The sequence below is a fragment of the Anas acuta genome, chromosome 5 (genome assembly GCF_963932015.1).
Source record: "Anas acuta chromosome 5, bAnaAcu1.1, whole genome shotgun sequence".
NCBI classification, from domain to species: Eukaryota; Metazoa; Chordata; class Aves; order Anseriformes; family Anatidae; genus Anas; species Anas acuta.
Window position 1 is genome coordinate 45,435,879 of NC_088983.1, and position 72,089 is coordinate 45,507,967.

The following is a 72,089-nucleotide window of genomic DNA, read 5'->3' on the forward strand; positions in this document are numbered from 1 at the left end:
TTATAAATGTTTCTGTGTTGTGTCAAAATGATTTCTGGTGATTTAAACTAACAGATAATCACAGCTGCTGTCTAAATCCATAGTGTTTAAAATTACAAAATGAAAAAAAAACTTCATTACCTGTGAAGACTGTGTCTGTGTTTTTAACTATTTCTTGTACAAATATATGAAATCTTTTATGAGGAGACTGGTGCCAAGTAGCTGAATAATGGGGAAAGGGATTCTGTTCGTATAAATCTTAGCAGTGTTACCAACTCTACGATATAAAAAAAAAAAAAAATTAAAATGTTAAAAAGTGACAGCTATGGTACATTTATTTTGTGTTAAGCTAACCGAATCTAACTTCTCGAGTGCCTGGCTTATTTGAAACATTTTTTTCATTGATCATTGATAATGCTGCAAATCAGAAATGTACATACTTCATTTACAACAGGGTTCTTTTTATACTTTTGTAGATTCTCATACATGTCATACATGGTTGTCTTTATGTAACTTAATTTTTTTTCATCCCGCAGGTGCCATTTTCATAATAAACTTCTCTTGGATTTGTTACTATCTGGCATCATTTCTTTCACATATAACCATCCTGACTAATGAATGCTGGTAGTATTTGTTTGAGCAGGTATTTTTTAATTGTTTTGTTTAAATAAAATTTAAAAAAGAAAAAAAAAATAAAAATCAAACAGGATACAGCTAGATTTTATTAACTTTTGCAAGCTGAAGAAAAGAAGCTGTCAAGATGTAGGCTAAGAATGCTAATCCAAATACTACAACAAACTTGCCACCATCCTAAATTCTCAGCTACCCCAACTCATTTTCATATTGAGCATTTTTATGCACATTATCAAAGCTAAATAATGGACCTGCAACATTAACCACTATAGACAGTGTGCATTTTTTCTTGATTAATGCACACTGGAAGAGGTCAGCTTTTGTACATTAATCATTTAAAATGCACTTTATATTTTCATTTTTGTACTCTACAATGTCACAGTGAAACTATTCAGTCACATTAAACCCTACCTATCTAGGCTGCTGATTCTTTTAAATATGTTCTTTCTTTCCCCAGACTGGCAACGTGTAAGTTGTTGGTGACACATGGCTAGGCTTCCTGCCTTACAAACTGAAACGTTACCAATGTAGGAAGGACAAGGCAAAAAGCCTTCACCTCACACCAGAAAAAAAAAAAAAAAAAGATTAAATACAGTTTTGATCACAACCATCCACACACTGGTTGAACCTCAGAAGTGACCAGTCATCAGCAATTACTCCTGTGTAAGCTCTGAAGGACAGAAATGCAGGGGGATGATGCTGGGGCAGGAGGTGCTGCATGGAGGGGCCCCTGGCTGTGTGCTGGTGGTGGCTGCTGTGTGCGCAGTGCAGGGGCTGTGCCATGGCTGGGGAGGGCAGCGCGATGCCCCATTACCATGTCAAGCATTCTCGCCCACCACCCGCACAGTCTCTGCGGTATGCTGTCATTCATCGATTTTCTTTGTGGTGCCTGCTCCACCCGTGACAAAGAAAAACTTGCCATATTCCGTATTTTCTTTTGTTATCACTAAGTATGCACTATCTCCTCCTAAGAACACAAACCTGGGGTATGGAAAATCAGGGCGGTGCTGAACATAGGCAAAACCTGTATGCATCTTTAGGTGCCCAAAGCTTTTCTCCTCCATGTCTCTGCTTTGAAAGTAAACCATTGGGCTAGCCATTCTGAACAGGATTTTGGTTGCCTTATCAGTACTGAAAAAAACTCTACAATCAGTTGCACTGTTTTCAGCACACCTTTTTTTCACAGCACAAGATAAATCCTCAGCTGAAGTAGGAGCATGTCCTTGCTGGAGTAATAATAATAATAATAGATGTATGCACAGCTATAGTTCAGTGAGTCAGACCAAGCGATTAATAGCCTGAAGTCTGGGTCTTTGCGTTCCTGAGCAGTTCAGGATTCCCACTTCCCAGGCTCCAAACACTGAGTTTGATACATCTCCAGCTCTCAGGGGGTGGAAAGGAGCAGAGGTTAGCAGTGCTGCTTTCAGTGCTGCTCTCACGTTCCAGCTGGCAACGCATCTTGTTTATGAGGTAGCTATGGGTACAGATGCCAGCAGAGAGAGGAAAACAGAATTTAAATGGAGATTGGAAGAATGAGCAGGATAAAGCTTAATGGAAGAATAACATGCCTGTTCCAAATAAGTGTTAACCAATATTAACTAAAGCCACTAATCCCAAAAGGGGGCTTGAGGGGCTTTTCTGAGCTGTTACAAAGCCTTTTTAAACCTCAGCAGTGTTGTCTGTACATTGTATCAGAGCACAGAGTTGATGGTCAACAGGAATACACTGCTCTGAGATTCCAAGTTAAATGAGAAATATTTATTTTTATGTGGTTCTATTTTTATAGTGACGCAGTTGCCTTGATATACTTCTGGAGAATGGATTTGGTAAATTACTGTTTGCAGCAACTTTAAGAAACATGTACTACTTGAACTCTTTGAAAAGGATTCTTTGAGGTTCTTTATTTTTATTATAATATTCAGAAACAAAACATGCAGTAAGTTGGACAAACTTCATCAAGTCATTCCATCAAATAACATTTCCTAAAGCAACGGATCCCACTAACAGTCATCTCTAGAAAGTTTGTTTCTGAACTGCTTGCTTTGCAAGGTGATATGTGCCTAAGAGCCTCTTAAGAACTGCAAGCAAAAAAGGGCTCTTTTGAAGCATCATGACTCTGAAAAGTTACAGTGATTGGAAAAAAAATAATTCAGGACTACTTAGATAACCAGCTCTGACAGCCTGCACTGGTACTGTTGCAAGGTGGTCATGTCACTAGAGTAACTGTGATGGCCCTGACAGCACGTTTATTGTTATGATGCTATGAACTGCATTAGTTTAAATGTGTCAGTGCTTTCAGAGCTATTTGCATAGTATTTTTCCTTCTTGCCATTGTAATTTCTTTATTTCCATTTTAGGGCTGGGGGAGGAGGGTGGAAAGGCTGGATGTGCATTGTCAACTAATTTAATGAACTGTCATCTATCCAGTGAGTTCACTGAGGAGCCTACGGAAGTGTGAACAAATAGGATGTCACCAGAGCCACAGATACTCAGGTAAGATCAAGCCATTTATAAAACATGCACATGCATGCACATAGACACATGATATGCTGCCTCTGAAAGCCAGTTGGATTTTCAGACTGGGCAGAGTAATACCTATACACATATGCATAAGAAAGGTCCTTTCTTCTTCTCTTCCACATATTTTCCTTCATCTTTTTTATCAGAAGGGGTGAACAGTAGGAGCTGTTATCCTCCCTCTTAGCCTGAATAGTGTTTACATAGCATATGAATAGCTATATATTAGTGGCTGAAGTAACACCCCAGTGATTACTCTAACAGCTTTGAAATTACCAAATAGCACTCAAGGCCCAATTTTCGTGAAACATATCTATTCACATACAACACTTTGCTTCACCAGATTCAATGGCATCTTCCTGAAAGCAACAGGAGTCAAGATAAATATAGGCTGCAGAGTTCTGCTTTTAATTGGCCAAGATTAGGATGGGTATTCTGCACCACCGTTTTGTTCAGAACACTAAATTCAGCAGGGAGAGAGTGGGTAAATAATAATACTAATAATAATTACTACTACTACTAATAATAAAGCTTTAACTTCTGTAATCACAGTGATGTGTGTCTTTCAGCAAAACAAAAACTCTGAGTAGTTCAGAATTATTTCATACAAATTATCAAATTTCTGGAAGTATCCCACTCTAGAAGTAAAACCAGAAGTTAGCAACCCAGGTAAAATGCCATGCAAATGAAGTCAATAATTATGAGTTTGACTACATCGGTAGGAAGTTGAAATCTTTTGTATCATGTAGGGATTGTGCAGTCTAGTTGCAATACAGAAAATAAGGGATTTTTTAATAGATACCAGTGTTACAATGAGCAATTACTGAATGCCAAGGCAAAAAAAAAAGATCATCAGCACTCAACAAATGCTTGTGGGAGAAGGTTTACATTGCTTTGCACATAGGAGACTTTATTGCCCAGTACTTTCTCTCCAATTACCTTTCACTGACTCTACAGACACAGAAAGTATTGATATTACCTTTTCCATTACAAGTGTTCCTGAGGAAAAGGACCCCTTTCTTGGTCATAATAAAAGGGAACATAATATTTTCTTGAAAAAGGAAGGGAATCGGGTTTTCCTCTTGTTTTAAAAGCATTCACAGATTTATAGCGGAAATGACAGGAACAGGATGTATTAACCATCTGACCTCAGCAGAATGAGTCTACACCCTTGATTGATTTAAAAGTTTATCGGTGTCCTCTGAATAGTCACAAAGGGTCAAGTCTTGGTCCTGTTCAAATCAATGAGAGTTTGACTAATGACTTTAATGGCTTCAGGAATAGGACCAAACTTTTGAGCCAATACTCATAAGCAAATAACAAAGCACAGCCTATAGAATGAACCACAGACTGGTTAATTGGTACAATGCGTCAGATTTCCTCTTTAATCCTGTATCACACCACTCGCACGCTAACAGGGCAGTTCTCTTTTGTTTAATTAAAAAGTATTTCCAAGTCTTCCTGAACTGCACGATCTGATCCTTTCAGAGGTTCCTGTCTTTAAAACAGGTGGGAAGTGAAGCAGAAGCATAGGTAGATCTGAAAGATGCTGCTTTCTCATGCCTGTTCTGTGGAAGTGGGGATTGGTTGCCTGGGTCTTTAACAAGAAACCAAAGGAGTCTGAAGTGGAAACTGCTGGACATTGAAGCTTGTATTTTCTTGAACTACCAGCAGTGCAAACTCTGATGGCAACACCCATATCACCAGTATGGCCATCCCTGACTCTCTTGGAGTATCATCCAAGCTGTGGGAAAGTTCAGCAGCTTGTAAGAAGGTGAGTATTTGCTGAAACTAATTTCCAATTTCCATTCAATACCGTGAATCTCTGAGGTGTCTTAGCACCCTTTGCTGCCTCTTCTGTACTTCAGATAAAATTTCATTTCTTTCTTCTAGCCAGTTCTCTGCTTTATTGCAGCATGTAAGGTAGCATCTGGCAAGGTAGTGGCGAAAGCTAATTTCAATTCAGGAAGTCGAGCCTCCTTAGATGATAGTAAATGGAAAGAAGCAGGATTCTCCAAAGATTTACTTTGAGATGAAAAACACACATTAAATGCTGTGATACATTCCCACACCAAGGGCCAATTGATCTTAGACTTTCCAAGGCAAGACCAGTTTCTGAGAATATGTTTCCCACTTACTGCATACTGGCACTGTGAGCAAACTCTGCTTTTTTTTCCTCTTTCCTATTTACAGGGAAAGATCCTTGCTCTCTCTATACTTTTGGATCCACTGCAAGACCTGCAGCTGATGGGCCTGGCTTGCCCCCCATCAGTTCCTAAATAGTTTTCTTCACTTAGTATTACCTGAAATTTCCAATTGCACATGTGTGCTGGTTTCAGTTAGAACAGAGTTAATTTTCCTTCTAGTAGCTGGTAGGGTGCTGTTTTGGATTAGGATGAGAAGAGTGCTGATAACACACCGATGTTTTAATTGTTGCAGAGCGGTGCTTATACCAAGCCAAGGACTTTTCAGCTTTTCACTCTGTCCTGCCAGCGGGCAGGCTGGGGGTGCAGCAAGAGCTGGGAGGGGACAGACCCAGGACAACTGACCCAAACTGGCCAAAGGGGTATTCCATACCATCTGACGTCATGCTGAACAATATATAGGGGTGGCTAGCTGGGGTCGGGGGGCCAGCTGCTCGCGGTTAGGCTGGACATTGGTCAGCGGGTAGTGAGCAGTTGTATTGTGCATCACTTGTTTTGTACACATTATTATTAGTAGTACTATTATCATCATCATTGTTATTATTATTGTTGTTATTATTATTTTCCTGTCTTAATAAACTGTCTTTATCACAACTCACAGGCTTCACTTTCCCATTTCTCTACCCCATCCCAGAGAGGGAGGGGGAAGGGTAAGCCAATGGCTGTGTGGTGTTTAGCTGCCAGCCGGGTTAAACCACAACATGCAATCATTTGTTTCCCATAAAGATGTAGCTCCATGCTTTCATGTTACCTGTATGGCATCATTTTTCTCTTCTTCCTACCACCTTTGATTTTGGCTTTGCCCATCCTTTTTAGCTTTGCAGTGCCTTCAAAACATCCTCCCTCCGGTGCATAACACTTCCAGTGTGATCTATTACCATTACTGCCACTTCCCGGCCCTTGTTACCAAGCCAATTTTATATCCAATTGAGTATTGTACCATCAGTCCCATACTTGCTAACCTATAAATTAATCTGTTATGTGGCACTGTATTGAGAGCCTTTTCAAGTCCAAGTAAATTATGTCTCCTTCTTCACCCCTGTCCACTCTCATTGTCACTTCCTCAGAGAAATGAATCAAGATTGTTAAGCATGACCTCCCTTTTGTAAATCCACGCTGACTATCTCTAACCAATCTATATTAGATTGGTATTAAATCAGGACACAGACTCAAAGGGGGCCTGCTATATAAATGCAACCTTAGGTTGCTTTTTGTGGAGATGAGACATGGGAATCACTGATACACCAAAGGAAGCAAGTCCAAGGGTTTGCCAATAATAGAGTGGCAACCAGAACTCATTTGAAAGAAAAAAAAAAAAAAAAAAAAAAAAGAAAAAAAAAAGCTTTTACCTGCAATTATCTAGCACATTTCTTTTGCAGAAGTGAATGCAATCACTGAGGATGTGGAGAGAACTGGGTTCTGCTTTTATTCATCTATGATGGAATCAAAATCACAAAGACATGGCAAAAAAATCATTTTCCCTTGAATACTTGGTCTCCCTTCCTGATTCTTGGCAGATAACCACGAATGGGCTCTTTTACCTGAGTAAAAAGAAGGATCTGAAGTAGACTAATTCCTTCATGAAACAATCAGTATCAGTGTCTTTTCAACTTTGTATTGATCACTTTCCATTCCACAGAATAACAGCAACAAGTCTAATACAATAATACAAAAAAAAAATGAGAGAGGTATGGGTCCTTTCAAGACACTTCTAATTTAAGGCCTTTGGCAAACAAGAGTGGCTACACATCACAATTTTCACAGGGGAACAGAATATCGTCCCCCAGTTTCCAAAATTAGATGTATCTGCAGTATCTAAGGCCTATGTCAAAAGGCTGCATGGACATTTGTTTCTCGTACAAAAGTAAAGGACACCAAGACATGCAAGCCTCAGCCAAGGTGCTGGAGAACCCTGGTGCTGCATCAAATGCAAGTTTTCTCACTATTCTTTACAGAAGAATGAAAGAATTGGGAAAGGGAAGGTACAGAGGGAGAAAGAAAGGGATGAATAGCTGTTTAGTCCTGGTTCCTTGGGGAATAATCAGACTGCCATTAAGACAATTGGGATCTTGCTTCTCCTAAAGAGTGTGCTCGCTCTTATTACGTGGCCCTACTGACTGATGCCAGGAAAGCAACATTTTCCATGGAGATTTACAATACAAGTGGTGGGCTCAGGGTCTGCAAGGTGTTGAGTAAATCACACACCCTTGCTTGCTGACTGGGGTATGAAGACAACAGCCTACAGAAGCAGCGTGAAGAAAGGCTCTCAGCAGTGAATCCTGGAAGCATTTTAGGTGTAAGCTAGGTATAATTTATTAGCCTTTCTACCTCTGTGACTAGAAACATCTCCCTCAATGCTGTAAGCATAATTGCTGTCTCTTTGGTTTGTGTGGGGAAAAAAATTGGTCCCAACAATCAGTCTTGAGCTTGTTTGACAATATATACATCAAGCATGATGAGATCCAGATGGGTCAAAGACAAACCCTTAGGAAACTAACCTTCAGCCTCCTGCCTCATAGCACACCCTGCACAGGGGGAGCCATCTAATCTACATCCTGTGGAGGATTATTGCTATTATATACATGTGTTTTGTTTCCTTGTACCTTCAAATCAGAAATGCAGTAGTCAATGTATGTTGGAGAGATGCTGTTCTGGGAGAGTTCAGCCCACTCAGTGCTGCTGCAGGACATAGAGTTTCTGGCAAACATCCACTGAAACAAAGGAAAGAGGCCCCGAAATCAGTTTGGCTTGCTTCCAGGGCCTTGACCCTGTAACAGCCAGTACAGACATGCTCAGAAAAATAATGTGCAAAAACTGTAGGTCAATGTAGAGAGGCATAACTAAAAGATAAGGGTTATAAGGGTATAAAGAAATAGTTGGATCATGTCTTCCCTGTTCAGAAGAAAAGATTGCTCACACACTTTATGATGATGGGAAGTTTTGAAGAGGAGGATAACCTATCATGTATTTATGTATTTCTTAGGGGGGAAAAAAAAAAAAGTAAGTTGATAGACTTATCATATGTAATTTATTCAATGGCATAAATATACATTACTTTTATATAGAATCCCACAGTCAAAGAAATATGGTTTAATATCAAGTGCATAATACTAAATTACACATACAATCCAAGACACCAAACGTCTTTAAGAGATCAGCTATTGTCTAGGCATATGCCCTAGGAAGTTCCATCAGCCAGCAAGTGATATGCCATACTCTTCAAGTAGAAATTGTACAGTTATTTTTCTGAACAAATCTGATCATGGGTGACAGATTAGATGATGTTAACAGCTCTTCTGGCCATAAGACCCCATGAAGCAGTGACCTTGCTGACACTAGTAAGGAATCTGCTCCATAAGTGTGCGATTTATTTGATTTATTTGTGGAGCTAAGGACTAGACAAATTAGGAATCACGAGAAGTGAACAAAACATGTGGAACAAAAGCAGAAACAATATTATCTATCATGTCTATAAGTTTCTGCCTATGCTTGCCATCATAATTTTGTGAGCAACAGTGAAGTTTTGTAAAGAATAGAAAGTATCTTTTCATTATTATATTAACTCATAACATGTTCTCCTGCAGCACATAAGTTGTACTTGCAGGAATCTGTAGTCCACTGCAGAAAAGGTGTCAGTGGAAAAAGAGCAGGGGAACTGACATCTAAGACAGGCAGCACAGTACACACGACTCCAGCACAGACCTGCCTCACCGTCAACTGTCATGCTCTGCACTCTGTCCCTCCTAGAAATCGTTTCTGGCTGGTTGTGTTATGGGTACACTGATTCTGGTGTGTGTGGGCACAACACAGAATTACTAAAGATGTTTGTGGCCACCTAAATTGAAATTGAGATGCTTAGGATACTTAAATTCATATAACCAGAAAGCATCCCATGAAAACAATTTGCCCAATCCCCACAAACTCTAACTTGACTAATGTCACAATAATAGACTCAAGAAAAAGAGTGCAGAGCTCAAAAATTCTTCCACTGCTTTAACAGTATGGTGCTGAGGTGTGCATTGTCTCACACATACACCATTCTGTCTTTGCAGTGGTACAATGAGGCATAGACTTAGTCACCAAGCTATACGTTTAGTATATTTAGTTAAATTATTTACTGTGTTCAGTTTTGGGCCCCTCGCTACAAGAAGGACATCGAGGTGCTTGAGCGGGTCCAAAGAAGGGCGACAAAGCTGGTGAGGGGCCTGGAGAGCAAGTCCTATGAGGAGCGGCTGAAGGAGCTGGGCTTGTTCAGCCTAGAGAAGAGGAGGCTCAGGGGTGACCTTATTGCTCTGTATAAGTACATTAAAGGAGGCTGTAGCGAGGTGGGGGTTGGCCTGTTCTCCCATGTGCCTGGTGACAGGACGAGGGGGAATGGGCTAAAGTTACGCCAGGGGAGTTTTAGGTTGGATGTTAGGAAGAATTTCTTTACTGAAAGGGTTGTTAGGCACCGGAACGGGCTGCCCAGGGAGGTGGTGGAGTCACCATCCCTGGAAGTCTTCAAAAGACGTTTAGATGTAGAGCTTAGGGATATGGTTTAGTGGGGACTGTTAGTGTTAGGTTAGAGGTTGGACTCGATGATCTTGAGGTCTCTTCCAACCTAGAAATTCTGTGATTCTGTGATTCTGTGAAATTCATTTTAAATTACAGGCAAGATATTTTTTTTTTCAAATTAAATGAAGAAGTAACTATAACACCCTAGACCCTCAGTTAGATTACGCACACAAGCCTTCCTTCCTCACTGAGGATATGTTACTGAGCCACTAATGCAAATGGAAAAGTAACTCCCTGGAGTCCATAGGTGCCACAGAAAAGTGGGAAATCCCATATTCCTTCTTTGAGAGATTCATGCTTCATCTTAAGATCTCCCGTGTTGTTTTGGCCAGGTTCAAAAGAAGGAAAATGGTGGAGAGAGTGATACGTAAATGTAAGAAAACAGTTGCTTCTAATTAGGTAAAAGTGTGTAGCGATGCTACTTAGTAATGAGACTGCTACTGTTAGCCGTAGAAGTTGTGTTAGCATCATTAGTATTGATGGCATACTGTAGGAGGAGGAGCAGTAGTATCACTCTGATTATCCCATAGCAGTAGTGGAGATAAGTATTTGAAATGTTATCAAGATTAGCCCAAAGTACTTCTGGATTTCCTTGTGCTCATGAGATTTTGCTTAACTAGGAACATTTACTTTCAACTTCTTTTTCCCTGTGCTTGCTTCTACCCTTTCTGGTCATTGATAGACTTTTTTTTTTTTCACTTTACACAAGATTATACACTGTCAGAGGTCAGAAAAGTGGGCAACTTGGAAGCTTCATTTTGAAATATTATTTGTCTGTTGACCTTGTAATACTATCATTTTATAACTGTATATGATAGCAGCATTTAATACTCTGTCTGAACTGACAGATAAAATTCAAGGCACAAATCAGTAAATATCCAAGGACTTGATCACCATGAAGACAGCCTGCCTCTTCAAGAAGTGCCCAAACTAATACTTCCTAAAGAAATCTGCATGGGCAATTAGGAGGGTTTCATCATGGTAGGTCACCAGCTCTCAGACCACTTGCATTTATAATTTGCCACTGTGGGAACTTGGGAACCTTGAAAGGAGCTTTTCTTTGTCTAAAATGCCTGGTAAATTGTATAATGTTATACATCAGAAATAAAATTTTATTTGATGATATGGGTTGCTTTGGGGGCCTGCAAGGCAATTTCTGCTCCATACTATAAGAATCTGTTACAGACCAGAACTCCACAAATATCAAAATGATGATTATTGTCTCAAAACAGGTTAATAATAATAATAATAATAAACAGGCTTATTCACAAATATTAGTTAGAAGTTAAATCTGATTACATCTTCATGCACATCCCATCTATATACTGTACAGCCCTTTGCTGAAAAATAAAGGTGAGTGGCATGTGCTCACTGAAGCTGACCCATACAGTGAAATGGTTTATGAGAAATGACGATATATGATGAGAATACAAAACTTGATAATAGGTTTATTTATTGATTGAAAATAAAATTCATGAACTGTGAAGCTGAAAACTGCACCAGAGGGAATTGTTCCAAGAGGACATTAGGAAGAGAGAGAGACGGAGTGTGTGTGTGCGCGCACGCGTGTATTACACATAAACTAAGTTAAAGGTTGCCTAAAGGCTTCTGATTCCACAAGCAGAGCCTCTGAGGATAGGATCTGAAAGCCTTTAATGCTACTAAGGCTTTGTCAGTAAGATATTTGCATATTTTGCCTACAAACCCAAAATGCTATATTAATACGTTTTTATTTACCTTTCTGCTGCTTCCAAAAGAAACCTCGCAGGAAGCCATTAATGACACAGCTTCATAAGAGATAATTTTCAGAGAGGCTTTGCAGGTAGTGACCGAGGGGGAAAAAAATGTGTGTCAAATTTAGGTTATTAACAACATAATCCTTAAACAGACAGTATCTCAAAGACTAATTCATCTTCAAATTTGACAGTAAAAACTGCATGATCCTTTGCTCTGTGTGCATGTGAATTTATATCGTATGTCTTTTTTTTTTTTTTTTCTTCATGTTTACTAGGGGAATGTGGTTAGAAAGTGAAGCAAGAGAGTTTTGAAGCACTGGGCTGGAGGTTAGAAAACACAATTTCATCTTCATGCTACCACATCTCCCATTCAAATTTGGGTCCTGTTCTTAGGTTTGCAGACCACCAGCAAAACTGCTGGGCACAGTGCTTTATCTCACAGTACATGTGCAAAGAAAGCCATGTGTCCTGCTCAAAGCAGCATCTGCCTGCAGAGAACTATCTGGGCAGGCAAGACTGCTGGGGAGCTCTCTGCAGGGATCCCCAGCAAGTCACAGCCCAAAGACTTTGCTCGCTCAGGGTACATGGAGGGGAGTATTTGCCTTCCCTGGTATCACATGTAGGAAAGCTGGATTTCCATAACAACTCTCTGTAAACAAAATCATGCTGGAGTCTATTTCATCTGGGTTTCTTCACACGGAATTGGACCCGGAGTCCCTACTTTGTCCATGTTTCACAGCAGTAGGTATTTGGAACAAGGCTTCTGTATTAACTTAAATAATAGTTTTCATTTAGTTTAGTGCCTGGGTCTCAGTGGACAAGCCTTTGGACAAGCTGAATGAGAAGCAATTGCTCTGAAAACTGTGGCAGCAAGAAGGCAGGAGTCCCATTTAATACAATTTTAACAGCATGATTTGTTAATCACAATACAGCAAAAGCAGTTATGGACTATTCTCAGTCTCAACCTTTTCCCCACATAAGCATGATGTACCAAAACCTTTGTGTCCTTCCACACTGACAGAAGGAAAAAAAAAAAAAAAGAAAGAAAAAAAAATGTATTTTTTCTCATGTGGATTTATAATATTCAGTATAAATTTCTTTTAAATTTTCCTGTAGTTTGAAATATTTTTTTCCTCCCTCTACTTGGATCTTTTTAAGATCTACAGTTTATTAGAGGTTTCCTCTTCCTTTCTGTACTTTTCTTCTTTGGATTCTCTATTTATAGTTTTTGTAATGTCAAAATTAGACATTCAATCTCTACTGAAAGGCTACAGTAAATTGCAGTTTTATTTTTCTTTTCAACTGTTGTGTTGTTCTGGTTCTTTTCTTCATAAATGGAGCAAAAGTTGCATCTGAAAAATCCCAAAGCAGGCTGGGGCCAGCAGCTACTGTTCCGGGGCACCCTTGCAACACATTTAACCAGGTCTCTTCTAAAGCTAATTAGCAGCAAACCCTGAAGATTATTATAGACCATGGCATACAATGATAGTGGGGAATGTAAGAACAGGAGATGTCTGGGTAGGGTTCTTCAAGCTGGGACATTTCCTGAAGGAACAGGGCAGAAGACAAAGCCAAGGAGATCAGAACTGTGGATACTGCTACAGGCCTGCAAATGCCGGAACTCATAGAGATCATTGTGGAAGACTAATTACCTTATTCAGTAGCCACCTAAGTCAGTGGTGTTGAATCCAACACCCCCAAAGGATTATGTGTCCTGCTTCCAGGGACTGTCAGGAGCAGGAAGTTTATTTGGATACAAAGATCTTGGCACGCAATACACCTAGGCACCTGCTGCTTGAGAAATAACCAAGTCTTTGATGCTAGTGAGTTGCCTATTGCTCATAGGCATTTTAATCATAGAATGAATCACAGAATGGTTTGTGTTGAAAGGGACCTTTAAAGACATTCTAGTACAACTCCCCTGCCCTGGGCAGGACTCCTTCTACCAGACCAGGTTGCTCAAAGCCCCATCCAATGTGAACACTTCCAGGGATAAGGTTTCTTAATTTGGATCAATTGCCTCCAGATTTGTTCTCATGCCAAAACAGCCCTATAAACTTTGGGCCACCATTTTTCCATTTTGCTAAACAGAACACACATACTCTGCTTAACCAAGATTACTTAGTTTTTTGTTTGTTTGTATTTTCTGTGTTTGGTATTGCTTGCTTTTTTCTTTTTGTTTTTGTTTTTCTTTTTCTTCTTCTTTTTTTTTTTTTAATCAGAGATATAGCGCAGTATTCACTTCACTGATTTAACACCTTCACTGAAGGCATTTGCCCATAAGCAAATATGGGTAACAACTAGAAAGCTTCCTGGCCCTTGTAAAGTCTGAATAAAAACAAGGTGGTTCTAATCAGTTGCCAAGATTTTATTCAGTTTCCTTTAAACTGTTCTTTGTCAATGGATACAGTTTTAGTTGAATTCACAAAAAGTTCTCCAGTGACTCCTTGTAGTTCTCTAAATTTGTATTTCATTTTAACATGGATTTATGGTATTTTCTATTTATGTTTATATCTCTTCAGCATGAGAAATAATTTAATAGAGAAGGAAAAAAAAAAAAGTGCATATTCTGCTTACAAATGCAGGTACCACAGATATACAGATACACAACAGATATAGTCGTATAGTTGTGTACAAACAGACAGCTGTCATAAAAATTTGGCCTCTTCCACATGCAAAACCCCACTGGTAAAATAAAGAGAACCTCAGTTTGCTATAATAATGTCCAAAATAATTACTTCTTCTGCTTGTGAATTCATTGTATTAAATTGTTCATTTGATTTATCTGTGTTAATTATTCTTTAAAGGGCCACTAGTAATAATAATAATCAAAAAGAATGGATGAGTCATATGCAAATGCAATGTCTAAAAAGTAGTCATCATATTAGGAAAGTATTAGCTATTCATAAATGGTCAAGTTAAATATACTCTGTATAATAGACTGAAACATAAGCCATTTCAGGCAAGTTCCTCTGCTCCTAATAAGACATATTTTAAGTAGATCTGATATCCTAATTGCAATATTTTCCTTCAGGATGACAATGTGTTGTTTAGGTTAACATCCCCCTTTATACTTATTTTCTTTCTCATTATAATGTGGAAAAAAATAAAATTGAAATGTATTCACAGTTGCACTTGTAAAAGCTTTGGAAGTTATGCAGAAAGATTTTGGAGACCTTCTCTCCCATCAGGTTTCACTAACACACACATTTACCATTTGTCTTCTAGTGGTTCCTTTCAGATGATCAGCTGCATTAATTTAACTCCTCTACTGTGATTTGTACTTAACTAAACCTGGGATAAAAGGAGCTTGGTGACTGCTTCTGCCTTTTGCTATCATTTTCTTGGTCTGAAGATAATGGTGGCAACACTGACAACATTAAAAAAAATAAAATAAAAAAAAAATAAAATGAGAGTACTTCAAGCTTTCACTCTAAGAAACAAAAGGCAATTATCCAAAGATAGAGAGAAAAGGAGAGGTTGTTGAAAGAAAGCTGAGAAGTGTAGTCTGCTGAGAAAATATGTCAATTATAGAAAGCATCTTTTTTACCTAATTTTTTCTTATTGGGTACATATTGCCATTCAGTTTACTGATGTGGCTGAGACAGCACCATGCCATGCCCAGTGTACGAGGGTCACCATGATTTTCAGTTCTCCAAGCATGCTGGACCACCAGAACCAGCACCTTTCTGGTGACCAAAGGGAAAACCTGGAGACCTCGTGCACTGCTCCAGGTGTGGATGATTTCAATGTGCAAGCCCAGAGGTGGGACGTCGTGTGCTTATGCATGCATGTGTGAGAGAGTGCACAAGAAAAGCTTTGCCTGCTTACAGTTGACTACTATAAAAATGAAATATGTCATTAAATTCATGACAGTTACACCCACACAAACCCTGGCCAGGTCAGAAGTACCTCAGACCCTGGCAATCCCTCTGCATTGCCCTCAGGTCCTTTTACCTGAGCAGCTCTTGGGAGCCCAGTCCTCATGGGAGAGGCTCCTCTCAAGGGTCTTGTCTCCACAAAATGCTTCCTTTGTTGTTTTTTGTTTTGTTTTGTTTTGTTTTGTTTTGTTCTGTTTGTTTGTTTTACATCCGAGTTTTCTAAACAGCAGGCAAAAGGCATTATTCAGTTCCTGCACACCAAAGAAAAACGTGGCTAAAGTACAGTGTACTTCATAAATTGGCTTAAAAACAAAACACCTTAGTGCGTACATAAGTGCCATTAAAAAAAACACATAAATACAGAAATTATTTCAGAGGTGTCGAAGTCACTCAGGAGGGACTGTGTTAGAAATGACAGGGGCAGGCTGGGGCATTGCCTGGCCAGTCTCCAGAGCCTGGGGGCACAGTCCCCTCAGGGACTGCTCACACTTGAGGTTAAGAGGGAGGGATACACCGCATCCCAATGAGACAGAGGACTGTATCGGGGCAGCCTGAACTGTCGTGGACACACTGGGGACCTTTCATATTTGCCTCCCCAGTGCCTGAAGCGCCACAAGAAGCAGGGAGAGGCACTCTCCACATGACTATGTGGAGATGGGTGCTGGTATGACTGTTTAACATTGTGGGAAATTAAAAGACATTACAAAAGGAAAAGATAACTTTTATAGTCTTTTTATAAATACATCAGAGCATCTTAGATTCATCACTGTGATCTATAAATTAAGAGGCATTGCCTAACACAGCTTGTACCACTTGGTGGCAACACTTCCATGTTTGATTTATTGAACCTTCCTATAATCATTCCTCTGATACTTGAAAGAACAAGGGTAGGCCCTGATTTGTGCAATTAGTTACTCTTGAGAACAAAAATAAAAGTTTTGAATGACTTTCCTACTATTGTCTGTCCAGGAGTCATACTAAATAGATTACAAGAGCATGTTGCTTTAGGCCCTACACATTTCTAATAGGAAACTTTTGCATGCCATGGAAACATCTCTGCACAGCCTTATACAGCAAGGTCATCTTAATACCAGCAGAAAATAATTTCTTCCAATGTGCAACCAGAGTCATGAAAAAAAGAAATGACTAGTAGCTTGCAGAGCATCAGGTGCTCTGGAATGACAGTGTAGCTGGCTATGACTGCACAAAGTTCTCCATTTCAACAGTGTTTTAAGATTGCAGGTACTATGCAAATGTCATTCAAGCTGTTGGTCCTGAAAGTTGCAATCTTGCATGTTGCCCACACAACAGCTATGCCACAGCCTTTTCTTGCAATCTAAATTTGGTCTGCAAGACTCATTTTTCAAGCAAAGGTCATTCAGTGTCCCTGCCCATGCATCTCTGGGCCCCTCTTGCTAAACCTGATGTAATGTCAATAACATCAATAATTGCCAGAATTGCTGGATGTGCAAGAGAAAACTTCTGATTGCTATAAGGGAAGAGTCAGCAAACTTGCATTGCTGACCAATACACAGCATTAGACCTGTACATGCAGTTTGAGGTGACCACTTCTGCTTCTTCTCAGAACTGGCATGTGCTGCCCCAAGGCTATCAAGGCTATCAAGGGGCAGGCAAGGTAGTTTGGGGAAAAGCAGCCCAAAACCACACAGCAGTCCCGTGTGATACCAGATGGAAAGACAATGGGTTTCCATCCCATCCAAAGAAATGACCCAGCCTGGAGAGGATATACCCTCTCCTGAGGCTGGAGAAGCCCCCCACTTCCTCCAAAATGGCCCCATCTACATCTTCTGGCCATGATTTGCTGACAAGGGGAATGAAAGGAAGCTGAGACGCCAGCAATTTTTGTGTGTTCCCTGGGTACATTCACAAAGACTAAGCAAAGGAAATACAGTAACAATAAAGGGGGAAATGTTTGCCTTATGATATTAAAATATTTATAGCAGCAAGAAAACTATAGGTCTGAACCGTATATAAAATTTTGATGGACTGCCAGTTCTAAACGTCAAAGAAAAGTTTGCAGGAATGATCCATGGTATTTAATATTAATTATGAACACATCCAGGCTCAAACACTGGTATTCCAACTGCTTGAATTTACGATCACATTAGTCAATGCATGGTCATTCAGATGTGTTGAAAGAATTAATGACTCAAGTGAGAATTTACTTGCAATATACTTGGAAATTAACATAGCTTTGCAATGGGGAGTAAAATGTTTAACAGAGGTAGCAAATGCTGACTTTCATATGGCTACAGGCATTTTCTCTTTAATCACAACACTAACTTGGGCAGAGAGTGAAGTTTCCCACCTTCAAAACCTCACATGTTCTCAAAGAATAAAGTTTGATAATCCACTGTATATATTTTCACACATGCGCGCGCACACACACACACCAGGATTATTTCCATTCATAAAGAAAGATTGAAGATGACCTAAAATTCAACAGTTCCTGGAAAACAGAGAGCCCACCCAGTTGCACAGCTGCTCTGGGGAGGAAGGAAAACGGGATGTTTTCAAAAATCTGCTCTCAGCTCGACCTCGAGGCTGGATCAGAAAGGGGTGATTGGGAAGCTCTAAATGTAGGTCTCTAGCATGTGGTGTGACCCTTGTACACCCAGAGCCATGTGTATGCTGGTTAGCTTAACAAGGAGTGTGCATTAGCTGGGCTGTGTGACCAATGGTGGCTCTGTTGCCATCCCCCATCCCAGGGGGATTCACACCCCAGGCTTGGCCAGGATGTGCTCCCAGAGGAGCCCCGTTCATAGGACTGCACCCTAGCTCACAGTTCTGTCTTGGATTCAGCCCTACCACATCCATGCATTGGGATTGCAGAGCAGGGGACTAAAAATAAAGCAGTCAGCTTTTCCCAAATCAAGGAAAGAGACTGCAGGTGAGGGCCAACAGTGGGAGCCAAGTACAAGGGGAAATAAAACATTTAAAGAAAGAGAAATCAAAATAACTTTCTGTATTGATATTTGTTTTTAAACTAACAACATAATTATCCTGTTGCAAGCCTTGGCTGCAGAGAAAAACATCTTGTTGGGAGCTAATTAAAGAATTAGCCAGTGTTTAGCTTCTCATAGATAAAGGAGCATAAGCTTTGAAACAGAAGTGTTTGCAGTTAGCTTTTGAAAACTCTCTGAAGACAGCTGAGCTTAAGTCTGTTAAGCCTGTTCCCTCTCCTATTGAATGTCTGTTCAGACATCTTATTTTTTTTTCTTCCTTTCTTTTTTTCTTTCATATGAGAGAAGCCACTGGTATGTCTTAAGAACAGACATTTCCTCCCTCGTTTAGAGCACTGCTATGCATGGAGTGATGCTATACCTCACAGGGATGAACACAGAGCACCCAGTGAACCATTAGAAAGGTGGGGCAAGTGTCAGCTTGCGTGATGTACAGTGTTTAGTAAATAAAAAGCAATCCACAGTCACTGCTTGCCACAACACTAAGCTGAGGTTACAGTCTGACCAGACCTGGTGGCCTTCTGCAGACGCAGTCACCCCATCTGTCCTGCCTGGTTCGGCGCTATGTCCCTGGCTGAGACAAACTCTGGCTGCTATCAAAGATGCCCATGCCCTTTTAAGATGATGACCAACCTCTTGGTCATGTATAGGTTGATCGTTAATCCAGGTTTCACTGCCTGTGAACTCCTTTTCCTTGCTGGGATATCTTATATCTGTGAAAATGAAAACTGTACTTATTATGTGAGTGGACAATCTGAATGGTTTCCAGCTGCTGGTGCTTTTCTGACGAGGCTGCTGGACAGCTGGTGAGCTTGGCTGCATCCCCAGCATGTGTACATCAGGTGCAATGCTGCATGCAGTGCACCCATGTTCAATAATAATAAGGGAAATAAAAATAAAAATAAAAAGTGGTCCTCCCACAGATGCCCTCAGTGCAGCCCCAGCTCTACACACAAGGGTCCTACAAAATGCCATGACAGCCCACCACACTGAATTCTAAACACAGAAGGGCAAACAGCAAGGATGTTGCCACTTCATCCCCTCGGTATACTGCATATAATTATCTTGTATAAAAACGGTCTGCTCTGCATGTGGACTACCCACCTAGGCAGTGTGCTTAACTGCAGCGTGGGAGCGCCAATTCTTGCCATGCTTCAAGGAGCCAGTTTTTCTCCCTGCCAGAAAAACATCTCTAAATCCTTTTTTCTTTTTACTTTTCTGGAAATGCCTTTGATTCAAGTTCAAGGAGGAAACCAAACCTTGATTGCTTTCTCTTTAGCTCCCATGAATGCAATGTGTATTGAGATAACATAAAATGTGAATAATATTCTCTCCTTTGGGGTAAAAAACAGCACCTTTGGTGATTTGCACATCATTAGAAATAGCACAATTATCAGTCCAATATGATGCCTTTTTTTTTTTCCTTTCAGCCTAAATATGGAACTATTATGCAGTTTTCCTGGATCTCAAAAGTTTTTAAGCTTCTTTGCAGCTTTGCACTCTGATGGTCCTTTCTCATAAGTGCCACGAGGTCAGGTCAGACACCCTGCTGACAGTTTTCCTGAGCAGGACAGGGGAAGCATGCCATCCCACTGCCATGTTCTTCTGAAGCAAACAGCCCTGAGATGCCAGGTATGAGCACTAAAATCTTTGGAAAGAGGACTTCAGAGGTGTATTTTCCAGAGCTGTAAGGTCCAGCACAGGCAGCCTCCTGTAAAAGAGACAAGGGCTGTGCTTTGCACCAGAGGCATTTGGTGAGCAACGAGCGGCAGCTGAGTTAAATCCACAGACTGCAACCAAGTGGACATAGCACCCGTTTTTTTTCCCAGTTTGCTCCTAGGTGACAGGCAGTAATGCCATGCTGCAAAACAGCTGGCAGAGGACTGGGCAGGAGGGTGAAACATGTGGAGCTGGGGAGGCCTAGAAGCACTACTGTGTCTTACTGCAGCACTGCACACCAGCTCACCCCTGGTCCCTCGTGAGAACAGCTCTAGTAAGTTTTAGTTATATCCTGAGCAGATGCTATGCTTCTGTATTTTTCTAACTGCCTCTCCTTTGGTTTACCTAAGAAAAAAAAAAAAAAAAAAAAAAAAAAAAAAAAAAGACTACAAAGATGTGCCTTTCTGGAGCAGTAAATGCTTTTAGCTATAGATCAGTTCCTATGTCAGCCCTGGCAGAGGGAATTAGTCCCTTCTGTGCACTGAAAATGTAGCATATTTTTCTTCTAGTAGCAGTAGCAAAGCAAAGAACCAGGAAGGTTATCTGAGCCATAACAAAGGCTTGATGGAAAAATTACTACTGTCTAAATTATTCTTCTTTCAAAAAATGTGCTCTGTGGTTTTATTTTGCAGTCCTTTTAGGAAAAATAACTGCTTATTATTATCAACATTAGTTGCTAGCAGAGGAGCGACTTTCAGTTTTCTCAAATTAATTCCCCCTGGAAATCACGCTTCCCTCTGGCTGCACAGAGAAACAAACACTCACTCACACACGCACATGCACACACAGCCCTCTGAGACTGGCGGAGCCTTGGATGCTTTCATCTTCCCACTTCCCCCAAGCAGTGGCTGCTGAGTCTCTGTTACAGCACCGTGGAGATGTGGCTGGCTCCTTGTGCTGATATTAGAGCAAGCAAGAGGGAACGATGACAGCAATGTCATCTTTCATAAACTTTAAGAGCTCAGCATCCTCTGCCAGGGAAGGATCCACAAGCTCTCCGCCAGGAGGACAGCTCGACATACCTGGGGCTTGGCTTCAGTAGCAGCTTTTCTCCACTGTAAAAGCCAGTTCATGGCTACAGCAGGCAGCTGGCTGCAGGGACAGCATCACTCTGCTGCGAAGGGAGGAAGGAAGTGAAAATAAAATTGAAATAAAACCAGATTTTTGTCATAAGAAGATGGGACATGAATCCCAGAGGGATGTTGGCCTCTCTTCTGTGAGAGGTGTGAAGTGTCTGCCTACACAGACTGGTACCCAAGGAGAATTTTCCTCACCCAGTAAGGCACTCATGGGAACCAGCGATGCTGCTGCTGCCCCACACAGTGCATGCAGGGTGCAGGATGTGTCCGTGCTCACAGGCAGAAATCTGGGGGGGGCTGCTAGACATGTGAGTGACTGACCTGCACCCAGAAGTGAGATCCCACTCCTCTGGCTGCGAGGAATGCAGCAAAAGAGAAAACAAACTGGCCTCTGCCAGTTTCCATGGCCAGCAGCATGGGTGAACTTTCCCCAGCTGCCCCAGGCTCTCCCACAGCCCCAGGATGACTTTTCCAGCCAGTGCACACTGGCAGAGGGTGGCTCAGTGCCGGCAGCTGCTGTTCCCAGGGTGCTGGGCAATCTTCTCCATCTTGCTAGGGAGCCCATGTTGCTGTCCTGCAGTTAATTCTTGCATCTGCCCTCACCTATTGCTGTCATATGTCCCATTAACAGACAAGCACAACCAAACCAGCCTGTCACAGCACTACCACTAGCACTATAGGGCAAAGGCAGGGGGCTCAAGCGGTTCCTCCAAGTGCTTTTGAAGAGCGCTGTCCCCTCAACTGCTTATTTGCTAGCTGAGGAGCTGCAGGTTTCTCAGCTGAGATTCCTCAGGGCTGCAGGCAGCATTACAGACTTTGAAAGATCATGCAGCAGCAATGCTTCATAGCTCATGGGGCATAAGAGACCAGTCCACTATTCTGGAAGTTATTAAATAGTAAGAGTAACATCAGAGGGGCAAGGCTTGTAAGGTGGGATAGTGATTTTTATTTATCAAAGTGACACAGCTGGGAAAAAAAGGGACATGTTCAGGTCCAAAAGCCTGTTTAAATACATTGGCTCTATTGTTTGGAGATCTTTCTCCCCCAAGTGCTCTAGTTTAGAGCTCAGTTCTGGTTTTGCTGCTCTGATGTGTTACAGCACAAGACTCTCAACAGGTACAAGCTGAGAAACTGTTAAGATTAAAGGAACTAAGAATAGCTGTGTGCAATCACAAGTGATATTCAGAGCTCTGTTAGCTCAGACTAATCCGTTCTGCCTGGTCTTTCTTAACCATCTTCTCATGAGCCACCCATACAGCAAGCCAACCAGATCACCCCTTGCCCCAAGCCCAGGGACGGGGTAGCTACGCTCTCACCTGCCTTCCTTCCAGGTAAATCAGTCTCTGAGCTGTTGACCAGGACTGGAGAACCACAATATGCCTCCTCCTGCAGGAGAAGATTTACCCCATAGGACATCCAGGAAATGAGCAGACAAGCATGCTGGCACTGGATGGGTTTGTCACACAGCTTGCTGTTGGGACAGCCCTTCACCTATTTTCTAGCATCTCCAGCATTGCTTAAAATAAGCAGACACATAAGCAGACTCTTTTCTGATAGACAGGAAAAAAAGTTTCTATTTGCGCTTTGTGATGGGAGTTTTTCTAACTCCCTGAAGAGGAAATATTCCACAGAGATAAAAGTACATGGGAAAGCAGAAACCATTTTATTAATTCCTCTTCCACTATCATACTGCTTTGTAATTTTCACTGCAGCCTCCCATGCAAGATGCATTCTCAGGAGGCATGGGAATTCTCCATTCAAGTATATTTAGCCATATCCCTTTGGGTAGGTGGGGGAGGAAAGAGACCCCTAAATAGCTGTAAGATAACAATTTACTATAAACATATTCGTTTGGTCCAAGTTCAGAGAAAAGACAACGAAGTCCTTGGCAGCTGGATGGCCAAGGGCCAGCTTCATCAAGTAAAGAGCAAGCTCAGAAGAGAAACCCCTCTGCTTTACCCAGGTCATCTCCATATGCTTTAAGTACTCCTCAGTGGAAGTGAAACATTTAAAGGAAGTGACAAGTTTTCTTCAGTTCTCTCCCCTCTTTAGCAAAATAAATAAATAAGTCAAAACCAAGCTCTCCACCATAGAAAGCCTGCTTTTACTTGGGGTGTGTGAAATCCCACCTTCCACAATATTGCAAAGGCACCAGAAAAGTCCACCACACTTCAACAGTTGAGTGAAGATGTCTTGGCTTTCACTCAACTGCAACACCAGTGGAAGTGGTAAGAAGGCTCCCCCGTGGCTGCAGGAGAAAACTGTGGGATTCCGCCTGAAGAAGTAGTAGGGAGAATAAAACCTATCAGCTGACAGAAGGAGAATAAAACCTATCATATGACAAATGAACCATGAGAATGTTGTCTTGTTCAACAGGACTGTGAAAACAAATAGGCATTTCAAGAATAGGGTCACTAGAGCAAGGTAAATAACTTCAGAATAGCAGGGAGTGACCAAGGGAATGTACCAAACTGATTGTAGCAAATGGAGCTCTGCCTTATCAGCTGGGGACAGTGGCAGCTCTGTGCAGTGTCACCGTGCTTCACCCAGCTACATGCCACCACCTGCACCCACCACAACCCTAGCCACAGTAAGACAAGATCAAAAAGATTTACACAGGACCACATTTAACACAACCCAGTGTTTATTGACTCCTGCCACCTTTTTTTTTTTTTTTTTAAAAGAGTAACAGGAACACAAAATGTGATGCATGATAAAATACTACTACAGGTTTCCATATCAATCCAATGCAAAGTGCCAGCATTGTTGACCAGCATACAACCTGACAAGAGAAGATGTAGTTATAACTCACTCTCAGATATCTGCTGGGAGTACATCACAGTCAAAATAAAACTAGTTATTTGCCTGCAAATAGATACATTTTCTTCTAGATGCAAGTGGTGTTAGAGCCAGCTATTTTGCAACAACAAATATATATATTATATATAATATTCCAACAATTTTAAAAAAACTCAATAGTAAAGGACTAGAACTGTTTAAAGAGAGATAGGGCAGAAAACAGAGTGAATCCTTTTTAAAAACTACTTTGTTGAGGCCATTCATCACAGAACCATAAGTAATCTAGAGAAAACGAGATTAGAGGCTACCGTGCCCAAAAGGCCAGCAAGTTTGGTTATAGGTTTAATACAAATAGTCTCTTGATTTTAAGTACTGTCTCCTGGCCTTTTTCCTCACTGCACAACAAACCCCACCTGTTGGAAATTGTGACTTGGTGGCTTCATGTATTTTCCACAGCTCCTTAGTTTGAATGCATTTGGAAAGGCAACCATAGTTCTTAAAGAGCCACGAGAAATTCAAATGTCATGGACATGACATGTAACATCTTACAAGATAGGAATGTTGAAGGCACATTACTCAAAGGACTAGAAATTAAATGCCTTAGAGGAAAATACTTTCACAACTGGATGACAAGTGCTGTTTAACCACAGATGTTTCAGCCACCTCACCATGAAGACAAAACCCAAAGGAAAGAGCCTCCTTGAAATGCCCTCTGTACCACAGCACGCTGCTGCTGCCCCCACGATTCTCCAGGCAATTACATTCTTGCAGAGCAGTTTGCAACAATTTCAGAGACAGGTAAGAGAAATCTACCTAAAAAACATCACAACTGGATTCCTACATGACCAACTCCCTACCACCACCACCACCCAGTTAAGCGTTTTCAAGGACATCGTGCTACTGATCTGGAAATGGGGCAGAGGTCTGGAATGGAGGACAGGAACTGGTTTCAGAGCCCTGTGCCCTCAACTTTTTCTGTGTCATTATACATGTTAAATATAAAGGCAATGCTCTCTGCCATGGGATAATTACTTTCTCTCCTCTATCTAGGCCAGGAAGACATAGGCTAATAATGAAAACGTAATTTATTTACAATAAATGCACCTATACTGTTCCATCCTCCATCCACCACACACACTGCTGCCCACTGCTGAAGACAGATGGTAGCTACAGTGGTAACCAAAGTACCTTTCTTTCTCAGACTTTATACAAGTCCCCTCCCCTTCTGGCCCATCATTTTTCCATTGTTCTAGGCTCCAATGAAATTTTTGTTAACATCTCTTTCTAGTGCACTGTTTTAAAGTTTCTAAATACAAAGCAAGACTTGCTTTGCTCTGTTTTAGCTGTCTTTGCCCCCTTTAAAATCATACAGGAGCTTAAAACTTATGTGCCATTATTAATTTTGCATAGTAATACAACAGGCAGGGATTTTTTTTTCTCCTGCCTTTTGAATAGTAATTCCCTGACTGCCCCTGTCAGAGAATTTGACTCCTACCATCTTTCAGAGGGCTACCTCTCACTTTTGGGGAAGAGACCTAACTTTCTCTACAACACAAACATTGCAGAATGAGAGTTTCAAGTTATGGTCAAATTTCCTTCAAGTCTAAGTGTTATTTAGTTGCAAGCATAGCAGAATACCTTTTCAACATTAAAGAACATTTATTAAACTATTTGTCTTTTTCTAGTCTTGAGTTATAAGAGTGTTTGTCACAAGTTCCCTCATATTCCTCTCTTAAGGTGCACAGTGGTCAGGCTGAATGAAGTCTAGTCCATACAACCACAGCTGGATCTCCGGGAGAAGCCAGAGAGGATGAGGAGTTTCTTAGCACTACTGTATTTACATTCAAAATTCAAGAACAGGTTGAAGGATGTCCAGCTTCTTCTAAGACAGAACTGCTTAAGAAATACTCTATTTCTATTACTTTTTTGTTGTTGTTGTTGTTAATGTCCAGGAATTTATTTCTTTTCTGTCCTATGTAGCTGTTACCCTTCTGTCAGTACAGGTTAATAGCAGCCATTGCATGCTTACTGCTCATTCCCTAGCTGAGGTGCAACAGACTCAGGCCCGTTACCAGCACGGTGTGGTGGACTGGTTCAGGGACTGGCAGCTTGGGCAGACCACCTCTGCCACTGTGGGCAGTTGGCACAAAAATAGAGGACACCAAAGAAGGGATCTGGAATAGTAGGGCCTGATGTACACTGACAACCTGAGACAAATAAATGCAAGTGCATGTGTATCAGTGAGCATATTAGGCTGAGAACAATTAGTGTGAGTGATAAATACATCCACGGCTAGCTCTCAGCTTCATTAAGAGCTGTTCTGAACTGCATAGTAAGTGCTCATTGTAGAAGCTTAGGCAGATAGGAGATGGACTCGATGAGTAACTGCTGAGTTAATAAGTTCTGAAAAATAATGGAGGAAACAAAGTGCTCTGCCAATTGAATAACTCTAATCTGTTGTATCTCTCATGGCTTGAGCATAACAGAAATAGTTACCTGGCATAAAAGACCAATTGAAACTGAATCACTGTTTCATTGAAATTACATACACATGCAAAGATAAACAAATGTGTTAACTAAGGATAAGCAGCATAGAAATCAAGTCTAAGTCAACCATTATTCATGTTTGTCAGACTGCCAGACACATCTTTTCATTTCAGATTCACATCTGTGTCATACTAGATATAGTAGATGGAGAAATCATTAAAATGACAAACTCCGCATACTGTTGGCCTTTAGTGCCAACACATTGTGTGCCATCAGCCTTCCAAGTTCAGACTTTTGGGAGGTAATAGCTGCTTTACAAAACAGTGAAAATAGACAACATAAAACCAATCCAGCTCAGAACAGAAAGGAAATGGTTTTACAAAGCTGTGGACAGATGCATAGGCACTTCATCTTCCAGCCTGGGACAGAAAGGGCAGTGCAACTGCACAGCTCTGACACAACTTTTGAAAAGTGATCAAACTCCAGGAAGTGCGATGACTGAATACAAAAGTCTGTTTGGAAAGTCATGCTACAGGAGAGCTGAGCCAATGTTCTGCACAGCAAAGCAATGAGCATCGATAGGTTCAGCTAGGACATACCATAAATGACACTCCACAAAAATCCACTTTAGTATCACATTTCCAATACCTCTCCTTGCCATCAGCAGTCTGCCACAGATTTTAAACTTGTAAAGCTCCTTCCCATTGAGCTAGATTTTTTTTTCCTATAAAGTGCAAATAAGACTCAGGTTTTTCCCACTAGTTCCAATGATTGTTATCTTGCTTACAAAGTGATCAAAAGCCAGTTGGCTGAGCCACTACCTTTTTTTTTTTTTTTTTAAATTAATACCCTGGTTATTTTTTCCAGCAAAAGGTAAACAGAAAACAAGGGTTCCTTCTGCCAGACGCAGGGCATGACAGGAGGCTGCCTTAAGTACCGTCAATATAAGATGCACAGACTAGACAGAGACACAACCAGTGCATTCTTGTGCATAACAAGAACATGCCATGGTCCACTGGAAACGGAAGTCATCTTTGGGGTCTTATTTCTTCACAAAGTTCAGAAACAGTTGATTAATCTTCATTAAGAGCCGCTTCTCTTTTCCTCGCATCTACATCGAAAAGATACAAAAAAAAAAAAAAGGTTAAGTCAGAGTTCTGGTAGGGTTCATCCAAAAATGAAACATAATAAAGTTGGTTTATTGTCAATGGATATTACTTCCCATTTCAGACTCTTGAAATAAGTTCATTACATGGACTGAATTGTTGTATGAATCAACATATTAATAAGTTAGTCACACTGAGGTTTTGTACATTTACCCCGCTGAAGCTGAATACAAATCATGCAGTATGCAAGTAGCCAATAAACTTTCAGACTCTGGATTTGCAATAATTTCCCTCACCTGCCCTCAGCCCCTTGCTCATGACAGGTGAAGCCTCTATTTGCTCTGCCTGCCAGCTACAGAAATGACAGCAGTCTATTCTGAAAAGCATTTGACTAATTATGATTTTGCCAGCTGTGTAGTACACATTTGAAAGGAGAGCAACACTGCGTTTTGAGAAACTGCCTGCAGCAGTCCCTGAAGACTTAACCAGCATACCTTTGAGTGTGAACATAGGGTGTCAGAGCACATCTAGACACTCGTCCATTACTTGCATGCGAGTAGTGCAGTACCAGGCACTGCAGCTTGGAAAGCTGCGGTCACCTTGTCCTGGGCTTCTGCACAAATGTCTCTGGGCTGACTTTAGGCTATTTGTGAAACCCAGCTGAAAGTAGGCAGTTCGTATCTCGATCAGTTATGCTAGCAACTGCCTGCCAAAAGGTGCACCTATATGTATGTCTGAACTTAAGTTTCTTTCCAACTCATAATCTATACATTCCAGTGTTGTTATGAATGTGCCCACACAGAAATTACTTGTAAGTAAAAGACAAAACCCTTTTTGCATTACTGCAAAAAAAGTTTTGCATTACTGCAGTCCACAGATGCCCTTCATTAATATAGAAGACAGGCCCTATTCAGCTCGAACATTTAGAAAACATGATTATGAAATTGTTTATGCAAGTCTCATGACTGTGCTAAGCAATGTTTGGAGGAGATTAACTATGCTTCCAAATAACCAAAGAGCTTGGAGATTCCCAGTGATTGGAGCAGCTACCTAAGGTAAGACAATCTCAGCTGCACATTTGGGAGAAAAAAAAAAATCAAGAGCCACCTCTACCACATTTCTCACCACGGATGCTGAGGCCAGGCCTTAATTTTCTTCTTTCACAACTTTTCCACTTCACATAAAATCACTGACTGTTGATTAGATGAAAAAGCTTTCTGAAAAATGAATGCCATACCCATCTAGCTACAGAGTTATTCCCAGTCTGTCTCTGCCTTCGGGGGGAAATGAAAAAAAAAATTCAATGCAATTTGATATTTCAGGTGAACATTTTTAAGAGTCATACCAGTTAAGTTCCTGAACTTTTTTTTGGCTTCTGCTCTTTCTTCAGCATCAAAATACCACACAGTCATGGCATACCTGTAAAAGAAAAATCGTACATTTGTTTCAACTTTCACTAATAAAATAGAGCATCATTCTAAAGTTTAATTTTCAAAGAGAAATCTAACAATAAAACAACTGGATTAATAAATAAAAAATATGATACAAATGTCACATATTTGAAGACAAATATAGACAGATTTTTAAATGTCTATTTTATCAAGCACAGAAATATAGGTGAGAATTTCTGCTTGGAAGCACATAAGAGTGCACAGCCCCTGGTAACAGAGGGCAAAAGTAGCCTACAGACCTCTGCATGTTTTTCTGTTCTGGGATGCCTTTAGGCAGCTTGGGGGCTGCCCTACGTCACATCAGCTTTTCATAGGCTGCTGACAGACGGTAGCCCGAAGAATCCCTGTAGTGTTACAAGGGCAAAAGTGTAACCCAGCATCTCCCAGCTAAATAGCTTTGCCTGGCTTGCAAGACTTCTCCTGTCACTGGCAGAGGGCTTCCCCCCCGCCCATCACATAAGGAACCTTATCATTCATGCCTGCTATTCCTCAACTGATGAGATATTTCCAGTGACTGAAATACAAAATCTAACAATCTTTTTATACACATGTGTGTTTAAACATGATAGCACAATTTTAGATACGAACAACATAATATTGGTCAAAGAAATGCTTTGCTTTTTCCTGGCCAAGTCTCAAATATACTAGTTACCTGGTTGCATAAGAAGGCTGGACTTCATGTGGGTTCCTTCGATCTGACCAAAAAAAAAGCAACCTGTCAAAAATTGGCTCAACATCTGCTACATAGGACTTCCCCTCTGGGAATATCCGAAGAATTCCACCATGCAGCTGAAAGAGAAGGAAAAGGTTACTTTATACACATATAAACACCCACATATTCATGTGAACAATGACTTATTTTTCCCTCCTCAGCACCCAACAAACAGAATAAACATTTAATGATAACCAAGACAGTTACATGACAACACTGGAACTGTACACTACATCTCCTGGCCACCTCAACAGTTTGTAATGTTTCAGCATAAACATCTGGCTAAAGTAAATGATTCAAGATAAAGAAAACACTGGCCCTGTCACAAATGCCCATAAACTTCTGAGTTCCCAGTCACATCTCTAGAAGCAGTGGATACCACAGGGGAGGTAAGGATGTTCCATTTCACCAGTGCGAGATCAGACTCTCACCCCCAACAAGTGCAAGATGCTGCTCATGGTATTTCAGAGCCCATATCCAATCATATGAGTTAACTTTTACACCCTAGGAAGAATGAAGTCTTTATTGTTGTATTTGTAATTCACTGTAATAATATGTTCCCTGAATCTTCCAGCCATTCTTTCCCCTGCTTATGAAATAGCCTGGTTTCCCTACCACATTTCTCACCTTCCATTTGCCACCGGTTTCATGGAAAAAGTCTAGAGATCTGTACTCACTGTAGAAATTGTGAGAGATGTAGATGAGCCCTGCTGCTGTTAGAGGACTCTTTGGAGGCTTTTATGCTGCAGCACAAAGTGCAGAGAAGATGCTGTCAACCCAGCACTGACCTGACTTAATACCTCCACACGGCATGCAAACCTCAGTAAGAAACTATTAGGTTGGGTTTAAAGCCACACAGCTGCTTTCACATGCCAACATAGTTATAGAGCATCTTATAGCACATCTCCTCCAGCACACATTTGTACAGTATTCAGGTCACAACCATGCACTACTCTCCACCTGCATCATGGGTTTCAGAGAGGTTTCTTATTGTCCAGTTAGGTGCTTCCTCACTATTACAGTAAGCATGCAATGCAAAAAGCAAATCAGATATTTGCATTTTCTTCTACATCTCCTTTCTTCATTTCATTGTATTGGGATGTTTCCTAATCACACTCCCTGTAAAAGAATGTGTTTTCATCCAGCACAGAGTTTTTAGTGGCACTGTCTCTAAATCTGAGCTCACTTTTGGGAGTTCATAATATTTATGTTTCTTTAAAGAGAAGCCACCTAATACTGGGCAAAACAGGTCAGAGAGAAAACAGGGCAATTTGCAAAAAGAACAATGAAAATGATTCTTTTTGGTAGTGGTAAATGGCTGCACAGCATTGCAACAACAGAAATGTAAAAAGACATCTTGCAGTTCTACAAACCCTTATTTTGTTTCTAACTTCAAGGTACAGTAAATTCCAGTCTGACTTCATTGTTTTATAATACAAGCAGAAACAAGCACACTGCTCTGCCAGGAGACCCACTGGTGGAGTCAAAGATGCAGAGAACAAACCAAGCCACGTGCTTTTTCCCATCACATCATAAGGATGAAAACCCCAAGTGCAGCTGACTGAAGATCCTCTGTAGGTCAGCTTGAAGGAACAGCATGAAGAATACTACAGTCACAAATTTGGGCTGTCATTTTATTCTGCTCCCAGAATCCACTTACTCCTTAGTGGATTATGGTTCTTTCTAGTGCTTCGTTACTCTCTTCTCTAAACAAAGTATAAGTGCCAGCAGCCCAGTGCTTAGGTCGTTATTCTATTACAACAAAACAGTATGTGTGTGGGATTGGAGAGAGAACGATAAGGAAACAGTTCAGATTCTTACTTCCAAGGGGTTGCTATAAACACCACAAAAATAAATGTAAAGCGATGAAGAATGGACCAGCTGTTCAAGTTCACCACAGTTCACAGAAACAGCCAACAGTTCCAAAGCTCTGTTTCTGAAGTAATCATCCTTTCATGGTCTGCCTCAGCCCTGTGGCTCACTCACCTTGGAGTCCCAGTTCTTATTCAGGTAATAAATACAGGTGATGCAGCGCCCGTCACCATTTGGGTTGTCCACATGACGAACGTACCCGGTTCCATTTCCAGGATAACAAGCGACCATGGCCTGAAAGATAAAGGTTGTAAGAAATACGTTTTCAGAGATTTTTTTTTTTTTTTTTCCTTTTCTGATCATCCCACCACCAATTTAGCTCAGCATTTTTCAGATGGTCAATCCAAAAGCTGCAACAGACCCCACCAGAAGAGATTCTCACACAAGTTTCTCTTGCTGGGTGGATCAGCCAGCGTGAAATTCCAAGCAGGAAATAAATATCCTTCATATTTCACAGTATAAAAAAATGAATGAAACTAAAATACTGTTATGCATGGTGCAAGCTTTTTGATCTTTACAAGCTACGTGACTTTGAAGCAGTTTGAGCTGAAGCTTGCTTAGGTTTCTAAAACCAAGCAGTCATTGCAAAACTGATTTGCCAGTCAAAATGAAAACAGAAAGTGATCCCAGGACATCACGTCTTATACCTCCATCCTTTATTAATAATCTTCCAATTTCTGTCATACACGTCCCCATGGTCCAACACAAAGTGAGGTTCCCCAGGAGGTGTGGGTAAAAGTCCACTGAACAAAGTCTGTAAAAACCTGCAACTCTTGTGCTGTTTGCACAGGGCAGCACATGTTTGCTTTCACAGACTGAGCCACAGAACTAACCAAACAGCTCTCAGAAGAATACTCCTCTTTGATCATCTCCAGAGCTGCTGATATAATCACTTAATTCACTGTTTAAATTTCACCTTGAATGGTGAGATAAGCTTAATATGAATTATTCCAAACCACATGACCAAATTAAAAACAACAGGTCTTAAAAGGGTTTTTACAGCGAAAACATTAAACTTGAGTTGACACCATTAGTACCCTAAGCAGGCTGTGGGGAAGAGCAGGAGAAACTGCTGGTTAGATACCAGATCTTTGGCTCAGCATTGCTCCTTCATAACAGGCACTACTTGGTAGTGACACCAGTCACCTTCCTTGGCGTTTGCTCCACTAAAAATGTGGCAGTAGAAGTCTTGTTCCCACCCCTCCAACATCTCCATCCAGTGTTAACAGAAAGAATGATGGGAGACAAGAGGCTAACTCTGGTTAGAAAACTGGGCACAGCATTCAGATGTGATCTCTCAGGGCTGAGTAGGGGGAGGATGATCACTCCCCTTCATCTACTGGCTGGGCTCTGAGAATATTGCCCTGGATGCTGCTGTGCAGGGGCACGCTCTGGGCTCCCTTTCAGCCTGCTGCCTACCAAGACCCCCAAGGTCCCCAGGGAGCAGAACTGCCTGGAAGCCCGCAGCCTGCACTCTTGCAAGGTGCTCTTCCTTCAAGGGCACGACTTTGCATATGTCCATGTTGAATTTCATAAGGTTCCTGTTGGCCTGTTCCTCCAGAACATCTAGGTCCCTTTGAGTAGCAGCCCTGCCCTCGAGCACATTAACTGATCCACCCAGCTAGATGCTATCTCACATTTGATAAGATTGCACTCTCCCATCTGCTTCAGGTCACTGATAAGGAGGTTAACAGGACTGGTCCCATGACAGACCCCTGTGGTGCTGCATTTGTTACCAGTCTCTGGATACACTATGACTGACTAACCACTACCCTCCATCCCCAACCACATCTTTTACCCATTGTTTTCCAGCCATCCAGACCATAACATCCTAACTTTAGATACTGAAGTATTGTACGTGCCTGTCCCATGGAAGAGGATGTGATTGTGCACCACTTGCACAACCTTCCCTAATAATCCACCAAGCACAGTTAATAATAGCATTGAAGATGTGGCAATATAGGCTTTACCAAGAACAATTTAGATTTACATCTAAGAATCCTATGGTTTTGGCTTTTTGCTTCCTAGCACATGCTAAAGCCATGATGGGACAGGGACAGAAGTCACTGTCAGCCAGCACAGTGGATCCATGGATTCTGCAATAGGAGCAAAAGGAGCTGGCCAATCTGGCCAATTAGGATGTGTGCAAACCTACAGGTGCAAAAATATGGCTTTGCATTTCAAGTGATGTAGGAATTGGCTTTGCTTCTTCCCCACAGCCGCCAGCAGAGCGGTATCTGCAGGCAACCATAAGACAGAGCTCACTCCTCACCCAGGCACCTCAGGCCACAGCTGCTTTGGTGCTGGTGCATTGCAGGGGCAGGAGATCATGTTGAACAGCAGCAAAGGCATCTAATTCTCAGTAATATACCCTCTTCCATCATGCCTGGCCGTTGGCAAGGTGCCTTGCCGTAGGCCCCGTCTGCTCTATCGTCGTTCTGTTGCTATAAACAGCTCCGTAGCTGAGCTTACACTTCACTGTCAGCCTGAGAACAGCTGTAAGGGCCAGTCTACAGCCTAGCACTAGAAACAAGTTTGTTATAGGGACAAGCCTGGTGGAAGCCATAAGCCAGCTGTACCTGCAACGAAGAAGTGGTCTGAGAGGGGCTGTACCCTCAGAGAGGGGCACAACCCCCCTCATACATCCCCCTGTCCCAGCTGCCAGCACAGCAGCTCACGCAGGCCCACACCTCACCAATCGCAGGCCAAGCAAACTGGATTATATTGAATAATTAAGCCAGTAACCCTTTGTTGGGCCGAGTCCCTGCACACTAGGGAACGTGACCCTGGCAGCTGAGGGCAGGGAGAGGGGCAGTGGTTTTGGACAGCTGGGGAGTGGGGTGCTGGCCTCCACCTGCAGCCAGCACAGCCACCCACTGTGAGGACGTGCACCCACGCCACCAGTGCACAGGCTGGCTCCACAGAGCTGCACTGATCCCAAAGAGGTGATGCACAGGGGGAATAAAACCCCATTATTGACTGATGCACATTAAACAAGGTGTTAACACAAAGTTAGAGAGACCTTAAGGAAGCCTTTGTTTGGAGAGCAAACATCACTGCAAGATTACTGAACTGCTCCCCAAACTATCCAATATTGCTACTATTTCTTAAACACCATAATCAAAAAGATGCTGAAAAATAATAGACTTCAGGCTAAATCACTTTAAGGATCTAGGTGCTTGGCTTGCCACTGAAATCTGGCCAGAGTTTTCCCCGGCCTCCCCTACGCATGTTCTGTTAGCAGAACTTGTGCTTTGACTCTGAGACATTGATGCATTATTTATTTATTTACCACATGCACCTTTTGCAACCACAACATGCAGAGCCCCCGGGGATGAACCAGTAGAGCAATTCCCACAGAAATCAAAAGCTCTGGCCACACTCTAACTTAACTTTAAGAAGAGAAAAAGTTTTTAGTATTAGCAGCAGCAAACGGAGAAAAGCAGAGTTGAAATATCCTTCTTCCTGGCATGACGAATATTTAAACGAAACCTTAAACAATGAGGGGAAATCATTCTGGTCCTCCTAGAGCCTGTTGAAACAATATCAAGCTTTATCAGAGCACTGTCTGGAGCAGCTCCAGAGCAGATCAAGCTGGCCTCAGCAGGGACTCCAGCTGTTAGCACTACTTTTGGATTCATTCACAGCAAACAAGAAACAGGAGATGAGATGCGTGACCCAGACTTAATTTAGGTAATTGGTGAACATCAACATCTGCCAGTTTAGTGCATGGGCTAGCTGCAAAAGCTGGAGGCTGGATCATGCTAATCAAACCATCCACCTCTCTCAGGTGAGGGAGTGTCAATGAAAACCTCTCCCTATCCTTTTTCACTGTCATGCCCAGACAAGCACACTCCTTTTTGGGGAGCACCTCTTCTCATCAACCATCTCCAATCCTAAACTAACTACAGCAAACACCAGTGAGAAATGTGCCCAGCGTCTTTTACTTGGCAATACAATCCGCAGCAATTTCTGTTAGTTGGGTTAACATCCCACTGTACACACTCAGAGGAAGTTCCAGCAATCCACCTTATTTTGAGTTGAAACAGATGAGTGTCTTACACAACAGCTGAACAGTTAAAAACTTTGATATGCAGATGTCCATGTTTGCAGTCACACACACCACAGTTTGAAGACCAATGCTCTAGTGGTTTAGCTGACAATCAGAAATTAAAGCCTACAAAACCTGGAAAATGAAAAGCAAATCATCAACACTGCAGTTTCTGCATTGTCATTATCAGAGATGTTAGCTTTCCCAAGAGGGTGCAAATCAACCACCAGTTAAACAAGCAGCAATTACCAGCTTTAGTAAGGAGCCAGAAATCATCAGTAAACTCCATGCTGCACAGAAGCTTTCAAAAATAAGTTATTCATCATTCAGTTTTAAGTATTACACTCAAGTCAGCCAGAGAAATCTGCAAATCAAACAGCAAGACACCAACGAAGTTTGGAGATGGATAAAAAACAACAGTTCCATAGAGAGGCTTTTTTCCCCCTGCCTTCCAATGCTTTTAGGAAGACAAAAACAAGTTCTCTTAGCCGATAGCCAGGACCATGCTGTGAGGCATCATTCTGCTACATTTCATAAAACAAGCAGCGCTGGAGTGGACTGATACTTGGAACAAAATGGTTCAGAGAATATCCCAGCTAGAAGATGCTCATAAGAGGAAACAAACTCACACTGCTGAACAGGCAGCAGGTATGCCTGCCTCCTTGCCTGCCTGCACTAAGCTAGCACCCTGACATGCTCACAGGGCAGGCTGTGCAGGTGGTGGTGTAACCCCACACCGATCCCAGCCTCTCCTCTCCAAACTACACCCTGTGCAACCAGAGAAAGCTGACCTGTGCAACTCTACCTGGGCAACACAAGCCACCTCTGCCCATTAACTGAGCACTCTAAAATATGCTTCTTCCATTATCTGCACCAGACTCTTCCTGGACATTGCTGAATAGCTGCCATTGTTGATCCCTAGCATAGATGACACCTGCATACAGCTTGTACATCGAACAGTTAAATTCAGAATCACTTGTAAATTGTTAGATGAAAGGCACTCTATAGACACAAAGCAACTATGACTCACAATATCACTTATTGTGGCTGTCTGGAAAACCAAGATATTAGTAAGAATTAATAGTGCTAGAACCACTGCAGCTTTCATATATGTTTATTTGGCTGCATACTTCCAAGTTTACCAAATTCCAGTCCAGTAAGTGGTATTCAATCCTGAACTCAAGAGCAAACAAAAAATCACATGAGCAGAATTTAGGAAATGAGGACTACTGGAGTTCACTTGATTGACTTAGGTCTGAGTGCATATTGTACTCGAGCTGGTTTTAGTTTGCAGACTTGCACAGCGTACAGCCAGAAAGCGAAAGGCACACAGCATGCTCTACATTAAAAGAACATGAGTAGTCTGACATTTCAAGATCAAAGACGAGAGATTCTCAGTTGAGGCTTGCCTGACACACAGGCACAACGGGGTGTTTCTTAAGTACTTGCTTGTTGCACCCAATTGCGCCCAAGTGTTTTCTACTGTGTAGCATATAATGGTTAAGTATAAAATATTCATGAACATTATTAAATATTAGTTTGCTTGAATTTATGAAAGTTAAAACACTCAGCTGCTATGCTGAAACAAGAACTAGGAAAATTGGTCTAATTTGATAGTCTGTAGAGATGGGAGGGAACAAAGGGAAGAAAATTATGTTAAAACAGAGTCAGAGACAGCCTCATGCTTATTGCAGAGGGAATCACCAATTCCAAGAGGAGGGTGGGAGGGTGAAATCCTGCTCACTTCAGTCACGCAAGACATGAAATGGGCTTCAGTGGCAGTATTGCATGAAGTACCTCATTTCCTCACCTGTAACTTGATTTTCAGTCTTCAGTAAACGAGCTGTTGGATTTACAGAGCTAAACTTATCCTTATCTGTTTGATCAGCATCTTGCTCAGGGGAGGCAAGAGAGGGGGAAGGGTGTGAGGAAGGAGCCTGTTTCCAGAAATTAAAAAACACTGGGGAAAGAACTATAATTCGTCGGTGAAAGCCATCTGTATATTTTCCACTTCAACTTTCATCTTCATACTGATGCTTAAACCCAAGCAGTATGGAAAGCATCTAAAAAAGTAAAAACAGCCACCAAAGATAACAATAAAAACCCCAGGGCAGATACCTTCTTTCATGAAGCACAAAGCAGATCAAACTCCAGAAATTCACCTTCAAGCACTGTCTACCAAAGACTTTCTTCATTAGCTTGTGGAAGCAGCCCTACAACATGAAGGTACCTGGGATGCTGGTGGCAATAGTCTACTTAATGGTCAGATGATGCTGAGCAAACTTGATATGAAAGACTGACAGGACCCTGTACTGGTAGGCAGCTAATTTATGGAAGTCTGGAGCACTGTATGTTGGACTTCTTTAATAGTACCTTAATGCTGTGCAAGAACTTACAACTATACAAAAAATCCTGTTGCTATGGTTAGCACTTCAGCCAGTTGGTCTCATACTTGCTCCTCCCTGCATACCTATGACCTTGATCATCAGACTGAGACCTCCCCAGAACCAAAAAGTTCATCGCTCCCTTCTTACTCCATTTTGGTCATACACATACACCAATGTAGCTCAATTACTGTTTCCAGGTGTACAGAGACATATTTTGGAGAATTTTTTGAGCACCAGCAAGAGATTGGGAATTGTGAGGGAGAGTATTGCTCTCATCTTCAGGGAAAAAGATGCGGAGATACTCAGGTTATTCTTGTTTATCGTTCAGTTTTCTATAATACAGAAGATTACTGAATTTCTTCTGGGTGGAAGCAAACAGAAACAAAGAACTACCCATGAAAGCTGTGTTCATGGATTTTCACCATACCATACAGCTGTTGACAACTGGCACACTACCCAGTGGTAGCTGAAGGAGTCCCTTTCAGATCTCATGGAGTTTATCTGTAAGGAAGCGAGGTCATAGATTGACACTACTTTAAAAATGAACTCACCATTATATGAATCTGTAGTGGGACTTAGGAAGCTTTTCTAATGATTGACAACAAAATTCAGTTCTTCATGAACTGAAGAGTCCTATTAATGTGAAGGACAGCTTCAGCTTGTGCCTATTTTACTTCTTTTCTCAGCAGAACATCCACTTAGAGACAAATTTGGATGTCCTTCAATTTCAAGCTGGATGCCAACGTAATGCTGCTGTGAAGTTGAAGTGGGAAGGCACAGAGCAGCCATGCCTTGTGTTGGCCATGGCTGTCTGTAGCTGCCAAGAGAGGGGAGCATTTGCAAAACAAGTTTTGGAGACAGCAGTGAGATTCACTGGGATCCCGGGAAGTATCCAGCAACAAGGGGAGTTCAAAATTGGACAGGCTATTCAGGAAATGGCAAAGGACCTGACACAGACAGAAGCTCTCCAGGCTCCAGAGAAGAGAAATCAGATTTTTAGTTCCCTAGGTGAAAGGGTTGCAGGCATTCACTTTCTTCCAACACCTCTTGCTTTCAGACCACTACCTAGATTCTGTCCTCAGCCTTCTGGCATGGCCAGGAGAAAACAAAATAGTTATGTTTAAAGAAATAAATCCAAAACTGCCATAGGACCCCAACTATACTTGCAGTGAGCAGTTTTGCCTCTTCTAATCATTAAAAGGATTAACCTCCTTCCTTGTATGTTTAATTAATCTACATACTGCTGCATGCTTATCAATTAACACTTTCCTCCAGCTCCCCAGCACTCCTGTCTCGCATTCTGCAAGGTGAAAATCAGATTAAGATTTTTATTTCACATCATCCTCTGACCTAAAACTACATTTTAGGCTGAAACGTTAGCCAGCCATTGTGCCTTGCACGCATGCAGTGACAATACAGCTTCCGAAGAGATTAACGTGCTGTGAAGAGCAGACATGCCATCGTGGTAGGACCTGAAATTTAAAAGGCTATTGCCAGTGAATTAGTTCACTCAAGGATATTCAGATTAAGCCTCCAATTAGCAGCCATAAACATGCGCAGTGCCGCGATGTATCAATAAAGGCTGCTTCAGTTTGGAAGGACCGCCCACCCCTCAGCTGCCGAGCCCTGGCTGCCGGCCAGCGAGATGATGGCTTAATGACAGTGCTACGTGCGGAGCGTGAGGCTATCGGCAATCAAACGCAAACTTTACTCCAGAGTGCACTTCATGGAGAAGCTGTGGAGGGAAGAGGAAAAAACCCACGCTCACTGCACACACCATCGAGGAGGCACTTCTCTTTTCTGGTTCCTACTGGCCCCGCAGCATATCCGCGCCCTCCCTTCTTACACACACTGTGCCATATCTGTGCTTTAAAAACACCCAGTGTGATTGCACTTGAGGATCATTTAAGCCTGCGCTTGAAGGTCTTTCACCACCCAGAAAACCACTCTGCTCCCCTTTCTCCCCCAGGAGGCAAACCTGGACGACCAGGGCTAATGAGAAAGCACCCCACACATCCGATGCAGATGGAGAAAGCATCCTCTGTAACGGGTCCCCAGAGACAGGGGACAATCCCCACCCACACAGAAAGGGGAATCGTCACTGCAGGCTCATTAAGGAAATCTGTAAGGATGTCCCTGGATGTTCAGGCTCTCAGTGGGGAATAAATGCAAGGTAACCAGCAAATGCATTCTCTGCAGGGTATTCAAACCTATTTGGTAGGAAGGTCATCACTCCTTAAATCCTTTCTCCTTTCATCTGTTGTCAGCATTGAAGACTTTTTCAGTTCTGCTACTAATCACCCAGCAAATTATACCACACCATGTTTTTTCCTGTAAATTTAAAGACTTCTGTGTATTTTGTGACTCTTCCATGTGCATTAATAGAGGCCACGAAAGATGGCCACCAGACAGGCAAGCCTACATGGGAGTCTTGCTGCTATTAGGACTGCCTGAGCTGGCTCAAGTCCCTTTTTTCATCACTATTCATTTACTTTTAAATCTGCAGGCCCAGGGCAAGTGAACAACGCTGCCCACAAGGCTTTATCTGTCAACACGTGGTAGGTGGCACCCACAGTGCTTTCTGCAAGCTTCACACCCTAGAGAATTGCCAATGGGCAGAGGTGGCTGTGAGCCACCACCACCTTCAGGAGGACCTCGCTGGAGAGAGACATTCTCCTTTGCCCTTTTCCCAGAAGTACACCCAGAAGTGCACGTCCCTCCTTGCTGCCAAGGAGGGAGGCAGGGTCCAGACCTGGGTCATCACATGAGACAAGTACCCCAAATGTGCCTCAAGGGTTCTCCCAAAGTTGACAGCTTCTGAAACTGCTGAGACATTCCCACAGTACATAAACAGGGATAAATGGTTCTCGAGCATTTGTTTTCATGGCAGTATCACTGAATTAAGATTAATTGATGAAACTTGTTGTCTCCTATATTAACTTTGCAGTGAAGCTGTCTCACTCGCCCCCCTCCCATCTCCTGCTCAACCCCCAGCACCTTCCTGGAGGACATTGCCAAGCTAGCAGTACACTTATCCCTGCACAAGATTTTGTGGAAATGAATATTTATAGGCAAAACTCATTAAAGTTACCTATAATAAATTACTATCAGAAATAATTTATGTTGTGTTTAAACAACATGTGTAGTCTTTAAAGCTTTTCCTGCCCATAAAGTTGTGGGGCCGTGACTACACTTGTGCCTCACAACAGCACAACCTATCGAGTGCGGGTTCAATTAAAGGGGATGAACGTGTGCATAATGACACAGCACTTTCCCTGCAGAAATGGAAAGAAGCTGTTCAAATTCAAGGCCATTTTGTAATGATATAACTACATACCTGTTCTAAGGTTAGGCAATAAAAGCCATTAGTAAATAAGTACAGTTCAAGTGTTGTAGCGCCTGCCCTCCCCATCTACACAGTTGATACTTGTACCAGCAAAACGTGTGTCAACACAAACAGCAAATCTGAGCAAAGAAAACAAATACAAACAGTGATGCACACAGAAAATCACATTTCATCTTTATATTTGCAAACCCTCACAGTTGCACATCTTAAAGCTGTTGCCAAAAGCCCTTGACCCCTAGACAAGGAAGCCTGGCCCTAAACACAGCTGCCAGGCATCATCAGAGCCCAGGTTTCAGCTCAGGCAGACGAATTCCCACTTTTTTCCACTGGTCAGAGCTCTCCCACAGATTTATGCTGCCACCACCTGACAGAAGAGCCCAACCCCACAGGCCAGCTGTGCAGCAGCAGCTGCCACCCACTGTGACCTGCTGGCCAGGGCAGTGGCCCCATGCAGGGACACAGCAGCCATGGGCCACTGGTTTTCTCCCCTGCTCCATTTGTTCTGCTCCCTGCTATCCCTTTGCAGCCTTACGCAGTAATTCCCACTGCAACAGCCCTTGGGAGGCTTCTCAAAACAGGAATTGGGGCTGGGTCCCAAAGTAATGATGATGGTCTTCAGCACGAAAGGTGTTTTTTGCAGGAAGGACAGCAACGGTTGAGGAGGGAGGTGGTCAGTCTGGTGTGAGTTCAGGATATTTCCTGAGGATGCAGAAAGCCTGGAGAGGTCTTTCTGGCTCTGTTCCCTCCTTTTTCCTCTTCCTCTCTGGCAGCCAGCACAAGGGGAGCGGTAATGCAGGGGCAGCCAGCGGGGGCTGCTCTGCAAGGGTGCGGCTGGTTGGGCAGCCAGGAGAAGCAGCCCTCGTCCCTGTCCCACAAGAGGTGGGGCAACAGGCAGGGTGCGTAGGAAACCCTCTGGTGAGGGGCTCATCTGGCTTTGCTGGAGCTGTGGGGTACAAGTGCTCCTCTGGGATAGAAAGGGCAGAGGGGGAAGGAGATACAGAGGCAGAGATGGAGGGGTACATCGGCATCGTTAGTTGTGGGGGTGCAGTAGGCACTGGGTCTACCTATAGCTCTGGTCACCGTCAGCACAACGGGTGCTTTTCCTAAGCACAGCCAAGGCATCACACTAACATAGCTCATCATTAGCAGCAATTCCTTCTACAGATGGTGAGCAGTGAAACAGGCTTTTAACCGAGCCCCAGCAAAAACCACGTGGAAACTAAGAAAAAAAATATATATTTCTTTCAGTTGCAGTCATCTTAAATAAAAAAATTAAAAAAAGAGCAAAAGACAGGTCAACATTTTCATCTCACCCAGAAATTATCAGTTAGGTAGGCACTGAGCCTTCAAATCACAAGCTAGATGCCAGGTTGGGCATTTAAGAATATAACAGCAAAATGCACAACCCAACACTTCAGCCTTTGACCACTATCATATGCTGAATTATAATAAATTTGGCAGTGAGAACTGGCATTCGCAAATCCTCTCACTGCTCCTCTGTGAAGAGGAAGTCTGTAAAATACTTAACCAGGCAGTGACCCTTCCTGTTGGCCGGCCTTAGAGACACCATGCACATGCTGCACAGACAGGGGAAATCAGAGTACACGTTCATTTAGGGAAATGGAAGCATTGGTGAATACTGTAAAGAACAGAGTTATCAATACATCTTGGGGGACCCTAGATGTATTGATAACTCTGTGTACTCACAGCTAGTCGTATACCATGATTTACATGCCTCAACGGCAGGACGTGCTACAGCATTTACAGTGAAGCTCCCCCTTTTTCCGCCTTCAAACCACTTCTACCAGACTCCCGATGGGAACTCAGAAGGGAAAGGTGCAGTTACACTTTATATAGTCCAGCAGCAAACAGAACATCTTAAGATTTAACCTCAGAATAGTAAAGGACTAAGACATTTAAAAAAATAAAGAAAAAGCCCACTCCTAGCAAATTCTCCTAGTTCTGCATGTTTTCCCTCCCTGAAGCCTATAGCAGTCAGCAGGCCCCATGCCAGCACCCGCTGTCTGACACTGCTTTGCAGCCCAGCACCATTTCCCCATATGCATTAGTGCAATAACTGCTGCTGTTACTGGCATGAGGCAGGTTTGCCACGAGATAGTCAATTGCAAAGGTCAGAAACAAATCATAACTGGCATCTATAACATGAACAGTGCTAGTGCTAGACCTTTCATCAAAAAGGGCTCTTTGCTCCCTTCCAACGCACCATATAAGTAAAAGATGTTCCACATTGCAAATCTAAAACAAAACATAGACAAAAACTTAGGGCAGCACAAGAGATCACTGCAACTTTTCCTGAAGTATTCTAAACATTCTAGTACAGTCCAAGCCAAGCGCCAAAGAATGTACTTCAGACCCATTGATTTCCAAGAGTCTTTCAAAAAAAAAAAAAAAAAAAGTACTTAAGTGAGTTGCTGAAGCAGAGCCAAAGCTTTAAAAAACATTTGTCTTATCAAATTGTATTAAAAAAAAAAAAATGACAGCGCAAGAAATGAGGTCTACGCAAAGATTAATTATTAGCATGACTTAGACAGGAAAAATGCAAACATTTCTTGTTTGGACAGTCAGATCTAAGAAGAAAGCAAAGAAAGACAACTCTGACCAAAGGATTCATATGAACTAGATACATATTAGATTCATAATAATGATAAAAAGTTATCTTTTTGCTACAAAGTAGGCTGCAATTCCCTGGTGTTTGCCAAAAGTTGTGGTTACCCTGTGCTTTCCAGCTGACAAAGCTTTGGACAAACTGTTTCCAGTCTGTGCAGATAGCTTGCTATACTCTACTTCTCTAATTTACACTGTTCATTTCAGACTGGGTGGCTAGTGGCATGAACATTTACTAAGCCTTCACTGAACCATTATGTTCAGTAAAATCTCTTGCATTTTTTCATTTGCGCGAAATCAGAGCAACAAGCAGCTTGTTCAGTAAAGTGCTTTCCATTAAGTGCTTTTCATGGTGGCACTAAGTTTCTTTGTCTATGTTATCTTGCCAAAGCACAATGACAAGAGAAAAAACAACTGCAGGGAAAAGCTCCCCTGTCAGAGAGGCAGGAGACGCATATGTGAGTGGGCGATGGAGGGGAAATGGGGCATAGTGCTCTGTCCAGATCACAGCAGGAGCAGTAGGGAACTGCACGCCTGCAAATAGTTAAGCAGTAGGAGACAGTCTGTTTGGCAGGAGCCTCCATCATTTTTCTTCCTCCACCTCACTGTCTGAACAGCCAGAGAGACCTTCCTGCTTCTCTGACCAACTCCCTGTCATCTCTTTTCAGAGCAATGAAAGGTCTAAAACAAATTGCTGTGTAACGTCATGAGTAAATCAAAACCTTTTGTCAAGCCACCCCATGTTCTGTGCTAACACAGCAGTTATTTATCATCCTGAGCCCACCAAGGGGGCCATCAGCTGCCTGCAACACAGATAGCAAGAGCAGATCTTGAAACACCTCTGCCCTAGAGCTCCTCTAGTAATCCAATAAAACCTTTCCAGAAGCTGAGAAACTTGTTGCTGGTAGCCTTCTGAAAACATCGTTTCAGTCTTCAACTTTGTGACAAGGATTAGTTATAATAAATCCAATCCAGGGTTCCAAATTCCCTCAAGTTGCTATGCACATAGATAGCCTCCTTCTCCCTAAGTCTAAAACCAGCAACACTTACTCACCAGCTTCCCCTCCTGACCTCCTAATTCTCACAAGCCACCCACCGCAACATGGATGAGCACTATGTGGCCTGCTGATGCCAAAGGACAAGTTGCCATTGACCTATTTCACAACAGGAAAAGGCAATCCAGTTGAAACAGAAGCAGGAAAATATAAAACTTTTTTTTTTTTTAAATGAGTATAAAAAAAAATAAATACTTTGACTTCATAAGAATCATCTTGAAAAGTTTGGTAAAAGCATTGATCTTTTCCAAGTGTGTCCAGTCTGCTCAGCAAACATCGAAATTTCATCTGATTCAGAATGCCTTCATTGTCATTGACTTATCTTCTTCCTCTGCCCCACATCTTCCACATATGAAAGGAACTGCTGAGGGAGTCGCTGAACCCCACCACCAGCACCATTACTGCAGGAAAAAAAAGTCTGTCTGGAAAGACAAAATGGTGCAGTGGAGAAGACAAGGGAAGGAGAAGAGACTTCTAGGGATTAAGTCAAGAATTGTTTGGGATAAGGCTGTATTACTTCAAGCTCTTTTCCAAGTAAGTCTGGAAGTCAAGGAGACAAGTGTTTACTGTGTAATCGAGTAAAGACACTGGGTTAACACAGACAGCTTGAGTTCTTAATGGAAAGGAAGAAGTTCACTTTTATTGTGCACATGTTGTCCTGCATCAGTGTTACAAGCACCAATGCATCTTCATTTAAGCATGTACTGTTATTAGCACTGAGCTGTAATGAACTCAATTATTCATTAATAACCACCTTGGAAAAAGGCTGTGTACAGATTCTAATAGCAGGGACCTGCTCCCCTCCTTCCTGAAGTGCAAGCTCAGCCCGCTTGGTGAGGCAGGGGGTGGGGGGGGGCACTGAACTCTGAATCTTGCAGCTTTCCCCAGCAGCTCTCCCAAGGACACTTTGCCTTGCAATGCTGCACACACCCCTGGGAGTCCAAAGGACAAACATGCCGTGTGCTGAGAGGCACTAATGCCACCTGTGTTACCCAGCTGTGTGGGGAGGAACAGGGTAAGGTTTACATCGACATGTAATGAGCAATGAGCCCTTATACAAAAACAAATCAAGAGGCACCTATTTACTTAGGGCTTGCAATAGGGATGTTGACAGGCATGCCAGTACAGCTCCCGCAGCAAGTCTCCAGCTTTACAAGCTGACATAGTGGCACTGGGATGAACCGGTACCAGCACAGTTATCACAGAGGATGGGAAAGGTGCTGAGGAAGATGTCCTACTGGTATGGGACCAACTGTGGAAAACCTCACTGCTTTGCCATCATTACACAGGTCAGGAGCCCAATTAAGACCCATCAAGCACTGCATGACTGCAACGCTACAGACAAAAGGAAAAAAGTCAAGCAATCTGCCCTGACACTATAAATGTGCACAAACTAAGGATAAACAGACCACTTTGCACTCTACACAGTCTAGCCCACGCTTACCTCTTCCTTTTCTTACCGGATTAGCCATCTTCTGCAACTGTGACTATGAAGCACACAGGCATGCTCCTCAAGGAAGGCTGCTGGGTGGTGGGGGAGAACACTGCAACAAGAGGAGGACAAGAGGACCAAGGGCAGCCACCCAGCTGGCAAAGCCTCTGGCGCAACATGCAGGTGAGATTTTTCCCCAAAATGTTTTTAATTTCTTATTTTTATTTAAAAAACGAGAACAGAAAAAGGCACCAAACCCAAGACGCTTCTAAGCCACTTCACTTGAGTATGAGCTCACATACCACCCCACAGAGGCCACCCATGCTCCTGAGCTTGCTTGTGGGCATGTGCATCACTGATTGTAAAATATTGACCCATTTTGCCAATACCCTATCCTTGCTGAGTGAAGAAGCAATCTGAAAGATTCTCTATATAACTATTACCAGAAAGAAAAAGCATCTTTTAAAAGTTTTAAAAAGTGATTGAGAATAATTTGATGACGAACAAAAACAAGAGCTAATATACCCAGGTTTATACTCATTTATTGCTCTGACTGTCAAGTAAAAATTATACATTCCTGTGTATAATTAACCAGGCTAACTAATCTTGCTTGACAAACACAGATATAAACATCAGTTTTGACACAGAGCCAAAGCAACCACTCCAGGATCCCTGCCAATGCTGAATTCCTCAGTCTGATATCATAAAATGACTTGTCTGTTGTATTTACAGTTCCAGTGGCTCTGGACTCTGCCGGCAGCCGGCCAGAAGAACAGATTTGAACTTACCCATTATGCCAGAACATGTGCATTTGATTAGAAAAAAAGAAAGAAAAATTATGCATATTTCTTCTGGATGGTGGTATTCATCAGACATCCCATTGTAAACTAATTGCAAGGCATGCTGCTACGCAAGTATCAAAAATCCTTTGTAAAGTATAATGAACCCGTATATTTCTATAAGCAGTACTGCTCTTCAGCTCTGCTATCCTGCTCCTTACCTCCACACCTCAAGTCAGAAAAAGCAGTGTGTTTCACATTATTTTAATTGCAATGGACAGAATTTGAATTCTGAAGAGTATAGAGAATAGAAGCTTTCTTCTTTCATACATAAATACAACAATATTTTACCTCATTACCTGAGTTATGAGGAATGTGGTAAAAGCCACTCTAGCCCAGCCTGTGACATTTCACGTTTCTTAAATCCTCATGAACAGAAATCTTGGTAAAAACCTGCTAGGCAGGCCATGTGTTAAAACCTGCCTAAGAACACCCCATCTCATGGCAGGCAAAAGGAGCCACCCCATTTTTCAGCTGTCACTCACAAGCCACCAGGTGCCACCACCACAAAGTGCCAGCTTCTCCTGTGACATTTAGCAAGCCCATCAGTGTGCTGGTGAGCAGGAAAGTGTCACAACTACAAGTGGAAGATGTGAAAAGTGTCCCAGAAAAAGCAAAAGGCCCACATGAAGATTTTGAAGCGTGTTTCAGAAGAGTTCACATCCCACAGGGACTTCTAAGCAAATGAATCACATATTGGAAACATATTTTTTAAACTTCAGGCCATATACTTGATACTGAACAGGAGCAGTTGGATTATGAGCTAAAAACAGTCACAGGCTTTCCTCAGAAAAGATCAGCTCCTGAAAATAAGGCAAGGAGCCTTAATCCCATTTCTAGCCAGCAGGACTCATCAGCACCCAGCACACGCAAGGTGAGCTCGAGGTCCCCAAAGGCAGCCCTTATGTGGATTTCAAACCACGACAGCACCCGAGAGGGTACCAGTGACACGCGGTGGGACAGGCTGCAGCCAGGACCAGAGTGCAGAGTCCAGGCCGAGTGCCGCCACACCAGTTCAAAGTCCCTTCCACCCCTCACTGCAGGCACCAGCACCTCCAGCACTGACAGGGATCAGGCTGTCACGCGGCTTCTTTCCTGGAATATTTTCCCACCTCTCTCTCTCTCTTTTTTTTTTTTTTTTTTTTTTTTTTAAGATGTTGCTGCTTTCAGTTATACATTTATAATACAGGGATTATTCTCCAGGACTGACATCTCACCTCCTACAAAACTTTATAAATGCCCCTTCCCCCTGGAAGTTTTACACAACATGGCAGGCCCCCGTGCCACCTCTGCACCTGAGCAGCACTCAAGTGGGCCCAAGCTTTACTCAGACAGGGCCATCTCCACTGCCCCAAAAGCCCCTGGGGAGCCCAGCTAGCACCAAGAAGGGACTCTGGGAGAAGGGACTTTGGGACAGGAGGAGCTGCAGCTCATCAGCACTTCACAGGCAGTCCCCGGGGGCACTTCAGGTGACCGGCCTGGCAGGGCAAGCTGCAAGCTCACTTCCCAGCCCCGTCCCCTCCACCAAGCACCAGAGCTCCTGCAGCATGGAGACGGATCCCCAGGACCAGGCTGACCTCCTCCTCAGGTCATAGCATCACTCTGTACAAGGATGTGAATCCTCTTGCACCAAGAAGGCTGACCCCAGGTCAATTACACCTTGGTGAGGTCCTCATCCATTTAACTTCTGTAAGTGGGCAACCCTTGTATTATTTTACTAGAAAACGGGAAGTCTAGGGGAATGCAGAAGCCAACAGGCACTATGTTGGGTCTGCAACAGAGTAGCACTCTGGAAGGATGTTGTCTAGTTATTTTTATCTTTTAACCATGTCAGCTAATATTTTTAAATATGGCTTGTTCCAAAGATAAATTTGGATCACTGCTCTGCAAAGATGAAAGGTTACATTTCATTATCAGCCCTCAAATACCAACCAACAGCTCTTACGTGTATCCGGTGCTGTTGTAAAAACATATCTTCCACCCATTCTCTTTGACGCAATCTTAACTTTCTTGTAATGGTGTTGAAAGTCATATGGAAATGGCAAAGTCCTAACTGACTGATTTCTCATATGTAGATGCAAGGAAAGCTTCCTTTAGTGTACGAAAGTCTTTCTTGTCTCCTTTTGTTTTTTGCAGCTACCAAAAAAAAAAGCATGAAGCACATTACACTAAGCAGACAATAAGCTCACAGAAGTTCATTTGCTAAGCAAACCTCCCCCCTCTTCCAGTACTTAGGCTGAAAATTAAAGACATACTTTTGTTTTAAAAAGGCTCACACTTTCAACATACTGCTCTGGACACTTAGTCCCATCTGTCTAATACCCCCACATCCCAAACCAATAAATTATAACACATGTCCATCTACAAAGGGCTGATCCACTGGCTCAGAAACAACTCCCTTTCCCAGACATGTGGCAGTTTTTTGGGCATCCAATTCTGCTTCTAGTCTAACTGGTAAAATAAAAGACAAATACATTGAATTTAAAACTGATTTTTATTTTTAGCATATGCACTCACAATTCTTCAAAAAGATAAACAACATGGGCTGGTTTAATGGCAGAAGGGAAATGTCCATAGGTGACGTGGGAGCCTGCATGCACTGCAGTAGTCATTTGGTTAGTCACAGGAAAAATCTTCCTGCTGAAGGTGTCCCACATGCCAGCTACAGATGACAGCTACTACTCCCATATCCACGGCATTTATTATTATTATTATTATAATAAGGGATTGGTTACTATTAATTTCAGATGGAAATTCATCTGCACACAGCTTTACAAATTATATTGAGTCCCTTTCAATACTGGAGTATAGTACAGCATTACCATTTGTTTGGAGTCCGATACCTTCCCTGCTAAAGAACAAGGGCCAAAAAAATCACTTTACAGCAAGTAACTTCATACCTATTTATAAAACAAGCTGTGTCCTGCATTGTTACTATTGGTACAAAAATGACTGCAAGAACACAACTCAGTTTTAAAGTCATCTCTACAAAAGACCTTTATCTCTAGCCAGTGCCAACAGCTCTCATGCACACAGTTAAGCTTTCCCCATAAAAACCTGACAAAACAGCACTGCACTTTCAGCAGTGCTCAGGCACACAGAAGAACAAACTAGGATGTTCTTACAGGCATGCCAGAGACGACTGGTTATTTATACCTCCCTACACCAAACAGGCTCCTACCACAACTAAGTCAACTTCAGTCAGTTTCCATTTAAAAGTAAATCTACTCAAGCTCTAACTGAATTGATCAGTACTTCAGTGGGGCTAAGCACTGGATCAATGCTCCAGCCTTATTCTCATCACTGCATGTAGGTGTGCAGGGGCAGAGAGGTGCATGCACATGCACAGGTCTTGAGGTGTTCCCAAGCAACTAGTAAGCATACTTTTTTTTTATTATTATTATTATTTTCTGTTAAAAAATTACATACATACATATAAGAACAAAACAAACACAGCACCTGTCACGTATCCCTGTAGTTTAGTGCAAGTTAGGATGAAAAGAAATGCTTAACTTCACTTTTGTCATGTTTCTTTGTTGGTTTGTTTTTTAAAGCTTTATCATTTCTATTTCTCATGCATCTCAAAAAGATGTGAATGTTTTGGAAGCATGCTATTACAGAATTCAAGTCAGAAGAAAAAAGAAATGTGGACATTTTCAGCATTCAGTACAACGAAACAAAGTTGGTTCCAAGCCAGTCCAATTTGCCACTGCAAGACGAGGTACGAAAAATTAAGTTAGCCCAAACTAAAGTAACTACATGGCAAAGGCAATGAAATTTTATTGGGAAAGACACCTATGATGGCAATATACAAGTGCCCTCTCCACTCCTGAGCAAGAACGCCTACAAGAAAAATAACTCTCCCCTTTCAAAAAGAAAGTTTGCCACGCTCTAACAGAGCATCCCTTATTTTGTGCCACATCCCCGATGCTGCAAGGACAGCCTCTTCAGCTGCAGGGCACTGGCAGGAGGCAGAACACTGAAACTAGTTCGGAAAACACCACCGCATGGGCGCCAGCAGCCAAGCAAGGCAATGCCAGCCGCGTACGTGCACACAGAGGGGTAGGGAGCTCTCCCGCCCACCTCAAACAGCCCTCCAAGGGAAAACCACGGTCAAGGCCGGGCTTTTTCTGCCAGGGTGCTCCCAGCCCCGGCGGTGCCGGCTGCCCGCAGCTGGGAAGCACCCGGGGTGCCGCCGGCAGCCGCCCCGCTCCTTGGCGATGCCCGGCGGCACCCCGGGGGCACCGGGTTCGCCCTGACCGGAGTCGGCAGCGACACAGAAACTGTAGGGGGAGGCGAGAGGGCTCCTACCCGTTTCCCGGCCCCCGGGCACGGCGCGGCGGGGCTTCCCCGGGACGGGCACGGAAAGTTTGTGCGACCGCGGGGCTCCGCAGCCCCTTACCTTGGAGCGCTCCTTCACGTAGTACTTGCCGAGCCGGCTCCCGCAGTACATCACCAGGCGGTCTATCAGCGTGAGGAGGAAGTTGATGGCCTCGCAGCCCTCCTCCGTGCCCCCGATCCACTTGATCTGGTCACCACGGAGGTGCCGCTTGGCGACGCCGCGGCTGGGGCCGGCCAGCTGCCCGTCGGCCAGCTCCCCGTCTCGGTGCATCCGCTTCACCCGCTCCAGCACGCAGTCCCCCACCACCTCCCCCAGGAAGTTGTCCAGGTAGCAGAAGCCGATGTCGTGCAGGCAGGGCACGACGTACTCCAGGGCGATCCTCTCCAGGTCCAGCCGCATGATGTGCCCCAGCGGCATGGCGCGGCGGGGACGCCTCGGGGGGCGACACCCGCCGGCGCCAGGCCGAGCACCGCGGGGGCTCCGCCGCCGCTCTGTGCCGGGTCAGGCCGGGACAAAACTTTCCCGGCGGCGGCCGCCCGGGCTGCGCTCAGCTCCGCGGCCGGGCACCGCGGGGACAGCAGCGCCGACGGAGCCCCGCGCTACCGCTGCCGCAGCTGCCGCTGTGCGAGCAGCGTGCGCTGCTGGGGAGCCGTGCGGGAGCGGCGGCGGGCGGCAACCCCCGCCCGCTTTAAGGAGCGGGGCGGCAGATGGCCCCGCGCTGATTAATACGCCTGCTACGTGCGGGATGTGTGCTCGCCCGCCCGCCCGCTCCCGCGGCGCCGCCGCCGCACGTGGGTGGAGCCCGCCCGGCGCGGCGCGCCACGCCCGCGCCACGCCCCCCGCCGCCCCGGTAGCCAATCGGTTAGCAGGGGGCGGGGCCAGCCCGCGGGGAACAAGCTGCGGGGCTTTCCACACGTGCGCGCGGGGGGCGGGGCCTGGTAGGTGTAAGCCCCGCCCACCTGTGGAGTGGGCGTGGCCTGCGCCATTGAGGAATTCCCCCGGGGACCCTGGGGCGGGGCGGGGGCTGCAGGGGCTGGGGGGGGACCGGGGGGTGCCTGGCCCTGGTGGGAGCACCGCTGCTGTGCGCCTGTGCACGCGTTTGTACCGTGTAAAACCCCCCGTGTGACAAAATCTACATCTCCTTCTTGGAGATCACCCTACCACCAATTTCACCCACTGAGCCATGTCCCCAGGCACCACGTCCAACCTTTCCTTGCACACCCCCAGGGGCGGTGACTCCACCACCTCCCTGGGCAACCCGTCCCAATGCCTGCCTGCCCTTTCTGAGCAGAAATGTCTCCTCATTTCCAACCTGAACCTCCCCTGGCACAACTTGAGGCCATTCCCTCTAGTTCTATCACTAGTTAATCTGCAAGAAGAGGCCGACCCCCAGCTCCCCACACCTATGTGTGGAGGGTGGTGTGCCAGAATCAAGTATGGGTAAAGGCCAGACACCTAGCCTTTCTGTCACGTGCCATGCTAACACTTTGACAAGTCAATGGCTCAGAGATATATCTTTTGGCTGTAGCTGAAGTCTGTCATTACAGCTCCGTTCTTATCCTTGTGAGAGTTTGAAGTGGTTAGGCATCTACCTGAAAAAGCCATCCTAGAAGATCTAGAGATGAGTCTTAAAGTCTGAGCCCACAGCCCCACTTGCACTGCGATGTTCACAGAGTTGTAAATATTTTTATTCCACAGGTGTCAATAAGTCGTGGCTTCCTCGTAAAGGAAGTTGTGGATTCCCTCATAAAGGCATAAAACAGGTGTGAAGTAAGGCAATCTGCAGTGTCACCCACACCTTTGGGTATCATACCATAGAATCGTAGAATGGCTTGGGTTGGAAGGGACCTCAACGATCGTCTAGTTCCACCACCCTGCCATAGACAGCAATATGTACAAGCTTTATTTACAGTGCCATGTATCATGGCCACAAAAGCACCACCATGTTTTAATTAAAATTTTACATCTTAGGCTTATATATGAGCTATTCCTCTGCCATGTGAAGCTCTGTTTGCCCTTATGCTGTAGAAACTTACATTATCCCCTCTAAAATTAATTCTGTATTTTGTTACTTTCCTTTCTAGGATCTCATTTTTAAAACTGTTCCAAGTCGTGCGCATCTGTTGCTTGCATCTGCCCCTACAGTATGTTCTGGGAGAGCTCGGGAGAGATTGTGACAGGGCGTTATCATTTCAGCAGGGTGTTTCTAAGTTTTGTTTTAGGGGACAGGAACAATTGGTAAGTGTCAGTAAAGCCTGGGTACCTTGTTGCACAGTAATGTATTTTTTTGACAGTAGTTCACAGATGCACTTTTTTTAGAGCAGAGAGTTGTAAACACTGACAGCATTGTTTTCAGATTCTTCTCCAGAAGCCAGAACACTTCAGTGCCAAAAGCTGAATAGCTAAGGCCCCAGAGAAGTGGGAAAGGGGAAGAGTATTCTTTGTATTGATAAGAAACTGAAAAATAGGTTTCTCATACCTCACAGTATGATTTGAAGAGCTGAGGCCTTGCCATCTAGTTAGACAACATTTGAGCCCCCGCCTACAAAAGGAGGTTTTCTGATCATTTTGGGGTGGCTGTACCCACCCCTCCTGTAGAGGCAGGCTGTGGTTGTACGGGACCAACACCCCGGCACTAGCCAGCCTTGTCGTGCCAGCTCGAGGGGTCGCTATCCCCATCTGCCCTTCCCAATCCTCTGCTGGAAGCTTCAACCTCCCCACCGTGGGGCTGACAGGAAGGACCGTGTGATTCTGCCTCTGCCACTTCAACAGGGCAAAATCCAGAGCCTTAGCACCTCCTTCACTGGCGGTTTAGTTTTATGCAGTGGCTGCCGAGCCATCAGCACCCACAGCCACTTTGCAGCCAGCAGCTCCTGGCAGAGGGGCACAGCAGCTCCTTTTGGTGCACTGTTTCCTTCAGCTGCAACACCAAGATTTGCCAGGGCTCCTTTGTCAGCACCCTTAATATTATGTCACCCTCAAAGCAAATGTGAGGGCAAAGGCACATGTCATGGCTTGAGCTGATTCAGGAACTTGCTCAGCACCTTTTCCCCCACAGCTCCTGCTGCACTTCTCTGGCACACTTTGGGCTCATCCGCAGCCGGTCCCACTTGCTAAGGTGGCAGAAAAGCGATCCTGAGCAGCACAATTAAATGTAAGGTAATTTTCTGCCAGGTCCATGAGTTGAGTTGTCTGGGGCCAGACCCTGTAAGAACCATGCGAAGACTGGGGCAGAGACCTGGGGAGACTACCAAGACCAGCTGATTTGGGGCAGGCATGGACAGTTTGACAGCTCAGCCTCAGCTGGCACCTGCCCTTCATAGCCACCCTCCTGCAGCCAGCATTCGGGCCCCAGGTGGATCCTGTGTTCTGGATTTGGGGTTAGTTACGCAGGATAAAGTCCAGGCTAGGCTTTGGCTTGATCAGCTTTACATCTCCCAAATATCGCCTGTCTGTGGGAGGCTGTTAACGCGTGTTAACAGATGCACCAGTAAGGATCTTCCAAATCCTCGTCTTGGGAAATACAGCACTATAAATACCACAAGCTTCTGATGTTGTTAGCACTAAAAGGAGCTCAGCTAGCACCAGGGAAATTGTATCAAAGCTGTAAACATTGCTAATACAATATTTTTGTAAACCAAAATTCAGTGGTTCTTAAATTGCTGGCTTCTTTTAGGAATCTGACTATGCATACATCCACATATGTATCTTCCTGTTTTAGAGAGGTTTCTTACCTTTGTGATTTCTAGTGATAAGAACTTCATTCAGGGCAACTACTAAGATTTGAAAGGAAATAATAAACTACCATACGTAACATTCTGATTGTCTAAAAAATGATTCCTTTTTAAAATAGATATTTCTGTCCAGAGACCATATCCCATGCTACCAAGGATAGCAACGTTTTTCTGGGATTGAATCCCAGTGACAGAGAAGTCTGCATAAAATGATGCACTGTAATAACACAGAGGATCCACGCAGGGTAATACCGCTCCACCAACCAGAAGACTGAAGATGGAGCTGAGTTAAGATGCATTGTCTGGGATTTCAAGTCAGAAAACCCTCACAAATGTAGAGTTTGCCACACCAGAAAGTGAAGTTCTTAGCAATAAAGGGATTTTTACTGAAATGATCAGCTTTGAAATCTTTACTGTGTCTTTTCTTTCTCAAAGACATTAAATGGTCACTTATTACAAGATAGTAGAGTTGGATAATAGAGTCTTGGTTGGATTTCCTTTCTGTATTTTCTTGTCCATTCTGTTTTTTGTTTGTTTGGTTGGTTTGGTTTGTAGTTTTTGTTTGTTTTTTTTTTGTAAGTTGCTGAAGCAGTAAATGGCAAAAGTCCTTATAATTGAGGAAAAAAAAAAAAAATCACAATTCTGATTCTTTTTCCACCTTTCTGACCCAAATGGCTACAAAATGTTCAAAAAAAAAAAATGGCTACAAAAAAAATGGCTACAAAAGTGTACCGAATGGTGAGCAGTGATACTGCTCAAGTTTGTTCCATCTGCTCACCTTTTATTTAGAAATTTCCTATCTACAACTAGAAATTTTGGAGGGGCTCAACAAATATGCTTTTGAACTGTCATGCCTTACTTGAAGTATTATGGTGCTGAAGAATCATGGCTTTGTCTTTACAGTACTGTATCAACCAAGTTAAATACATGCTAACAAACAAATAAAAAGAAGGTTTTTCAAATTGCATGAGCAAGAAGTCAAAATGTCTTCCACTTAATTACTTAAGATAATAAAAGCAGTCTATTTCTGCCCTTTTTCTTTTTATCCCACAAGTATTGGTGAATTTATATAGCTAGTATGTACATTTCTTTGAATTAGAAAGGGAATAAATTCTATCAAATATAACGCATGTTTGGACTGTTGTAATTATATCCACACCAGTAGTTGTACCAATATAATTATTTTGTCAAAAAAATAAAAATAAAAAAAATAAAGATTATAAATATTGTGCATAGCCAGGTCATGAATAATGTGTTACCTCTGCCTACCTAAGTGCTTATGTGTTTCACAAAGATTTTCTCAGTTATGTTGATGAAAATATTGCATATACTTTGCTATTTTTTATTTTATAAAAAATAAATAGGTTTGACATTTTTGCATAAAGATCACCATAAAAAGTTCTAGATATGTTTTTTTTTGTGATACAAAATGAATATAAACGTAAGCTTTTTCTATATTCTGGGTTTGATGATTAGGAACAGATGTTCATGGACTTGGACATCTTACAGTATGTGTAATTACTAGAGCTGTCCTCCTAATCATAGCACGCAGAATTGATCACATTCTATATCTAATTAAAGCAATTTCTCCTCCCGATGCAGAACCATGAAAGTACTGTTCCCTAAATTCTCTTCTGAATGGCTTGCTAATAAAACTTACATCAAAGTTTTTTTTTCCTTTCTTAAAATGTTTCTAATAAAATTCTTCCCAAAATTAAAGTAGTATTTGGCATCTATTTTGTAAGATGTTTGCCAGATGTTATTCTGAGTAAGTACTGTCTGAGTATTACTTTGGCTGCTTAAAATGTAAAATACGTGTTCATATCAAGTTATAAAATTAACAATTTACACATACAAACGGTTGCGGAGTCAGCCTTAAGACCAAACTGCAGCCAGTCTCTCCTGGGCCCAGTTCCAAACACCCTCATGGCAGGACATATGCTTTATTCAATTTAAAATCTGAATTGCTTTTTTGTAAGCAAAGTTTAATTAAGATCTCAACACTAAAGTGCTTCTGAGGATCTTGGTGGCTGCCTCTCGTTCATACATTTGATCCTCTGATAGACAGTTGTTGTTTTTTTCTTTTAATCCTTTCCTGCTTCAGGGGCTAATAGCAACCTTCTCAGCCCCATAGTGTGAAGGTAGCTTTGCAGTCTCCAACACAGGGCACCCACTCTCGTGTCCAGCCAAATGATGGCACCTTTTGGCAGTGAACAACCCACCTGCAGCTCAGCAACAGATACCAAGTGTAATTAAAAACTGACTTTTCAAATGTACTTAGTTGTTTCCACTTTAGCCAGTAGTGTCTTTCCCCAGTGAACCTTTCAAAAATCAATGCTGAAAAGAAAATCCAAAGCAAAAGAAATGCAAAATGCTACAACCAATGGAAGCCACCATTTATTTAAAATTCTGATTTTATTTATGATTTCATTCATATACTTTTAAAGCATTAAAGCATTAATCTGGTAGACAAGACAGTACTCACACAGCTAATCTCGTGGCCAAAGAAAGTTGCAGTTACTCCTAAATCATTCTTACAATGGATTAATTGCCCTTAATTTATGTAATTCACGTTTTCTATCATCTTACCATAGAGACCAGTTGTAAATTATCAGCTTTTTTTTTTTATTTATTTTTTTACCGGCTGCTTGACAATGGAACATTAGCATGTTTCAGTGCTGCAGTGTGTCGAAATAAAACCACTAGACCTGGTGAACACAACCTGCACCTTTCCTGCACAAAAATTGCCATAATTAAACTCAGTTCAAAATGTTGTCATTATTGACTGTCAACAAACACATCAATCCCACTTTGCAGTTCCTTCATTGCCTTTCGGGGGTGTTGCAGTTCAGAGGGTAAGTAGCTATTTTCTGATAAAAGCCCAATGGAGGTTCAATAACATCCTCAAGGCAGCTCAAGCCCAGACAACACACAGGAATATCACTTTTGGGAATCTGGGTGCCCAAAGCAGATAGCAGTGGTTAATGTCTTATGCTAGTGAGCACTTACTGTCTTCAATGAAGGCTTCCCTTGACTTAAGACAATATGAGCAGACACCGGGTAATTGCGATATGCAGAGACTGGAGCAGACAGGCACATGTTCAAGGCTGTAGGACTACGGTGAGCTACTAGATAAATCATTCCTTAGCAATTTTGAGAGAAAATATCTATTTTTCTCGGTGTATGGAAGGAAGGAAAAAACACTGGAAGAATGCTCATGACTAAGCTTGCCTCCCCATTGTGTGGTGATGTATGGAAACTTCATCTGAGTTCTTATCTGTCCTGCTAAGCTCTGAATGGTCTGATGTTATGAACTGAAAAAAAAAAAAAGGCTGAAAAGTGTTCCTTTTCTCTCTTCCTTAAGGAAGAAAAACTTGTTTATGTTTTGCAAACAAAGATTTTAGCAGATGACCGCGCCCTTGCTTAACTAGGAATTATTACGTGATTATGCCTCTGGCTTGAGGGTGAGGAATCAGGGAGATCTGTGCCACATTGTGCTGTAATTTGAGAGGCTGATTGCACCGATTTCTTGCGGCTTGCTCTAGGTACGAGTCTATCCCGGGGGCCTTGTCCTTAGGACCACAATATATTCCAGGAGCTACTCTGCTTCTTAAAAGAACAAACTGCCTGATGAAAAGCCCATTAAGGTCTTGCATGAGACCTCAATAAAGTCTCAGTGAGGAAAAGCACGCATATTTCTTCTGAAAGAGTTACTGCTTTTCCTAGAGGCCAGAATCTCAACAGATTATAATACATTGGTCACAGAGTGGATCAATTCATGTTCTTTTTTTTTTTTTCTTTTCCTCAGAGATTCTGTTCAAAATTCCCATGCCTTTACCCATGAAAGACAGAAAAGATAAATCGACACTTTAAAGATCATCTTACACAGTAAGTTGCTATTTCAGCAACAAGCTGTCTGATTGCATGTGTATTAAATATGTGACCAGGAATAGTTACAGCATCAATGATAAGAGTAGGCTGGTTTTACAGGGAAAGGTAGATCATCCCATTAACCTGCCTCATTTAACAACATATTTTAGTGCAGATGAAAGTAAACTCATGCACTAAGAAGCAAAGAGCATAGGTGAGATCAGGGGGCTGCATGTGCACGGATTTTTTTAATGCATAAAAGTTAGACTATATATATTACTTTGTCTTTTAGGATCTATATATCCCAGCAATTTTTAAAAGGCCTTAAAGGTTGGGAAAAGTAAGTTTGCTTTGCAGGGTCACAGCTGAGAAAGGGATACAATCATGGCAGAGCTGTTGGTCTAAGCCCAGGAATTACACCGTGAGTATTTACTTTGCTCTGTTAGGGACACATGTACACTATGCTTGCTACTTGCTGCTGACACATCCTGCTGACAACATGGCAAGCTCCTTTCTAGGAGCAGTGCAAACCCTTACCAGTGGGTCACATCAGAGCAGCAGAAATGGAGACTTACACTGATACAGCCTGCCAAACGCAGGTCTTCTCACTTTCAACAGGCAGGTGTCTGGTAACCTGGAGCACTACTACCCAAAATCCAAAAGCCATGATGATACTGAAAGAGCTGCTGCACTCCCACGTCTGTTCCCTGACAGTGAATAGGCGCAGCATGGCTGGTAGGGTGTAGAGAGGAAGCCATGGCTTGGCTTTGTCTGAGAGGCAAAGAACAAGTACAATGACTTGTTTGAAAGTCCAGCATTGGTCCAGGCCAAATGCTAACTTAGGGACAGAGTCCGAAGTCAGGTGCCTGAATATTCATTACTCCACAGGAATGGAAAATCAGCTAAACATTTGACATGCACCTAAGCCTCTGTCAATTTCCTGGGCAAAAATCTTAAATTCAAAGTAATATTTACTTACTTAGACATCAAGTGAGCATCTCTGAGCCCTACCTTCGCAGCTGGTGAAGGTAGTTACGAGTAAAAATGTGGGAATTCCATCTTTCCCCCGGCTCATTAGCATGCTTCCAAATCATCTTCCATTCCTCTCTGGCAAGTTTTTTTTCTCTGATTCACTGCCTAAAAAAAAAAAAAAAAAAAAAGTTTCCCAAAAGTGGATCACAAGGTTCCTCAAATTCACATCGGTCCTCTTTTAAACTTCAATAAGATCTAGCAAATGGCCTCCTCCCTCCTCACATAAGCCAATAAGTCACCTTTATTATTGCCAAAAGCATAGGTTGAGTGCAAGAGCAAAAGACGGCACTCATGGCAGCGTTTTCATTTCAGTGATACAGCAAATGATAGATTGTTGATCTCTGTAAAGCTCACAATTCAATTAATGAAACATATTAAACCCATATGTAGCATATTATGCAGTATTTGTAATGCAGTCAGTATGACAAAACTAATTTACTGTAATGCCATCATATAGAAAAGTAGAAGAGTAAATTATAAGTGCACACAAAACACATTCATTCGCTCATGAATGAACATGTGGTATGAAATGTGATACATATATATAGTAACTAAGAGAAAACGCATGTAGGATGGCTTACAGAAATTGAACTACATTATTTTCCAGGTAATATATGTAATTTTGAAATAAAGCAGGATTTTTTTCTGCCACACACTCAGCCTCAGTTGCATAAACTTGTCTTGTGCTTGTGCACGTTGTCAGAAGCCTACCTTTTTTTTCAGACAGAGATTTGAGTACGTGATTGTGCCCCACAGATTTCAGGTTATCACTCTGTCTGCATTGCCATGTGATGGAACAAGAACATATAACAGTATTATTTATTTAGGGATGGGAAAGAGCAGAAATGAGGTAGCTTGGCAGAAGTCTGTAAAAGCTCATGGGAAGTAGCCACACTCCATCCCATGGCTTACAACCACTGAAGCCTGTTATCACACATACTTAAAGGCAGTATTTCACAGGCTGCTTAACACTTTGCTCATATGGCACAGAGGAAGAAAATTCATTGTGCCAAGAAAACACTCCTTCATAATTTCACCAGCACTTCTCAGAAGGCTGTAAACAATATCGGCTGCATATTTTCCCAGCTTGTGTCCCACCACTCAGGGATTCCTCTTGAAAGATATTCCCTCAAGGATTCTGTCTGGAACAGCTTAACTTCCTTCAGTAAATGTTTCCTCTGCTTTCCCTTTTCTAACCCTTTAATTCAGTGTTCCCAGGAGAAGTTTTACAAGATGCTGATCTTGCACAGTAAAGAGAAAAAATACTCAGCACCCAAGGCCTTAAATGGAGTGTTTGCTTCAAGACTTTAATTAAGGCTTAAATATATGTTTTTAAGTGAGGAAGTAAAAGGGCTAGGAACAATTATCTGTTCTTTGCTTTATTTTTATTATATTTTTTTTCAGCTCATTTGTAACCTCAAGGAACAAATTTCTGCAATATCTCTCCACACCCCTGCAAAATTTCTGGTGAGAGTTTGAATTATGGGGTAAAAAAAAAAAAAAGAGTGGTGAGTGTGTATTTTGGAAGCTTAAATCCAGAGGCCAACAAAACACCAAAAGAAGCAGAAAATCCTATGGTGTTGACTGTGCCAAGTTAGGATGGTATACCTGGGAAAGGATCCCTCCACGTATGTCCTGTTATTGTGCACCTTCCCAAAACATCTACTGCTGCCACAAGGACAACGAGAAACTGGTCTTCTGCTCCCATCTAGGAGCATCATTATGGGAATGGTAAAGTACTGAAAGAGAAGGGGAAAGGCAGAGATATTCTGAATGCAATCCAGGCAATGAAACACACAACAGAACTACTGGAAAAAATGGTAGGGAATGTGCTGGCAACCCTAGGAAATACAACCTTTGATCTACAAAACTGAAGGAATGCGAGCCATTGCCACCAGCCAATATGTACATCTTGCTCCACTGGGTTGCCTTTTCCTGCTATGGAGCTCTCAGTACACTTCTTCATCTCACAACAATTCCTCATTAATAAATTTCAATTGTTTTGTAAATCAGGGTCCTTTTACTGTAAGTGATAACCATAACGCTAGACAGGAGATGAACAACAGAGACAGTACAGACAGATACCAGCATGCAGCTTTACGATCACTGTGCCAAGGAAATCCTGTATCGCTATCACCTACTGCCAAAAGAATTCAGTGCTGCATTCCTCATCCCCATGTGAAATGCGGTGTACCCCTCCACTATAGAAGTGAACAGACAGTCTCTTTAGGACACTTCCATGGGTTAGTGACAGCACTTTTGGTTTCACAAACTTTTTGTACCAAAACCCAGGTAGTCTGGTAATGTTCTTGCTGAGCTTAAACCATGTTATAAGATGGTTCCACTTGCCCGATGACTTTCCCCAGACCTACTCCACACCCTCTGCAACTACTTGTCACCTGTGGACTCTGAGCAGGAAGAGAGCACTGTGTTGCATCAGCCTGCAAATGACAGGACAGGCAAGGACAGCTAGCACCTTGCTCAGCGTCATGAATATCAGCGAGGTGACTGGGGATGGGAGGCGTCCTTGCTAACAGCTTTACCAAATGTTTCCTGAATGCTCTGCTGCCAGGCACTTCTCCAGCCCAGGTGGATGGCATGGAGGCATCCCCTGTGACCTGCTGCAGCATCTGAGATACCAGCTCACAGTTATCTTCCTGGCAGGTGGGTGAGGATGACACAAAAATTAGTGCTCATGATCAATTAGGAACTTGGAATGAGTCCTAATGGGACCTATGTTCTCCATGTACATTTTCTCAATGGAAGTCCACAGCTTCAAGGACGATTCACCATGAGGTTTCATTCTCCTTGCTGGCCAGTATAACAACCACACTCACCAAACGTACATCTGTCCTGCCAACACAGCACTCACAAGCAGCCACACTGCTTTCTCTCATCCGTGTTCTCTGCCTTCCCCTGGGCACAGACACCAGCATCCTTCCCACTGCAGTGGGATAGGCCCTGACCTAACAGGTGGAAAGGGCTTAACTGCTCCATCCTCATCCACACAGGTGATGATAGGCTCAGGAATGAGACAGGCAAATAAATCAATGGATTTAACAAAGAAGAAGATGGTGTTTAAACCTCCATCTCCCACTATGGTGATGAGAGCTGGTATGCATTTTTAGCTAATTTTTGAGTATATACAGAAAGACAGAAGCATTAGCATCTGGCATGAGTTAACACAGGTATGTCTAAAGCCATCATGCACACCAGTAGACAAACCTTGGCTGGAATAGTACAGTCAGGCATCCATAGTTTCAGAAGAAAATGTAAAAATAAATAAATAAAACTGAAAGATTTCTGAAGAGATGACAAAAATGGCAGAAAACCTGCTTTACAGGGAGTCTGAGCACACTGTATTACTTCACAGTGAGAAGTCTTTGATTTGGCATACAAATTATATATATATATAATTATATATATATATTATGTATACATATATACAACTGAACTGCTCCAGATATGGGTCCGTACTACGGGGTCCATCCCTCAGGAGCAAACTGCTCCAACCTGGCTCCCCTACGGGCAGCATCTCCTGCCAGGTCACCTGCTCCTGCGTGGTCTCCTCTCCACGGGCTACAGGTCCGGCCCGGAATCTGCTCCGGCAGGGGTCTTCCACAGGCGGCAGCCTCCGTCGGTGCAGGGCCACCTGCTCCACCGTGGTCTCCTCCACGGGCTGCAGCGTGAAACCCTGCTCCACCGTGGTACTCCATGGGCTGCAGGGGGACATCCTGCTTCACCATGGTCCTCACCACAGGCCGCAGGTGACTTCTGCTCCGGCGCCTGGAGCACCTCTCCCCCTCCTTCTACACTGACCTTGGCACCTGCAAGGCTGTTTCTCACTCCCTTGACTCTCCCGGCTGCTGTGTGGCGCAGCGTTTTTTCCCTGTCTTAAATATGCTCTCACAGAGGTGCAAAACAACATCGCTTATTGGCTCAGATTTGGAAAACAATGGGGCCCTTCCGAAACATGGGGCAGCTTCTAGATCTTTCTCACAGAAACCACCCCTATGGCCCCCTGCTACCAAAGCCTTGCCACGTAAACCCACTACAATATTATATATATTATATTAGAAAAATGGCTAGAAGCCAAGGCCTCAGTTTCAGGTTAGCAATAAGGGGACACAGCAAGGGGGAAAACTTACAAATGCAGAAACAAATGTTCCACAATTTGAAGCACATAAATGAGGGTTAGAAACTTTCCAGGTAATGTCCTGTCTTGGCCCAAGCTAAGGACTAAACCATGAAGCACCACTGTGAAAGTTTGATGGCTTCTGCTACACCTGTGGGCAGACAAGATACTCCCAGTGGGCTGGCCCAGCTGTGTAAAGCTATTAAGTCATTTCCTTCCAGAGTTTGATAAGATTATTTTATCCTCTTATAGGAGTAAATATTTTTAACCAAATGGGGATAAATATATTGGGAAGTACAATGTCCTTGACCCTGGTTTGAGGAAGAAAACAGAAGAGAAAGGCAATGGAGAACAGATGAGTTTGGGTGGGTCATGACATGGGGCAAGAAACTTGGATAGCCACTAGCATTGCTCACACGTATTTTTGAAAATTTTATCATGTGACTGTTTTGCACTTCTATCAGAGATGGTTCTTTCCCTCCGGTCTGTGAATCTAGGCTTTGCTCCGTGTTTTATCAGCAGGGTCTGAAACCAGATCACTGTAAAGTACCTGTGATCTGGTGTCCTTCAGCTAATCAAAGATCCACCTTTTGACATGGTGACGTTTGGCCATGAAGGCAGAACGGAATGGAGCCTACATGAAATGTACAGCTAGATTCTGCCAAGATTCTTTTCAGGAAAAAGTATTAACTCCTTGAAATGGATGAAAACATTTACTATGAAACATCAGACCCAGTTCTAGCACGAACAGGTTTAAGCCTTCTCATCTGTTAAATCAACAGAAGTGTTACTATTTCCTCCTTGCTTGCCAGTGAGATTGCCTCTGCAGTAATATCTGTGATACCACGGAATTTTCTTAGTATCATTAAAGGAGAAAGTTAGCTCACCAGGCAGTCTGGGGAGTAATGGAAGTTTTATAGATAGATGTGCGTGTGTGCCTGCACGCTCATGTGCATCCTGGATCTTCTTCGCATCCCCACGAATGCTGTGTGGTAGCAGCCCTGGAATGCCAAAATCATCTGGGGAATTCCTCATTCCTAAGTTTAGTGCTAAAGAGCTAATAGCTTCAGTATGTTTCATTGTTCAGATGTGAGGTTAAATGCAGAGATCAGACTCAGTTTCTTTTCTGGAACACCAGTCTAATACTGTTAGGATGTGCAAGTCTCTTTCTTGGCTGCCCTGCATTGGATCTGGAGGCAGGGCCCTGGAAACTGCAGAACAATTTGTTTAGCAGAGCAGTAGCACAGGTAATTCAGTATTTCATTTCTTTTTCTCCAATCACTAAAATATAATCTGTCAACAGAAGAAGGAGCAGTGTGGAAAAGGACCACTGGCTTTAAGGAAAATACATTCATTGAATTCTTCAGAAAAAAAAACAGACCCTATGTCTAAATTTAATCCCCCTATCTTCAGAGGAGACAGCTTATGTAAACTATCACATATACAACAAGGTGCAAAGGATCTACATCACTGCAGTTCCCTAAAACCAAATATGTTCCACCTTACTTTTCTAAATTATTATATCTAGTATTTATTCTCCAACCTACATTAATGGCTTTCTGAGTTTGTTCAATCCTTTTTAATCTCCTGACTTATTTTCAGTGGATAAGAAATTGCCTTTTGGTCATATTACCACATCACATCACTGAGGTGACTGACGAGTTTGGCCAAAATTCCCTGCCTTTAGAATACAAGAGCTCAAATCTGCTGTTAGTGGCTACAGCTATGCCTAGAAAGTAAAACTAGAGTTGTACAATCCATTAGACTTAAATAAATAAAGGAAAATATGATTCCTATCACTGTAAATAGCTGGCCACCATTGAGAAAGGGAATGTATAAATAATTATTTTAACTGTATGTATGCAAGAAGGGCCAAAAAAGAGTTCATCCAAAAATAGTAATTAAAAAAAAAAAAAAAAAAAAAAAAGGGAAAAAAAGGTCAAGTCATGCCTTTTATTACTTTTGCTAGATTCCAGTAATGAAAACACCTGCATTTCAGTTTATCAACAAGTATTGTAAAATTAGCAAACAATATAAACCCATATTCCATTCAATTTCTTGGACGCAAACTTGGGAAACTCAATAGAAGAGCCTTGGTAAACTTAGTAGAAGAGTCAAATGTGAGGATGTGAAGGTAATCCATGAGTTATAAAAAGTGGTTCCCATAATAGAGCAGCACCTCACAACCAGTTATCCCAGTTATCTGCCAGATAGGCTGGTATTTTAGATGTCTGCTTCTCTTGGGTAATCTGAGAAGATTCACTAAATTTATAGCACAGAATATTGTTTTCTGAATTCTCTTGCGAGGCTGAGATTCCCTATATGCCATACCCCTGTGATCAGCGAGGACCATCATCTATCTGACTAGGCAAGGAATGGAAAAGGGATTTTGCTCCCATATCCCAGGTCCTGCACTGAGCAGTCAGACAGGGCTAAGAGTTGGACTGAGATACTATTAATAACAACGGGGTCTTTTTAGTCCATGCTAAACAGCAGGGGCTGTATGGTAAACAGAATTTTCATATTGATTTGATAGCATACCATAAGCTTTCCACAAACTATTTTTAAAATCCTATGTTTCTGAAGCTGCCAGCACGTTTGTAAAAGTCATATAACATAGACTTAATTAATTATATTAATTAAATAAATAATTATACATAGAATAGAAGGAAAAAAAAAAAAAAACAGTATATATGGGGACAAGTTTTCCTACCTATACTGTTTAATTTATGCTGAGAATTGTTACAAATAAATAAGGAAGATAGTCTTCCAGTGTAAAAACACCAACCTTATCATTTCTAAGTAGATTGAGATAGACACAGTGCAGATTTTGAACAGCTATTGACAGATAAGCAGAAATATAATATGGCAGCAGAACTGCTAAACTCTAAAGAGATTACCTACTATTTGATCCAGAATACTTTTAGTGATCAAAGAAAACCGTAAGCGAGATAATTTTGCAAAAGGTACTGTCATTTTCCACTGGTAGGATATAATGCTTTTTGCTATTTTTATGGGCACTGTTTTTATGGTGCCATTCCATCATTTTGTTGACAAAAATCTACAGAATTGTCCATTTCTTTTTTGTGGTAAGGAAAATTTTACTACACTAAATTAAGATAGCATATTAAAAAACAAACAAATTTGCTTCTGGTTCTGTTTGAAAACAGCAACAGGCCACAGCAACCATTACAATTTTTTTTACATTAAAAATACCATTTGTATATATATATATAACAAACGTAGCTATACAATAGCAGTATATGACAATATACTGTAATGACAATAGGAGTTCAAATCAGTTGTTTTATATACCGGAATAGGAAGTCAGAAGTTTATAAAGGAACAGAAAACCAAACAAAAATTCCATAAACTGCATTCTAATGTGACAAGAAAAAGTTTAGCTTTACAGTGACAAAGACCAAGAAGAAACATCCTAGAAACATTTTAGTAAATGTTCACTATGAAAGCAGAATGTTGGTCATAACACAGGGGTTTTTCTGTAATGACTTAAAATTTCTTTCATCCTAAGGTGAATTTGATGCTGAAACATTTTTCTATGCAGAATACTGTGGTTCTTGTAGAACCTGAGATAACTGTAATGACTCTGTGATTATTAGCTGAGACTTATGACAAAATCTTTCTACATCCAGTGTTGCTAATAGCACCAGGTTGATGTAGGTCTTTGTTCATTCCACACAGCTCAAGTCACATGAGGATAACATTGACCTTATTTCAAGGAAGAGTTATTCATGCCACTTCTTTTACTTAGAGAGGTTGTTCACCCAGTCATGCCTGATTGAAATAGAAAGGATGGATTTACAAATTCAGTGCCAGATACACGGAGTTGTCAAACACTATAGTTAATCTGTAAAATTAGTTCCAGAGCTATAAAAGGCACAGGGAGAGACAGATCCAGCATGCTCACTGGAAGAACTCTACTATCATTTACAAACTCAAGCAGCCACCTGTCAGCTTCTGTAGTCTATTCTCCCCCACAGACTTTTTCTCTCTGTCCCTAATGTAGTCCATATACTTGTCTAGCCTTGTGATTTTTTTATATTTTTTTTTAACTTTCCACTTCCACTATCATCTCTGTGCAATGTCTTTCACAGAGCCCAGCCTCTCATCTCTCTCAGGTCCTTATTCCCTGTTCTTCCCCCCCCCCCCATATATACCTGACAATCTTAAAGATGCTTTTGCAGGATTGTTCTCTGAAAAGTGCAGTTATTCCCAATCCTCCAGTCACTCAAAGAAACAAGACTGAAACTCTGACATGCCCAGGTGACAAAGAAAAGCTAAGCTGAAGCAGAGAATTAAATTCAGGTTATCAAGAGCCTTTACAAGAGGACATGTCTCATGTCTTCCAAATCCCCTTCCTTAAATCCACTCTTACTACTGCTTGGAATCTAGCCAGGGCAAGTGCTAACACTTGTAAAACAAATGACCCAAATTGTAAAGAGTCCAAATATTTTCAGTCTTACTTGTCAAGTGAAAGATATCACTGTCTAGCAGGTAATGCTCATTACACTTGAGACACGAGTCTTGAAATAACTCTAGCTATACACTTCTGAATCCCTGTTTGAATCTAGCCCTAAGGGAAGAAATGATGCTACAGCCACTTTCATTCTGAGTAAGAGCATCCATACAGGGGGGATAAGTACGGTTCAGCTACCACACTTCATGGAGATTTGTCAAATATCCTGATATACAGGAGCATTTCTGGATTTTCCATGCAGGTACTAGTCCAGTCAAGCCCTCTTCAGCATTAGAAGTATGCCTCATATCATAAGACAGCTTATTTTGCAGCTATATTTGCTCTGTTGTTCATTCTTTGTAAGATATGTTATGGGTCATATTGCTGGGTACCTGTCACCTGAATGTTTATTGACTTATGAAGGTTATCAAATGACTAGAATTACTTGCTATGTCATACACCATTACTTTGTATGGACATTATAGTGGCCAGTGCTTCTACTCCCATTTTAGTTCAATGTGACTGCTGCTTTCCCCAGTGATACATAAGCAGTAATAGGTAATAACTATGCCATGACATACTTATTTTGTAGAGCTCAAGCACCCAAGCAATGAAGGAATTGCCAGTGCTGCTTTTATAGTCTGTGTTCATACTGGTATGGCAATTAGCCAAACTGACAAAATGGCAGTATTTCACTGAAGTATCTTTTTATTTTCTCTCTTCTGTGTAAGTACATCCATTTCCACATTTATTCTATTACCTTTCACTAATACAAGAAATAATTGTGAGACTGAGGTTTTCCTTCTTAACTGCTTCTATGCAACATTGATTTTATTTCAGCTTTGTTGTGGTTACACTAACAAAAAGCAAGCATTTGAGCTACGAGTGGTTTTGTCTGAGACACTGTCTTTCATCTGATGGCTTTTTTGGTTCAACATGGGCTATTTACATTTAGCTTTTGGAATTAGAGTAATAACAGCAGGAAAGGACCTCAGGAGGTCACCCACTGCCTCCCCCTGTTGCAAGGCAGAGCCAAACAGCTAAACCACAGCTAAGCAGATCTGAGTTTTCCCTAGCTGTTAACACCTGTCCAATGCCCACACAAAATCCACTGGTGGCTATTTACCTCAACTTCAAGATCTGATCTACTTACAGGTGCTGTAACTGCTAACAGGTGATGTGACTCATAGCGTCCATTGCACACCCAGCTCTTTTCATTCCATGCTTTTACTGTGTCCTGTCACAAAGCTCTGCATCTTCTGCAAGTCTAAAAATCTACATGTTGCAGTAGAAAGGACATTTCCACTATCCCTCTACCCAACACTATCATTTGCAAACAGTTTACATCAGCCTCTGTGCTCTGTGATAAATCATTTGCTTTCACAACCCAGGGCCGTTATAAATAGCAACACATGGTTTCACATTTTGTAAAACCCATGAAACTTCCCAAGAAACTGATTGCCCAACTCAAAATGCAGGAAAAAGGGCAAAATTAACTATAATGCACCAGGTAAACAAGGCGTCTGAGACTTTTTTTTCTGTTTTCTGTTTTCTTTGTTTTCTTTCATTTGCAAAGCACTGAGATGCAAGCATCATTTCTAAAATGATGAAGTTTGCTGAGGCTGTAGAGAGCTTTCCTTGAAAATCCTTTTGCACAGCAGGAATTCCACTGGGGGAGTGTGGCTTGGATAATGAATTGATCTCAAAGGTGGCGGTCTGTGTTCTAGGAATACATCACTTATTCATATGTGGGATTTCTTTGTTGTTTTTCCTGCAGCATTCATCTTCATACCGTCCCGTGTCTTTAAAATTTCCATGGAAAGGCAGGTATCTTTTGAAGGAACTTGTGTGTAACTATATGGAAGTTATCTACAGCAAAATATGCATGGGAGAAAAAAGTCTTTCACTGAGCAGGAATTTTGCTATCGAGTTTTGGATTTCATCCTCAAGACTATGCCTCCCTTCACAATATAGGATGAGTTAGAAAAATATTCCCAGCTTCTCTGCAGAAGGGGAACACCAGGCAATGAGAATATTGCCTATCACTGCTGCACTGGATCTCAGTAATAACCCCAGCTCATTGCCCCAGAAACCTTTTGTCTTTGTGCTTTTTCTGATAAAATAGCATTAACAAATTCTACAATTTAAAACCTTTGAGAGTGGTTCCCCCCCCCCCCCCCCCCCGTCTGAATGGAAGTTATCTGGTGCAATGTGTTTAGACAATATAATCAACAGTAATCCCAAGAAGAGGAACCTGATGGTTTGGAACAGATTTAAAATAACCAGAAAGGGCACAGATCTGACGTGCAATGACATATTTCAAGCACTCCAAATACACAAGACCTTTCAACCCATTAGAAATGATAAGCTTCATCCCACTGCATCGTAAGAAGAAAATAAACCACACTAACCCTAATGCCTGCTAATAAAGCAAAGCATTGTAGCTGCTTTGTCAGAACTTGTATGACCTTCCTCTCTATACAACATGCCTCATAACAATGGTGGGGTTAAGAATCAGAAGTAGGATACAATTTACATTACACAAAAACAAACTTGGAGATATTCAGCCACTGAGATACTAATTTCCTGATGTAAGTCCCAGGCAAAAATTAGAAACTACAGTCCATTATTGCCTCAGGACAGTGCCCCTTGATATGCCCTATTATAAATCCCAGGGTAGCGCAGCATAGTAGGCTGAAAGAAAATGCTCTTGATGATGTACTGGAAACAGATGACTCTCAGTACCCCAACACTTAACAGTTGTGTCATACTAAAAAATATTTCCAGGCTTATTCACAGATGGCAGGCATATATCTAACTGCCTGTTAGTACAAGGACATGCAGAGGAGCATGTCTTGTGCTCTTCACCATTAGAAAGTGATTGAGACAATGTCCTAAATTCCAGTGGTAAAGCTGGAATGGATGTATATGTAGGACCCGATGCATATGAATCATCACACCAGCAAGATCCTGACCCTTCACTCAGTTTTTTCAGCTCCTCTTCAGGCAACATTCCCATTTACATTAATGTGACTACTTTCACAAGGGAAG

General features: G+C 42.4%; 2 protein-coding genes and 1 long non-coding RNA gene across 14 annotated transcripts in view; 1 reads left to right on the forward strand and 2 right to left on the reverse strand.

Annotated features, from left to right (window-relative positions):
- The window catches only part of NPAS3 (neuronal PAS domain protein 3), a 613,991-nt gene extending 613,438 nt beyond the window's left edge, over positions 1 to 553 (forward strand). For all 10 annotated transcript variants that reach the window (XM_068684450.1, XM_068684455.1, XM_068684454.1 and 7 more), the window contains one exon: positions 1 to 553. This exon is cut by the window's left edge and continues 3,731 nt beyond it. The gene's annotated coding sequence lies outside the window, so the exon portion shown is untranslated.
- A 23,359-nt stretch (positions 554 to 23,912) lies between these two features.
- On the reverse strand, positions 23,913 to 52,578 carry EGLN3 (egl-9 family hypoxia inducible factor 3). The gene is made up of 5 exons (XM_068684460.1): positions 51,851 to 52,578; positions 31,828 to 31,947; positions 29,782 to 29,918; positions 29,024 to 29,097; positions 23,913 to 27,683 (listed from the first exon to the last, which is right to left on the reverse strand). The coding sequence occupies exons 1-5, from the start codon at positions 52,205 to 52,207 to the stop codon at positions 27,646 to 27,648; spliced, it is 726 nt and encodes a 241-aa protein (XP_068540561.1). The 5' UTR covers positions 52,208 to 52,578; the 3' UTR covers positions 23,913 to 27,645.
- A 5,342-nt stretch (positions 52,579 to 57,920) lies between these two features.
- LOC137856593 (uncharacterized) overlaps positions 57,921 to 72,089 on the reverse strand; it is a 77,104-nt gene continuing 62,935 nt past the window's right edge. Inside the window, exons 1-4 of one of the 3 annotated variants that reach the window (XR_011096610.1) lie at positions 70,192 to 70,341; positions 62,035 to 62,165; positions 60,406 to 60,531; positions 57,921 to 58,838 (exon numbers count right to left, since the gene is read on the reverse strand). This is a non-coding gene — a long non-coding RNA (uncharacterized lncRNA). Of the gene's footprint in view, positions 58,839 to 60,405; positions 60,532 to 62,034; positions 62,166 to 67,349; positions 67,389 to 70,191; positions 70,342 to 72,089 lie in introns of those variants that run through there. The other 2 variants (XR_011096611.1, XR_011096609.1) reach the window with 2 other exon arrangements.

Coding starts and splice junctions, on each gene's coding strand:
- EGLN3 (XM_068684460.1), bottom strand. CDS start 52,207: ATGCCGCTGGGGCACATCATGCGGCTGGACCTGGAGAGGATCGCCCTG. Junction 29,098..29,781: donor CAGCCTTCTTATGCAACCAG/GTAACTAGTATA, acceptor TTTCTTTTACAG/GTATGCCATGACTGTGTGGT. Junction 27,684..29,023: donor AAAGTTCAGGAACTTAACTG/GTATGACTCTTA, acceptor TTTTCGATGTAG/ATGCGAGGAAAAGAGAAGCG.